Source organism: Somniosus microcephalus, chromosome 8 (assembly GCF_052327205.1).
Source record: "Somniosus microcephalus isolate GS21.2 chromosome 8, FLI_Smic_1.0, whole genome shotgun sequence".
Classification (NCBI taxonomy): domain Eukaryota; kingdom Metazoa; phylum Chordata; class Chondrichthyes; order Squaliformes; family Somniosidae; genus Somniosus; species Somniosus microcephalus.
This window is the reverse complement of record NC_140994.1, coordinates 156,339,974-156,412,062: the sequence shown is the minus strand read 5'-3', so window position 1 is coordinate 156,412,062 and position 72,089 is coordinate 156,339,974.

Here is a 72,089-nt window from a genome sequence, read left to right as displayed (position 1 = left end):
TCCTGTCTTTTGCTTTTATCCTTGTTTCCCTTTCCTCTGTTTCCCCGCTCAGGTTCCCAACCCCCTGCCATTTTAGTTTAAACCCTCCCCCAGAGCACTAGCAAACTGGTCCCACCTCCCCTAGAACCGGTTCCAATGTCCCAGGAATTTGAATCCCTCCCCCTGGCACCATTCCTCTAGCCACGTATTCATCTGAAGTATCCTTCTATTTCTACTCTGACTAGCACGTGGCACTGGTAGCAATCCTGAGATTACTACCTTTTGAGGTCCTGTTTTTTAATGATATCCCCGTTAAAATCCCCACCCCCATAGTTTTGCACCCTAAAACAACATGTTTTGCACAAAAATGTTCTTGTCTACTTTTAACACTACAATAACAACAGTTTTTTGGGGGGGAATTTACGAAAATAATTTCATATTCGGCTCAATTGGCATGCACATTGAGCTTTGTTGTTTGCTGATATCATCTGAACCTTTTGACTGGATTACTTTTGTGGAAGTTCATCAGTAGTACCGACTATTCTATGCATATCATCAATTAAATTGCTATGTGGTAGACGGGAGGGTATACTAAACAGATAGCTTTTCCTAAACTTAATACAGTAAAATGTCTTATATGAATTTTGCTTAAAATTTTTGTGTTTTGTTAAGTATGTGTATTGTATTGAACAATTAACACAAAGACTTAAACGTATAACTCAAACAGGTCTTTACTGGTTGGAGATAGGGACTACACTGAATACAAGATTACTGCACAGTGCTTATATACCGGTGTGTTCACCCCCGGTATTACGTCTACAGCAGCCTGAGAAAGTAGTACATCTCTTAAGGTGGAACAGGCTTAAGCTCTCTTAAGGTGGAACAGGTTACATACACAACACTCCTCCCTTCTTAGCTTTATAGTCATCCCCCCCATTTAACATAACGTAATAACATATATAACTTCATGTTTAACGTAACATATCACAGATTCAGTCTCTGCGGAAAACAGTTCACAGATTCAATCTCTGTGGTGTAGTCGGTTCACGTTACTCATTCAATAGTCCTTTCATGGATTTAACAGCTTGAACTTCCGAACTGATTTGGCTCCGTTCGGAGGGACCACGTGTGTGATCTGGTAGAGGTGATAATGGTTCAGATGGGTCATCTTCTGTTTTTACTTTTCCTTTTCTGCTTCTTGGAGACTCTCTGGGCTCCATTGTCAGCTGCCACAGCTGCCAACTGCATGCGCAGTTCCTCCTTCTCTTCCTCCTGTTTCCGTCGTAGAGCCAGCTTCTCCCGATGTTCCGTAGACTTTTGGTGCTCCTCCATGATTTCTGCACTTTGGGAGTCGAAGTTACAAGCTGGGCAGGACAGGACATCGTAATATTCGGTGTCGTCCACCAGGTCATGGTAATATTCGGTGTCGTCCTGAGCTAGACCAGTGAGAGGGTCGTCTATTTCCTCCATACCCAGCTGGACGTTAGCCAGCTCTTGTTCCAAATCCAGACATCTTTCCTGAAGAGACTTCTTCATGTGTACCTCTGCATCCAGCTTTTTCTGGGCTTTCAGCAAGTCGTTTACTAGTGACCTCATTTGTGATTTTAATACTTCAACTTCCTTTGGAGATTGATTGATCGGACTATGCAATCCCTCTACCAGAGCAGCTGTTTCAGCGGTCTGTTGTTCTACATTGACGTGAGTCAGCGTACTTTTGGCATCCAATGGCTGCTCTGTTGCAGTCGTTTCAGTCTGTGTCATCACATCAGCCATCTCATTGACTTTTGAGAGCTCCGAACCCTTTTCCTTTGAAGATCGCAGCTCGTGTTCAAGTTTTTCCCATTTCAGAGTCTTGTCCCTCAGCATATGAAGGAGTTGGCTGACCGTTAACTCTTCTGACACCAGATTATGGCACGCACCTTCAGAACCTGAATCAGCTTTGATTCGTTCGGCCTCCTCGCGCAGATGGTTGGTGTGCTCCTGCTCCATTTTCTCCATCAGTTGCTTCTGTTGACTTTCCAGATTCTCCCACTCTGTAACAAAGAACTTTTTTATTTCATTCATCTCTTGCTCAAAACGGCGAATCATTTGTTCTAATTGCTGTTGTAGTTTGAAATGGAGTTGAGTTCGAGCCCAGTGTCCCTCAAAAATGTGCATATCAGTAGACTTGACAGACTCAGAATTCTCTGTTAAACTATGTTGTTGTTGCTCAGTGGAATTCTGTGCTGAAACTTTGTCTTTTGCACATGGGTTGGTCTTACCATCATCAGTTCTAGAGTCTGGGCTGATTATCTGCACCGAGTTCTCACTCTTTATGGCTTTTAGCGAATGCCAGTCCATATTTATGTTTCTAAACCACTCCCGGCCTAGTAGTGGTGGACCTCCCTCCGGTAGCACATATAAGTCCATTATTTGACTTCCTTCGCCCTTGTTGGCCACTGCAACCTTTATTGTCCCGATGGGGTACACTCTCTGCCCCGTGTAGGTTGTCAATATAATCTCCGTATCCTGTAGGGGAATATGTTGGAATAACCTTCTGTAATCTTTCTTATTCATGACCGACAATGCCGATCCAGTGTCCAATTCCATTTTTACTTGGACTCCTTCTATCTGAAGAGTAACCCAAATTGTCTGGAGGTCTGCACCCTTACCAACGTTGAGTACCCTTAAGCTAGCCAGTTCAATACTGCTTAAGCCAGCCAGTTCATTACTGCTAGCATCTGAATCGGACTCCTGTTCGGCCACCTTGTGTACTTTTGCGTATTTTCCTTGCGGTGGCTTCTTGTTGCTGGTCTTCTTCCCTGACCTGCATACTCTAGCTATGTGTCCAAGCCTACCACAAGTTCTACATTCTTGGTTTTTAAACCAACACTGGTTCTGATCATGCGTTGTCTTTCCACAACGATAACATTTGCCAGAACTCACACCCAATTTGTGTGCACTGAGCTCCGGTGACCGTAGCTGCATTACTGCCGTGCCTCTCGCTGCGGCTTCGTGTGCTGCTGCCATAGTGACCGCCTTCTCAAGCGTCAGCTCATTCTCCTCGAGCAGTCGCTTTTGTGTATCCTGTTTAAATAAACCACACACAAATTTGTCTCGTAGTGCATCTGTCAGTCCCGTTCCAAACTGGCAATATTTCGCTAATTTACGCAATTCCAGCAAATATTCAGCATTGCTTTCATGCTGTAGCTGCCTTCTGTCGTAAAATTTAAATTGTTCCGCTAGCATCAGCGGCATGGGGTTTAGATGATCTTTCAGGACAGTAACAATCTCATCGAACGTCTTATCCGCCGGTTCATCTGGTGATAACAGGTGTTTCAATTGCCCGTATGTCTTCGCACCCATTAAATTTAATAATGTTAGAGCTTTATCTTGGTCACGAATTTTATTGGCCTTACAATAATTTTTTACTCTTTCAACATATATGGCCCAATCTTCGAGGTCACTATCAAAGGTGCTAATATTCCCGTGTTTAGGCATTGTAGATTTGCAATTTCTCAGATTTTATTTTCTTTACTTGTTACCAAAGATGGCGGCTTCCCGCTCTTGCCGTCGTCCTCCGCCCACAAAATGGCGGTTTTCCCACGCTTGGCGGTCTTCGCCCGTCCCCCGACGCCGTCTCCCTTCAGCCCCGAGTGCGGCCCTTATCTCCGCCGCGATCGATGGCCCGCGCTTTTCACCACGGCTCTCGCGCCTTCAGTGTCTGCCGACGCTGCGCCTTTCAGCCCGAGTGCGGCCCTTATCAGGGATTGCGATCGATGGCCCTTATCTCCCGATCGCGATCGCCCTTGTACCTCCGACTTCCCCCAGCCCTGTCTTTGCAGCCAACGCTGCTCGGCTTACCCACCACCGAGGTTGAAAAAGAAGCTGCAGGATGTCTTCTGTCCTCCAGTTTTCAGTCGCTGATGGAGGCTTCAGGGTCCTAATGCCTGTCGCTTCCAGTGGGGTGGTGCGGTTTGAAACCTCTCTTCAACATCCTGTCTGTGGACGAAGCCGCCGTGGAATAACTGCCGCAGGGTAAGAATCTGACTCGTCGCCAGTGTTAAGTATGTGTATTGTATTGAACAATTAACACAAAGACTTAAACGTATAACTCAAACAGGTCTTTACTGGTTGGAGGTAGGGACTACACTGAATACAAGATTACTGCACAGTGCTTATATACCGGTGTGTTCACCCCCGGTATTACGTCTACAGCAGCCTGAGAAAGTAGTACATCTCTTAAGGTGGAACAGGCTTAAGCTCTCTTAAGGTGGAACAGGTTACATACACAACATGTTTGATCTAATTGGGTTGAAAGTTTTCTGATTTCTTTGCTCACTGGCTGAGGTGAATGCTGATGATTTATGTACATTTGATTCTATCTCAAATTCCATGCACGTGCAAGGCATTGTGTTTGAGATTGAAGAATGTCAACATCTGTCGTGGACCTCGCATTCAGCCATACAGTCGTGCACTGTGAATGCAGCAGGTTGCACCCAGGATTCAGTATCGGTGATTCCATTTCTGATGGAAATGTTATGCACAATTTGGCATAGCCTGATGGCTGTAATAACAGTTATGTATCTCCCATATCCTACAATAGTTACATCAATGGCTGTCTTTAATGAGGTGTAGTATATGTTCTTTGGAACTGTAACCAGAGATATTAGATTTACTAAAGCATTGCATGAGCCTTTGTTGAATCATTAGTTTAATGCATATTGACATCGCATCTCTTATAAGTAATTTTTAAGGAAGGTCTGTGTCTGTACTGATTCTTTTCTACTCTATCAAACTTTGCAAATTTTGTTCAATTCATCGAATTTATTATTAAAAGCATGAAATTTAAACTATAAATTGTTGTGCTAGCAATACCAGAGAAACACTTCTGTATAACCATGCAGCTTAAATGTACGGCTTTGCATTGCGCTGTTGGCATAAATTTTCAGTGCTTTTCAAATACAACGGCTGGATTTTGCTCTTCATGCAGAACATCTGTCCAATCCACCAACACCGCTGAAGCCCCAACCCAATATCTTGGGTTAGGGCTAATTACCCATGTATGCAGGCTCCTGGCAGGATTCCTGCTGCTAAGAGGGAGCCCACCAATGCCATTGACGCATATTGGATGAGGTCGCAGCCAGACGACTACTAGAGCATGTGAAGAGGTGGTGAGGTATCTTTAAATGGCAGAAGAGCTATGAAGGTGGCAGGAGCTGCGGTTTGTAGACCTCGGCAAGTGCTTAGGGCCAGATTGCCAGTCCTTCCACTTGGAGACATTAGGGCCAATACTTCCATTACCCTGGGCTTACTACCTCCTTAGTGTTAGCTGTGGCTCAGTTGGTAGCACTCTCGCCTCTGAGTCAGAAGGTTGTGGGTTCAAGTCCCACTCCAGGGACTTGAGCACATAAAGCTAGGCTGACATTCCAGTGCAGTGCTGAGGGAGTGCTGCACTGTCAGAAGTGCCATCTTTCGGATGAGACGTTAAACTGAGGCCTTGTCTGCTTTCTCATGTGGATGTAAAAGATCCCATGGCACTATTTCGAAGAAAGAAGAGCAGGGGAGTAATCTCCAGTGTCCTGGTCAATATTTATCCCTTAACAAAAACAGATTATCTGGTCATTATCACATTGCTGTTTGTGGGAGCTTGCTGTGTGCAAATTGGCTGTCATGTTTCCCACATTACAACAGTGACTCCACTTCAAAAATACTTCATTGGCTGTAAAGTGCTTTGAGACGTCCGGTGGTCATGAAAGGCACTATATCAATGCAAGTCTTTCTTTCTTTCCACCAGGTGGAACCAGGGAGTGGTGTTAATAGGGGCAGATGGGAAAGAAATAGGATAGCAGGCCAGGGCCTGTCCTTTCCCATAACATGAATATGTGGTGGGCAGGGATGGGGCCGGTAAATGCCAGTCCCTGTGGGGCAGGGGTAGGAACAGGAGTCGGGAAATGTAATTCTGGGTGGGAATACAGCAGTAGGCCTTACCGCCTGATTTTGTCCCTTTACTCTCACTATTCCAGCCAAATTCAGGTGGGATAGCAGAGAAAAGTCCTGCCCAGCTTGTCACTTTTTCTAGATAAGTGTTCTGAATAACAAAAATGTTAATAGTGCAAAGCAGCTGGGCAGAAAGATACGACAAAAGCTACTGAGTATAAGCCTCATTACGTCATTGGAGTTGAAAGTGGCAATAACAAAAATAGGCACTTTATTTATACATTCAACCAACTGTAATGACCCAATATGTCCACCATAACTTTTGCATCATACTCAAAAGGCATTTGGGGAAAATATTCAATTGGCCAAAAGTTAGAAAGCTATAAAGAACTATTGGACACACACTTAATGGGGCTGATATTTGCTCTCATGGCCAGGCGGGAACAGGATGGTAACGCAATGAACATCATGGTGTAGCACTTACCACCCATTTTCTGTTGCTGCTCTGGCTGCAGCCATTTTGGTATGGGCCTTGAAATGCGTGCCCCAGACTCTGAGCGTAGAATGGTCGAATCAGCAGCCTTTAAAGTGACCACTGGAGGCCGCTCCAAAACCCTCACAAATAAGTTTTTAAAGGATTTTTGAGGCCACGAATGCTACTCCTGGCACAATAAAAATTAACCCCCCTGACACCCGACTCTCAGCAGCCTTCCCCTGGTATTGCCTCCCCCTTCCTTTTACTTACTCTGAATGGCTTGGCGGAGGAGCCATTGGATTTCCTACCCCTTCTGATCGGCCAACTGTCTATCAGTGCACATTTAGTGCCTGCAGCTCACTGAGTATATTTAAATGAGGCCCGACCATGAAACTGGTTTGAACTTCTCGCCACTTCCATCAGACGGGCGGCGGGTTCTCTCCATCAGAGTCCTGCGGGCGGGGGCCTCGCGTCCGGGCAAAAGTGAAGAGAGGCCCGCGGCAGGGTAGGCCTATATTTTTCTTGTCGGGCCTGAAGAAACACTCCTGCTCCTCCTGGCCCCACAAGGAAAGTAAAATTTAAAAAAACTTAGCTTTTTGGCCCCATCTCCTCTTCCTGTCACAATGTACAGGCCTCCCTGTTAAAATTGAAGTCTATTGGTTAGTTTTATTTACAAGTAAGAAAATTACACTGAAGCAGTAAGATACAGCAAGATTTTAATGGTACAAATACATAGAAAAACAATAATGATGACTTGTTTAGAATGTATTTCTTATGCTGTCTAATTTTCAGAGAAACTGGCCTAGAAATTCAGTATCGCCACGTTTGGGGCGCTATAGTCGAGCGTGCGCTAAATTTAGCGCCCGGCGCAAATTATCGCCACCTTCAGCTAAATTGACTTGCTTCGCCCCAAGAGGTTCTTGGTGCGCTAAAGCAGGCGCTGCACGACTATCCTAAGGCGCTAAGCCGGAGAGGCGAGGTGCTACCACCAAGGGCAGGCGCAGCGCAGGTGCGGCCAGTTAGCAATTGCAGACAGACACGCTGGCGCCGGTCACCTCTTAAAGGGGGAGGGTCAATTTGGCTTGCAGCCACGCCCTGCACATTGGAGCCCTGATTCTCGGCCTGGACAGACCTGCTGCGACATTGTAACGCCTAGGACCATGGAGAGGGCCAGGGAGCGAGCGCAGCGGTTCAGTGAGGGGGCCCTGAAGGTTTTGGTTGGCGCAGTGGAGCACAGGCGATCTATCCTGTTTCCAGACAGTGGCAGGAGGCCGCTGCCCAACGAATATCGAAAAGCTTGGAGGGAGGTGGCACACAGAGTGACCTCCAGCAGCATGGTACCTAGGACCCCTGTGCAATGCAGGAAGAAGTTCAACGACCTCACTCGGGTTGTCAGGGTGAGTTCCCTTTCCAGTATCCTCTTCATCCCTGCATGTGCACCTCACTTTATGGCCAAAGGGTCCTGAAAGCCCCAATGCCCAGCCCTCATCCAACACCTATGGGTCTTTCATGAAACTCACATGCACATTCACCACTTTGCATGGGAGGCAGTGCAGTCAAGATCAGGGCTTCACACTGTAAGGGCTATTCGACCATGGGAGGCAGTGCAGCCAAGATCAGGGCTTCACACTGTAAGGGCTATTCCACCATGGGAGGGAGTGCAGCCAAGATCAGGGCTCCACACTGTAAGGGCTATTCCACCATGGGAGGCAGTGCAGCCAAGATCAGGGCTTCACACTGTAAGGGCTATTCCATCATGGGAGGCAGTGCAGCCAAGATCAGGGCTTCACACTGTACCGAGAGCCCGTCCTTTCTCTTGCAGGGGGAGGCCGTCCTGAACTTAAAGACCTCAGCGATCTGGAGCAGTGAGTGGAATGGATTATGGCAGGCCGGATGATTGGCCCCGTCGCCACTGGAGATGCCGACCCCGTTCTGGACAGCAATGGTAAGGTCATCACCTTTTTGACCTCTCTCCTTCTACTTGTGCCTCACACCAGCATCCTTTGCCACTATCGAACCAATACAGTGCATTGCAGCACTCATGCCTCCCTCGCTGCTGCCCTGTCCTCACGCTAAAGCAACTCTTGTACCTCCCTGCTTTCAGATGCTGATTCGCCAGGTGAGGAGGAAGAGGAAGTCAGACCATCAGTGCCACCCTCAGCCGAGGCAGCCATAATGGGGACATGTCTTCCCTGGAGGGGAGCAGGGGGGAAGGGTCTGAGGAGAGTGAAGCTCCGGGGCCCAGCGGGCTGCAGTAACGCGGGGGGGGCGGTAGGGAAGCTCGGCGGCCTTCTCCCCGGAGGGAGAGTCTGGCCTCCAGTCCTGCTACAATGAGCGCAGAGGAGGTGCGGCTCCTCGCTGAAATGGGCGCCCAGGCGGAGCACAGGCACACTGAGCTCATGGCTGCAGTGGCAAGGATGCCTGACTCCATAGAGTCACTGGCAAGGAGTGTACAGGAATTCAGGGCAGCACAGGCAAGGAGTCTGCAGGACCTCGGTGCAGCACAGGCGGCTTCCACGCAAGTGCTTAGTCGTGCCATGCAGTCAGTGGCTGGTCTGATGCAGACACAGATTAGGGCCACTCTCGCTGGATCGGGCAGGATTCACCGGGGCCCTCGTCGCGCCGCAGCAGCCCAGCAGTCTGTGCTTCAGCAGATTGCTCCGCATGCTTCAGTGCTGCCCCGTGTGAGTGCCAGTGTGTCGTCTGACCAGGGAGTGCCTGTGCTCTGTCAGGATGGCAGCATTCCTGATGCCAACACTGTCACTCCTCCACTGCAGCTGCCACCACCCGTAGGACAGACTGCTGCCACCCATGCAGAGTTGGAGCAGTCAGCAGCCGGGCCCTCCAGGCCCAGAGCTGGTCCAGGCTGTCCCCCAAGGGCATCTGCCGACTCACATTCTGACACTCACCAGCCTTCCCCCAGCCTTGCTGCAGCCATTGCCCATTGTGGAGGAGCTGCAGGGTGGGAAGGGGCCAATCTCGCAAGCGAAGCAGATTAACCTCGTAGGCCAAGAAGTAGGAGGTTTGGCAAAATGCTGTGAATTGTTTTAGTGAAGGCCAAGGATCATGGTCATTTTTGGTTAACTCTTTTGTTCATTGTCTCCAGGTTGTGAGAGCCAGTTATGTGTCTGACTGTTTTTTTGGGGGTTTCTCTGTATTTGTTTGTCATGCGGGAAGGACACAGAGTTTGTTAAATAAATAATTGTTTTTATTCAGATTGTGCATGTTTGCTCTTTGAACTATTTGTTGACTTGACCGGCTCAGGGTTTGCAGAATGGTTCCATTCATGTTCTTTCAATGGCACAAGCCATTCCCTCAGAGGGGGCCTAGAACCGACTTGCAATAAGCCGCTGACGGACGGCCCTTGCACTTTGTGCCTCCCTCCCGTCTTGGTGCTCCTCCTCCTCCTCCTCTGGTGGTCCTCCAATGTCTGCTGGCAGTGGCTGAGTCCTGAGGATAGCCAGGTTGTGCAGCACGCAGCACACTACAACAAAATGGGAGACTCGCTCAGGCGAGTACTGAAGGGCTCCCCCGGAATGGTCCAGACAGCGGAACCGTTGCTTTAGCATGCCGATTGTGTGCTCAGTGATGTTCCTGGTCACTTCATGGCTCTCATTGTATCATTCTTCAGCAGGGGTGCTGGGCGCACGGAGCGGGGTCATCAGCCAGGTGCACAAAGGATAGCCCTTGTCCCCGAGAAGCCAACCTCCTGAGTGAGCCGGGGCTTTGAAAAGGTCTGCCACAGAAGTCTGGCGCAGGATGAAGGCGTCGTGGCTGCTGCCTGGAAAGCGGGCATTGACAGCTAGTATCAGCTGTCTGTGGTCACACACCAACTGCACATTCAATGAATGGAACCCCTTCCGGTTGCGGTAATCCTCGGCATTGTCTTGAGGCGCCCGCAAAGCCACATGCGTGCAGTCAATGGCGCCCTGGACCATGGGGAAACCCGCTATTCTTGCAAATCCCATTACACGCTCTTGCTGCTTGTCTAGGGTCATGGGGAAGGAAATGTACTGAAGTCTCCTTTTGAAGAGGGCATTCGTGACTTGGCAGATGCAGCAATGCACCGCGAACTGGGAGACATTGGCAATGTCCCCAGTAGCAGATTGGAAGGAGCCGGTGGCATAGAAGTTGAGAGCCACTGTCACCTTCACTGCCACCGACAGAGATGTCCTGCTCTTCAGCTGAGGCTGCAGATCTGTCTGAAGCAGGTGGCAGAGCTCAGTGACCACCTCCCTTCTGAATCGAAGCCTCCGAATACACTGCTCCTCAGACATGTTGAGGTATGAGAACTGCTGGCGGTACACCCTGGGAGGGTAAGGCCTCCTGTGTCGACGCCTGTTGGCCCTCCTCCGTCTGACCATGATTGGCACTCTCTCTCGGCGTCTCTGAGCCCTCTCAATGCAATGGAGAAACCCAACATTTCCACCCATTGCAGCCCCCATAATATGTGGCCATTCAAGGCTATTGTGGTGTATGTAACCTGTACCACCTTAAGAGACTACCTTAAGAGATGGACTACTTTCTCTTGGCTACTGTATATTGTAGTACCAGTGGTGACCACACCAGTATATAAACTCTGTGTAGTAATTTGCTAAGCAGTTCAGCCCTGACCTTCGATTAGTAAAGACCTGTTTAAGTTATTCTTGTTGTCTGTGTCCAGTGATTTAGAATAAGCATATCTGGGACACTCAGACTCAACAGTGGCGACGAGTCCGATCTTACCCTGCGGCAGTTTTGCATCCAAGGCAGCTTCGTCCTCAGAACGGGCGTCGAGAAGAGGCATCCGCCCTCATCAGCCTGCTGAGCACCGCATCGCACGGGAGGCATCGAGAACCCGGGTTGAAATTACTGACCACGAAGTCCTCCATCAGCGACAGGCAGCGATCATCCTTCTACCACGGTGGTGGGTAAGCCGATCTAGCGACACGGGCAGAAAGTCGGCCGCGTTGTCAGTGGAGAAGGGGAGGGAAACCGGAGGAAAAAGGGCGGAGAACTCGACCGCAGCCGGTGAAAAGGGCCGGGCTGCAATCGGGGCCGAGAGGCGCAGCGACAAGGGAAGCGTTAATGCCCACGAGAACCGCGGGGGAACAAAAGCAGCGTCGGGGAAATTAAGAACCGCTGGGAGGCGAGAACGGCAACAGCGCGGGAAGCCGCCATTGTAGTCGACGGGGGAAGAAGACAAGCGCGGGAAAAGCCGCCAAGCGCGGGAAGCCGCCATTTTAGTAGGTGGGGGAAGAAGACAAGCGCGGGAAGCCGCCATTTTGGGAAAATAAAATATTTAAAGAAACTCTCAAGGATGCCTAAACACGGTAACATCACTGCTTTTGATAGCGATGTTGAAGATTGGGCCACGTATGTAGAACGCATTGGAGTTTATTGTACAGCAAATGAGGTACCAGATGATAAGAAAGCAATAACCTTATTAAACTCAATGGGTGCGAAGACGTACGGGTTATTGAGGCACCTTGTAACACCAGATAAACCAGCGGATCAGACTTTCGCGAATATTGTTACTATCCTGCAAGAACATTTAAACCCCACGCCGCTGCTGATAGCGGAACAATTTAAATTTTACAGAAGAACGCAGCTGAAAGAGGAAAGCAACGCTGAATTCTTAATTGAACTGCGCAAGCTATCAAAGTACTGTCAGTTTGGTACAGGACTAGCAGAGGCTCTGAGAGATAAATTCGTGTGTGGATTATTAAAAGAAGGAACACAAAAGCGACTGCTAGAGGAAAAGGACCTTATGCTTGATAAAGCTGTCACCATTGCAGCATCGCACGAGGCCGCAGCAAGAGGCACCGCGGAAATGCAGCTAAGGTCATCGGAACTCAGCACCAATCAAATGGCATTGGGTACAGTAAAGTGTTATCGTTGCGGAAGGACAAGGCAAGATCAGAACCAGTGCTGGTTCAAAAATCAGGAATGCAGAAAATGTGGCAAGCTCGGTCACATAGCTAAAGTATGCCGGTCAGGAAAGAAGACCAGCAACAAAAAGTCACCGCAGGAAAAGTGCAAAAAGGTACACAAGGTGACAGAGAACAGTTCGGATGAACAGAAGACGGATTCAGACTCCAGCAGTAAGGAACTGGGTTGTCTAAGAATACATAATGTGGGTAACACAGCAGACCACCAAACTATCTGGGTCACACTTCAGATAGCAGGAGTCCAAGTGAAGATGGAATTGGACACTGGATCGGCATTGACGGTCATGAATAAGCAAGATTACAAAAGGTTATTTCCACACATTCCCCTAAGGGATACGGAGATTGTATTGAAAACATACACGGGGCAAAGAGTATACCCCATTGGAAAGATAAAGGTAAAAGTGGTCCACAAGGGTAAAGAAAGCCGAGGAATGGACTTATATGTGTTACCTGAGGGAGGTCCACCACTACTGGGACGGGAATGGATCAGGAGAATAAATATGGACTGGCATTCCTTAAAAGCACTAACTGTAGGTTCCGGTAAAAAGGACGATGTCAAACATAAACGACTGTCCAGAATATTGGATGATGCTAAAGAGGTGTTCCAGCAGGGACTGGGAACACTGAAAGGAATTACGGCAAACATCAAGGTTGAAGAACATGCAAACCCGAAATTTTTCAAAGCTAGACCGGTACCTTATGCGATACGACCTGCTGTGGAAGCTGAGCTGGAAGGACTAGAACATTCCAGAGTACCGTCAAAGGTGGACTGGAGTGAATGGGCCACGCCCATTGTTCCCGTCATGAAGCGTTCATCGAGTAACAAGCCGGGGGAACCGGGGAAGGTTCGCATCTGTGGCGATTTCAAGATCACTGTTAATCCGGTGCTTCACATGGTGCAATATCCGCTTCCACGGATTGAGGATATGTTCGCTTCGTTGTCTGGCGGGAAACACTTCACCAAGATAGACCTGGCGCAGGCGTACTTACAGATGGAAGTTGATGAAGCGTCACGCCAGTATCTCACGATCAACACGCATAAGGGCTTATACCTGTATAATAGACTGGTTTTTGGAGTGGCATCGGCTCCAGCGATTTGGCAAAGGGCCATGGAGCAGGTATTACAGGGAATTCCAGGCACACAATGCTACCTGGATGACATTCTGATTACAGGAGATGATGATGAGGAACACCTTGCAAATTTGGAACAGGTGCTCACCAGATTGAAAGAATATGGACTTCGAGTTAATCACCAGAAATGTGAGTTCTTTCAGAAGCAAATCTCGTATTGTGGTCACGTCATTGACCAGGAGGGGCTTCACAAGTCACCTGACAAGATCGAAGCTGTTGTGAAGGCTCCCGCTCCGGAAAATGTATCCCAGTTGAGGTCGTTCCTAGGGTTGATTAACTATTACCATAAGTTTCTGCCAAATTTATCCACGGTGCTACACCCGCTGAACGCTCTTTTGCAGAAGGGAGTGCCATGGAAGTGGAGCGAGGACTGTAAGCGGGCCTTTCACAAAAGCAAGGCATTGATCACCTCTAAGGAAGTGTTGGCTCACTTTAACCCAACGCTGCATATTCGTTTAGCTTGTGATGCTTCTCCATATGGTATTGGGGCAGTGCTCTCACATAAGTTGCCAAATGGCTTGGAAAGACCAGTCGCATTCGCATCCAGATCATTGACCTCCGCTGAGCGCAACTATGCTCAGATAGATAGGGAGGCTCTCAGCCTTGTGTGGGGAGTAAAAAAATTTAATCATTACCTGCAAGGGCAAAAGTTTACGCTGCTAACAGACCACCAGCCGTTGGTTTCCATTTTTAACCCTAAGAAGGGTGTTTCGGTGATGACAGCGCAGAGGCTCCAGAGATGGTCCCTTTTCCTAGGGGCACATCAATATCAGATCGAATTCAAAGGTACAAAGCAACATGGTAATGCTGATGGGCTGTCGCGCCTGCCACTACCTACAGCGGAAGAGGCACCGACAGTTGACCCTGTTGAGTTATTTCACTCGACCATCATCGAATGTTTACCAGTCACCAATGCAAGTATTGAGAGATAAACCAGGAACGACCCGACACTGTCTCGGGTCTACGAATTGACAGTGAAGGGATGGCCAGCTCATGGTGAACCACTGTTACCGGCATTCTCAGCCAGACGAGAACAGCTGTCCGTCTGTCAAGGAACATTGATGTATGGAACAAGGGTGATTATTCCTCCTAAATTAAGGGAGAGAGTTCTAAAGGAACGGCATGAAGGTCATCTGGGGGGACTCAAGATGAAAAGCCTTGCTAGGGCTTATGTGTGGTGGCCAGGTATCGACCAACAAATAGAGGATCTGACTAAAAGCTGCTCAGGGTGCCAAAAAGTTCAAAATGCACCTCCAATTGCACCGCTGCATCCATGGGAATGGCCTTCAACCCCATGGCAACGTGTACATATTGACTTCGCAGGTCCATTCATGGACTCCATGTTTTTAATTGCGGTAGACGCACATTCTAAATGGCCAGAAGTGATTAAGATGGCGACCACTACCTCGGAAAAGACGATCGCAGTTCTAAGAACGATATTCGCAAGAAATGGATTGCCAGAACAAATATGTTCAGACAACGGACCGCAGTTCGTGTCAGAAGAATTCCAGAAATTCATGAAGAAGAATGGGGTGAAACATTATACCTCTGCCCCATATCATCCGGCTACAAACGGGTTGGCCGAGAGATTTGTACAAACGTTCAAAAAGGCGATAAAGGCCATGAGCGAAGACCAGATTCCACTACAACACAAGGTGGACAATTTCCTAATGGCATATCGAAACGCCACTCATGCAGTGACAAATCAAAGCCCTGCCATGATGTTCTATAACAGGAGGTTGCGGTCCAGGTTGGGCTTGTTAAAACCAAATGTGCGGAGGGAAGTCGAAAACAAACAGTTCCAGCATATAAATAACAAAACCATTCGGAGTTTCGAAATAGGACAACCAGTGTTAGCCCGGGACTATAAGAATGAGAAATGGCAATCTGGAACAATTCATGCCAGACAAGGACCCCTGATGTACACGGTAGATATTGGTGAAAACGTAATACGACGTCATGCTGACCAACTTGTAGAATCGAGAACAAGGGTCGAACCCATGACTACGACAGAGACACCAGTGGAAGAAGTTAGTGAACCTGAAGCATCTACCTCAGACGCCAATGTATCTGATGATGTCCAATCCTTAAGAGATCAACTAGATGAGTCACCCCAGCAACGAGAATCAGAGACCCCTGAAAGGCGTTATCCAACTCGGATCAGGAGGCCTCCTCAGAGACTGAATCTTTGAACAGTTTTGCATGAAGTTGTATATATGTTATCCATGTTATGTTTAAATTGGGATGTACACTGTTAAGCTAAAAAGGGAGGAATTGTGGTGTATGTAACCTGTACCACCTTAAGAGACTACCTTAAGAGATGGACTACTTTCTCTTGGCTACTGTATATTGTAGTACCGGTGGTGACCACACCGGTATATAAACTCTGTGTAGTAATTTGCTAAGCAGTTCAGCCCTGACCTTCGATTAGTAAAGACCTGTTTAAGTTATTCTTGTTGTCTGTGTCCAGTGATTTAGAATAAGCATATCTGGGACACTCAGACTCAACAGCTATGGCACTGAAAAATCAATCCAACTGCAAAGTTCTGGGCTGAAGCCAGAAGTACCTGTGCAAGCGCTAACTCAATGCAGAAATCTCTCTCCCTTTGTCTCTCTGCAAATCTCTCTCTCTCTCACACAGAAGCAGTGGTCCAAAAATGGCTACCACTAAGAAGCCAGGAAGAGCCCCCTTTAAATAGCACCCCCCCAGCCCCACAGCGACTGGGAACCGTTCCAATCAACCAGTCGCTGAGAGCGCCAGGCAGAAAGAAGGAGGGCGCCACTGAAGTTCCGGTTCGGGGCGCACCAAGGGCGTTGCACCATGAAATGACGTAAGGGTCTGCGCGCGCAGCTGAGCGGGCATTGCGGTTTTGCACCGCCGCTAAATGTCCGCTCAATTTCGCAAGAGGCGCAGGTCTCGCCGCACCCGGGCGCTAGCCGCTTCGCACCCTACTTATCGCCCTCTTAAGGTGCTAGCGGTTGGTGCTAACAACTGAATTTCTCCCCCACTGTCTTTTGTAGACTTCCTGATATGATATTTCTCGGTAGATGAGATGCCCATTGTACAGCATTTAATTACCAATTCTAGAAACTGAACTGACGATGACAGGAAAATCAGCAGTTACAGATGCCAGACCAGAAACCCTCTGAATAAAGAGCTGTCAGTCAATCAATGATAGGACATGCTACACTACAGAGCAAGTTGGCTCTTCCACTGGCTTTAGTGACGCTTTAAACAATGTCTACCTTCAGCCTCTCCTAAAACAAAGTCCTCTTGATGATTTGGCCATTTAGAATGCAAAGCATTCATCTGTAATCTTGCATATGATGACACTTTCCAGCAATTGGAACCATTCCTATAATTTGGACTCTGCAAACAAAACATCCATTATTCTTCAAAGGACCAATAATTTGATTAGCACCTGGAATAAAGCTTCTGCAACGTACAGACCATAGAACCTGTCTACAATCTGCAGACAGCAGGGCTCTAGGCTCCATTTTAAAGGATTATAAGCAAAAAACAGCCTCTTTCTAGCTCCATGTATTTCTAAACTATATTTATTCTTGCATATTTTTTTCATATAAAAATATAATGCACATTGTCACATTATCCATATTATTATGACGCTATTGAAAGTAGAGAGTGATTTCATGCACCTCACTTTGTTAGTCATCATGGCATATGCTCTTACAGTCAAGGCCATGGAATATGTAGAAGTCTCTTTCTTATGGATTCTGAAGACATTTAGAACCACTCTGAAATCTATGTGCAATGTTAGGTGATAAAGGGCCACAGCTACCTTTTTCTCTGAATGAACTGCAGGCTTGATCCATAAATTTCTATGATTCTATGATTTTTAGTTAGGCTGCCTGCCAGATCTCAGTAAGTCTGCTAACTGGTTGATTGAATTCTGGGAGAGATAAAAAAGAAACTTCTTACTACTCTTCCAATGAGAAATATTGACCAATAGTTTCATCTTCTACCATCTTCTGTTGTGTTGATTCATCTCTGCTGACATTGAATGGAGTTTGGACTTGGCTGTGACACAGAACATGAACACATCAATGATAAAAGAAGCCAGAATGAGTATAGTAGATAGGAAAACAACAGGAGATTTAAGATCAAAGGCTTTAAAAGTTTCCCAACTGTAAAACACGCATAAAGCAGCACTGCAACAAAATTGTCAAAGCTGTCTTCTGGAAACTTCACTTGACATTTATAAAGCAAGAACACTTTTTCAAAACCGTACTGTAATGTACCAGTTCCTGGAATAAGTCAAAGCATGTAGATTTGCTACTTGCTTAAACTTTTCAATTCTTAAGAGTTCATATCACTGATATTGTGTATTGAAGGCAACAAAAGATTTCACCAATTAGCACGTATTTTTTTTTGATAGCTTTCCCATACAGACCTCTGGGGATATATTTGCTACACTTCCAGGCCCTGGAAAACTGCGTCTTTTAAATAATGGTGCACATTCTCAAAGGCGGATGGGAAGGCAGAAGTAGCTAATTTAGGATGGGTTCAGAGGAATTAGAGGCAATTGACTCACAAAGCATTGGTGAGGAAAAGAGGGTTTGATGAGAGCAAACAATTTTCTTGGAATAGATGAATTAATAGCACAGATAGAAATAAATGGGTTTGATAGAATAGCCATTATGGAGATGTGGTTTCTTTTTTACTCATTCATGGGATGTGGGTGTCGCTGGCAAGGCCAGCATTTATTGCCCATCCCTAATTGCCCTTGAGCAGTTGGTGGTGAGCTGCTTCTTGAACTACTACACTCCGTGCGGTGAGGGTAATCCCATAGTGCTGTTAGGGAGGGAGTTCCAGGATTTTGACCCAGCAGCTATGAAGCAACGGCAATATACTTCCAAATCAGGATGTTGTGTGACTTGGAGGGGAACTTGGAGGTGGCAGTGTTCCCATGTGCCTACTGCCCTTGTCCTTCTAGGTGGTAGAGGTCGCGGGTTTGGAAGGTGCTGTCAAAGAAAGAGTGATCAAGGTTGTGAACTAAATCTTCCAGGATTCTTGACTTTTAGAAGAGATAGGCAAAATGGAAAAGGAGGGGTGGATAGCCCTGATAATAAACAATGGGATAAAGGCAGTAAAGAGAAAGGATCTTAGCTCAGAAAATCAAGATGTATAATCACTTTGGGTGGAACTAAGAGGCATCAAGGGGCACAAAACACTGGTGGGAGTAATTTATAGGCCCCTTAACAGTGTCGGGCACAGTATAAATCAGGAAATTAGAGGTGCATGTAATAGCAGTAATACTGTAATCATGGGAGACATTAATCTTCATATAAACTGGACAAACCAAATTTGCAGTAATAGTGTGGAGGACTAGTTCAGGGAATGTATTCAAGATAGTTTTCTAGATCAGCATGTCGAGGAACCAACTAGGGAACAGGCTATTTTAGTTCTAGTATTGTGCAAAGAGACACGGTTAATTAATAATCTTATAGTAAAGGAGCCTCTGGGGAAGAGTGACCATAATATGATAGAATTTTATATTGAGCTTGAAAGTGATTTAGTTAAGTAATAAAACTAGGGTATTAAATCTGAACAAAGCAAACTTCGTCGGTCTGAATGGTGAGTTGGCTAAGGTAGATAGGGAAACTAGATTAAAAGATATGACAGTAGATAAGCAATGGCAAACATTTAAAGAAATAATTCACAATTCGCAACAAATATACATCCGCTTAAGGAATAAAAACCCCACGGGAAAAGTGGTCCAACCATGGCTAACAAAAGAAGTTAAAGATAATATTATATTAATGAAAGTGGCTGATAATGTTGCCAAAAAGAGTAGGAGCCCTGAGGATTGGTAGGATTTTAGATTTCAGCAAAAGATGATCAAAAATTGATAGAGAGAAAATAGAATGTGAGAGTAAACAAGCAAGAGGCATAAAAACAGATTGTAAAAGCTTCTATAGGTATATAAAAATGAAAGAGATTAGTGAAAGTAAACATGGGCCCCTTACAGGAAGAGACAGGAGAAACTGTAATGGGGAATAAGGAAATGGCAGAGACATTAAACAAATACTGTGACCGCGATTTGACCTACCTAGGCGGGGTCATGGTGGGAGAGGTCGGTGATAGGCCATGAACTCACTGCTGCCTTCATCCCGCTGAAAAAAATCTTGCTGTAATGGGCCTTGTTAAGCCCTTCCTTCATGTTCCCTGACCCAATTAAAAGGTAAGGGTCTGGTGATGTCAGCGCTAATGCTTTTGGTGCCGGTATATTTAAAGTGGCCATGACCCCATTTCATTTCACTTCTTCCCTTGACAGGCTACAGTGCACACATTGTTTGTTGGAGGTGAAAATGAGTTCCCAAAGGCAGAGGGGCTGTTCCTCGCTTCCGCGATGACTCCCTCCATGTTCTTGTGGAGGGAGTCAGAGCATGCAGGGAGGTTTTCTTCCCTGCCAGTGAGCGGAAGAGAGCTCCCCAGGAGACCAAGGCAGCCTGGCTGCAGATAGCAGCGGAGGTCACAAGCAGCTATGTGGTGATGCAGACTTGGGTGCAATGCCGTAAGCGTTTTAAAGATCTTCTAAGATCAGGAAAAGTGAGTATTTTTAAAAAATTGGTTTATGGGATGTGGGCATCGCTAGCAAGGCCAGCATTTATTGCCCATCCCTAATTGCCCTCGAGAAGGTGGTGGTGAGCTGCCTTCTTGAACCACTGCAGTCCGTGTGGTGAACGTACTGTTAGGGAGAGAGTTCCAGGATTTTGACCCAGTGACGATGAAGGATCGGCGATATACTTCTAAGTCAGGATGGTGTGTGACTTGGAGGGGAGCTTGGAGGTGGTGCTGTTCGCATGCCCCTGTTGCCCTTGTCCTTCTAGGTGGAAGAGGTTGAGGGTTTGGGAGGTGCTGCTGAAGAAGCCTTGGCAAGTTGCTGCAGTGCATCTTGGAGATGGTACACATTGCAGCCATGGTACGCCGGTGGTGGAGGGACTGAACGTTTAAGGTGGTGGATGGGGTGCCAATCAAGTGGGCTGCTTTGACCTGGATGGTGTCGAGCTTCTTGAGTGTTGTTGGAGCTGCACTCATCCAGGCAAGTGGAGAGTATTCCATCACACTCCTTACTTGTGCCTTGCAGATGGTGGAATAGTAAGGAAAGATATTAGCTTGGATGATGTGGAATCTGTATGGGTAGAGCTGCGAAATACCAAGGGGCAGAAAATGTTACTGGGAGTTGTATACAGACCCGCAAACAGTAGTGGTAAGTTCGGGGATGGAATTAAACAGGAAATTAGAGACACGTGCAATAAGGGCACAGCAGTTATCATGGGTGACTTTAATCTGCATATAGATTGGGCTAACCAAATTAGTAACACTACTGTGGAGGAGGAATTCCTAGAGTGTATACGGGATGGTTTCCTGGACTAATATGTCAAGGAACCAACTAGAGATCAGGCCATCTTAGACTGGGTATTATGTAATGAGAAAGGATTAATTAGCAATCTTGTTGTGCGAGGTCCCTTGGGGAAGAGTGATCATAATATGATAGAAGTCTTCATTAAGATGGAGAGTGATGTAGTTGACACAGAGACTAGGGTCCTGAATTTAAATAAAGGAAACTACGATGGTATGAGGTGCGAGTTGGCTAGGATGGATTGGGGAATGTTACTTAAAAGGTTGATGGTAGATAGGCATTGGCAAACATTTAAAGATCGCATGGATGAACTACAGAATTTGTTCATCCCTGTCTGGCATAAAAATAAAATAGGAAAGGAGCAGACATATAAATTGGCCAGAAAAAGCAGGAAACCTGAGGATTGGGAGCAGTTTAGGATTCAGCAAAGGAGGACAAAGGGATTAAGTAAGAGGGGGAAAATAGAGTATGAGAGTAAGCTCGCAGGGAACATAAAAACTGACTGTAAAAGCTTCAATAGATATGTGAAGAGAAAAAGATTAGTGAAGTCAAGCATAGGTCCCTTGCAGTCAGAATCAGGGGAATTTATAATGGGGTACAAAGAAATGGCGGCCCAATTAAATACATACTTTGGTTCTGTCTTCACAAAGGAGGACACAAATAACCTCTCAGAGAGGTCAGGGAACATGGGGTCTAATGAGAGGGAGGAACGGAATGAAATAAGTATTTGTAGGGAAATGGTGTTAGGGAAATTGATGGGATTGAAGGCCAATAAATCCCCAGGGCTTCATAATCTACATCCCAGGGCACTTAAGGAAGTGGCCCTAGAATTAGTAGATGCATTGCTGGTCTACAGATTCTGGAACAGTTCCCATGGATTGGAGGGTTGCTAATGTAACTCCACTATTTAATAAAGGTGGTAGGGAGAAAATGGGGAATTATAGACCGGTTAGCCTGACATCGGTATTGGGGAAAATGCTAGAGTCCATTATAAAAGATGTAATAGCAGAGCACTTGGTAACCAGTGACAGGATCTTACAAAGTCAACATGGATTTACAAAATGTAAATCATGCTTGACTAATCTACTGGAATTTTTTGAGGATTTAACTGGTAGAATTGATAAGGGAGAACCAGTGGATGTGGTGTACTTGGACTTTCAGAAGGCTTTCGACAAGGTCCCACATAAGAGATTAGCATGCAAAGTTAAAGTACATGGGATTGGGGGTAAGGTACTGACTTGGATAGAGAACTGGTTGGCAGACAGGAAGCAAAGAGTTGGAATAAATGGGTCTTTTTCTGAGTGGCAGGCAGCGACTAGTGGGGTACCGTAGGGATTCGGTGGTAGGACCCCAGCTTTTCACAATATATATTTATGATTTAGACGAGGGAACTAGATGTAATAATTCCAAGTTTGCAGATGACACAAAGTTGGGTGGGCGAGTGTGCTGTGAGGAGGATGCAGAGGAACTCCAGTATGATTTGGACAGGTTGGGTGAGTGGGCAAATGCATGGCAGATGCAGTATAATGTGGATAAATGCGAGGTTATCCACTTTGGTGGCAAAAACAGGAAGGCAGATTATTATCTGAACGGCAATAGATTGGGAGAAGGGGAAGTGCAACGAGACCTGGGTGTCCTTGTGCACCAGTCACTGAAGGTAAGCATGCAAGAAGGCAAATGGAATGTTGGCCTTCATAGCGAGAGGATTCGAGTACAGGAGCAAGGATGTCTTGCTGCAGTTGTACAGGGTTTTGGTGAGACCACACCTTGAGTATTGTGTGCAGTTTTGGTCACCTTATCTGAGGAAGGATGTTCTTGCCATGGAGGGGGTGCAGCGAAGATTCACCAGACTGATACCTGGGATGGCAGGAATGACGTATGAGGAGGGATTGGGTTGATTAGGCTTATATTTGCTGGAGTTTAGATGAATGAGAGGGGATCTCATTGAAACTTAGAAAATTCTAACAGGACTAGACAGACTAGATGCAGGAAGGATGTTCCCGATGGCGGGTGAGTCCAGAACCAGGGGTCAGTCTAAGGATAAGGGGTAAGCCATTTAGGACTGAGATGAGGAGGAATTTCTTCACCCAGAGAGTGGTGAACCTGTGGAATTCTCTACCACAGAAGGCAGTTGAGAACAAATCATTAAATATATTCAAGAAGGAGTTAGATATAGTTCTTAAGGCCAAAGGGATCAAGGGGTATGGGGAGGAAGTAGGGACAGGGTACTGAATTTGGATGATGAGCCATGATCTCATTGAATGTCGGAGCAGGCTTGAAGGGCCAAATGGCCTACTCCTGCTCCTATCTTCTATGTTTCTATGTTTCTATGAAAGGCTTTGGGGAGTCAGGAGGTGAGACACTTGCCGCAGAATATCTAGCCTCTGACCTGCTCTTGTAGCCACAGTATTTATGTGGCTGGTCCAGTTAAGTTTCTGGTCAATGGTGACCCCAAGATGTTGATGGTGGGAGATTCGGCGATGGCAATGCCGCTAAATGGCAAGTGGAGGTGGTTGAACTCTCGCTTGTTGGAAATAGTCATTGCCTGGCACTTCTGTGGAGCGAAAGCTACCTGCCACTTATCAGCCCAAGCATGAACTTTGTCCAGTTCTCGCTGCATGCAGGCATGGACTGCTTCATTATCTGAGGAGTTGTGAATGGCGCTGAACACTGTCCAGTCATCAGCGAACATCCCCATTTCTGAACTTATGTTGGAGCAGCTGAAGATGGTTGGGCCTAGGACACTGCCCTGAGGAACTCCTGAAGTGATGTCTTGGGGCTGTGATGATTGACCTTCAACCACCACAACCATCTTCCTTTGTGCTAGGTATGAGTCCAGCCAGTGGAGTGTTTTCCCCGATTCCCATTGACTTCAGTTTTACTAGGGCTCCTTGATGCCTCACTCAGTCAAATGCTGCCTTGATGTCAAGGGCAGTCACTCTCAAGTCACCTCTGGAATTCAGCTCCTTTGTCCATGTTTGGACCAAGGCTGGAATGAGGTCAGGAGCTGAGTGGTCTTGGCGGAACCCAAACTGGGCATCAGTGAGCAGGTTATAGAAACATAGAAACATAGAGATAGGAACAGGAGTAGGCCATTCGGCCCTTCGAGCCTGCTCCGCCATTCAATGAGATCATGGCTGATCTTCGTCTGAGATCATAGCTGATCTTACCAGTTCAGTACCCCGTCCCCGCCTTTTCTCCGTAACCCTTAATCCCCTTAGCCTTCAGAAATATATCCAATTCTCTCTTGAAAATATTTATTGAATTAGCCTTCGCAGCCCTCTGTGGCAGGGAATTCCACAGGTTCACCACTCTTTGAGTGAAGAAATTCTTCCTCATCTCTGTTTTAAATGATTTGCCCGCTATTTTTAGACTGTGGCCCCTGGTTCTGTGCTCCCCGGCCATTGGAAACATTCTCTCTGAATTCAGCCTGTCCAGGCCTGCCATAATTTTATATGTTTCGATGAGATCCCCTCTCAATCTTCTAAACTCCAGTGAGTACAAGCCCAAACTATTTAATCTCTCTTCGTAGGTCATTCCCGCCATTCCAGGTATCAGCCTGGTGAATCGCCGTTGCACTCTTTCCATGGCAAGAACATCCTTCCGCAGATGGGGCGACCAAAACTGTACACAATACTCCAGATGCGGTCTCACCAGCACCTTGTACAGCTGTAGTAAGGTATCCCTATTCCTATACTCGAACCCCCTTGATATGAAGGCCAACATACCATTTGCCTTCTTAATCGCCTGTTGCACCTGCATGCTCTCCTTCAGTGACTGGTGCACAAGAACACCCAGGTCCCTCTGCACTTCCCCATCTCCCAATCTATTGCCATTTAGATAATAATCTACCCTCCTGTTTTTACCCCCAAAGTGGATAACCTCGCATTTATCCACATTATAGTGCATCTGCCACGTATCCGCCCATTCCCCCAACCTGTCCAAATCGCACTGTAGCCTCCTGACATCCTCATCAGAGCCCACCCCTCCTCCTAGTTTAGTGTCGTCAGCGAATTTGGAAATATTGCATCCAATTCCCTGATCCAGATCATTTATATATATTGTGAACAGCTGGGGTCCCAGGACAGATCCTTGCGGCACCCCGCTGGTCACTGCCTGCCACTCCGAAAACGAGCCGTTTATTCCAACTCTCTGTTTTCTATCCGCCAGCCAGTTCTCTATCCACGTTAATACTTTGCCCCAATCCCATGAGCCTTAATTTTGCATGATAATCTTTTGTGTGGAACCTTATCGAAGGCTTTCTGGAAGTCAAGGTACACCACATCCACTGGCTCTCCCCCATCTATTTTACCAGTTACTTCCTCAAAAAATTCCAGCAGATTAGTCAAACACGATTTACCCTTTGTAAATCCATGTTGACTCTGTCCGATCCTTTCCCCATTTGTCAAGTGCTCCGCTATTTTATCCTTAATAATGGACTCTAGCATTCTGCCCACAACCGATGTAAGGCTTACTGGTCTATAATTCCCTGCTTTCTCTCTACCCCCCTTTTTAAATATTGGGGTAACATTAGCTACCCTCCAATCCACGGGTACTGTTCCCGAGTCAATGGAGTTCCGGAAGATGATCCTTAGAGCATCTGCTATCTCCAGGGCCACCTCCTTAAGTACCCTAGGATGTAGTTTATCAGGCCCCGGGGATTTGTCGGCCTTCAGTCCCCTCAACTTACCCAGCACCATATCCCTAGAGATACTAATTTCTGTCAGCTCCTCCCTCTCATTAGTCCCTATGTTTGCCGATATTCCTGGGAGGTTATTTGTGTCCTCCTTTGTGAATACAGAACCAAAGTATGAGTTTAATTGGTCTGCCATTTCCTTATTCTCCATTATATATTCTCCCGAATCGGACTGCAAGGGACCGACTTGGGATTTTACCAGTCTTTTCCTCCTGATATACCGATAAAAGCTTTTGCAGTCTGTCTTTATGTTTGCTGCAAGTTTACTTTCGTATTCTATTTTCCCCTTCCTGATTAATCCTTTTGTCCTCTTTTGCTGTATCTTGTACTGCCCCCAATCTTCCGGTCTGGTGCTTTTTTTTGCCAGTTGATATGCCCTTTTTTTTGATTTTATGCTGTCCCTAATTTCCCTCGTTATCCACGGTTGAGTCACCTTTTTAGGTTACTTTTGTGCCAAACCGGTATAAACATGTTCTGGAATTCTTCCATTCTATCTTTGAATGCTTGCCATTGTCTATCCACTGTCAATCCCCCCAGAAACACCACCCAATCAATCTTACCCAATTCCCGTCTCATACCCTCGTAATTCCCTTTATTTAAGTTCTGGACCTTAGTCTCTGATTCAATTTCCTCACTCTCCATCTCGACTGAGAGCTCGATCATATTATGATCGCTCTGACCCAAGGGGCCTCGTACAAGAAGATTGCTGATAAGTCCCTTCTCATTGCACAATACCCAGTCTAAAATGGCCTGATCTCGAGTCGGCTCCTCGACATATTGGTCCAGATAACCGTCCCGAAAACATTCCAGGAATTCCTCCTCCTCAGAATTTTTACTAGTTTGGGTAGTCCAATCAATATGTAAATTAAAGTCACCCATGATGACAGCTGTGCTCTTATCGCACGCTTCTCTAATTTCCCTTTTTATGCCTTCCCTCACCTCCATATTACTATTTGGAGGCCTATATATCACACCCACTAACGTTTTCCTCCCCTTGCTATTTCTCATTTCTACCCATACAGATTCCGTTTCATCCGAGTTAATATCCTTCCTTTCCATTGCATTAATCCCCTCCTTTACCAGCAATGCTACCCCACCTCCCCTACCTTTTTGCCGATCCTTCCTAAATATTGTATATCCCTGGATGTTAAGTTCCCAGCCTTGCCCACCCTGCAGCCACGTTTCTGTAATCCCAATCAAATCATACTTGTTTACCTCTATTTCCACAACTAATTCATCCACCTTGTTCCTAATGCTTCTAGCATTAAGATACAAAGCCTTCAGGCTTGCTTTTTTCACACTCTCATTATGAATTAGTTTGGCCCTTTGTGTTTCTCTCCTTTGCTTATTGCTTCTCACCTTTCTACCATCTATTTCTGACTTCATATGACTTCCCTCTTTTCCACTACCTAGGTTCCCATCCCCCTGCCAAATTAGTTTAAATCCTCCCGAACCGCCCTAGAAAATATTACCCCGAGGACATCGGCTCCCTCACAGTTCAGGTGTAGACCGTCCCCTTGGTACAGGTCACTCCTCCCCAGGAACTGGTTCCAATGCCTCAAGAATTTAAATCCCTCTCCCTTGCACCACTGCTCAAGCCACGTATTTAGCTTATCTATCTTACTCTCTCTAAACTTATTAGCTCGTGGCACTGGTAGCAATCCAGAGATTACTACCTTTGAGGTCCTACTTTTCAATTTAGCTCCTAACTCCCTAAATTCAGCTTGTAGGACCTCCTCCCTCTTTTTACCTACATCGTTGGTACCTACATGTACCACGACAACTGGCTGATCCCCCTCCCCCTTCAGAATGCTCTGCACCTGCTCCGAGACATCCTTGACCCTTGCACCAGGGAGGCAACATACCATCTTGGAGTCTCGGTCTCGGCCACAGAAACTCCTGTCTATCCCCCTTACAATTGAATCCCCTATCACTATAGCCCTATCCCTCTTTTTCCCGCCCTTCTGTGCAGCAGAGCCAGTCATGGTGCCCTGAACCTGGCTGCTGGTGCCTTCCCCTGATAAGTCATCTCCCCCAACAGTACCCAAAACGGTAAACCTGTTTTGGAGGGAGATGACCGCAGGTGACTCCTGCACTACCTTCCTGCCTTTACCCTGCCTTTTGGTCACCCATTTACTGTCTGAGCTAGCCTTTACCTGCGGTGTGACCAACTCACTGAATGTGCTATCCACAAGATCCTCAGCATCGCGTATGCTCCAGAGTGAGTTCATTCGCAGCTCCAGCGCCGCCATGCAGTCCGCTAGGAGCTGCAGCTGGACACACTTCCTGCACACATAGTTGTCAGGGACAGTGTCCCTGATTTCCCACATGGCACAGGAGGAGCATGACACGGGTCTGAGCTGCTCTTCCATGACTTAACCCTTACAAGACCCTTTTATTTACTACGATTTAGCTTAATTATTGAATTCTACTTAGAATAAGTTTGTGAAAGTACTCACCAACCAGTCACCTACCTGTTTTCTGGTGTTGTATTTTCACTGCCGCCTCCTGTCCTGGAACCTTTTCCACCTAGGTTAGGCTCCTGAAATAAAATTAATTGAACCTACCTTTTCAACTTCCCCTAACCCCTAAAAGGTTAGAGGAGGTGGAAGGGTGGGAGACACTACACTGTAGTGTTTCGGGTTTAGCAACAGCTCCACTTATATAAGAGTTACTGGCCTCCTGCTCTCCTGACTGCACCAGCTGTGAAAGAAAAAGCCCGCGAAAGGTGAGCTTTTAAACTCACCAGTTACTGGCCTCCTGCTCTCCCGACTGCCCCAGCAGTTACTGGCCTCCTGCTCTCCCGACTGCACCAGCTCTCTCCTGGAACCTGGATTGGTTGGTGCCTCTGACTGCTCCCTCTCAAGCCTTTAAGCTCTCCCGCCTCGGGCTGCTCCCGCGCAGGTCCGCTGCTTCTCCGGTCTCGGGGCTGTGGGCCTCTCTGCTCTGCTGTTGATTTGGTCCCGCCTCTGCTGAACCCGCCGGTTTTAAGTGCCGCCGGTCGCGCTGCTGCTCTCCCACAGGTCCAAGCTCTCTGACCTCGCCTCTGCTGAACCCGCCGGTTTTAAGTGCCGCCGGTCGCGCTGCTGCTCTCCCACAGGTCCAAGCTCTCTGACCTCGCCTCTGCTGAACCCGTCGGTTTTAAGTGCCGCCGGTCGCGCTGCTGCTCTCCCACAGGTCCAAGCTCTCTGACCTCGCCTCTGCTGAACCCGCCGGTTTTAAGTGCCGCCGGTCGCGCTGCTGCTCTCCCACAGGTCCAAGCTCTCTGACCTCGCCTCTGCTGAACCCGCCGGTTTTAAGTGCCGCCGGTCGCGCTGCTGCTCTCCCACAGGTCCAAGCTCTCTGACCTCGCCTCTGCTGAACCCGCCGGTTTTAAGTGCCGCCGGTCGCGCTGCTGCTCTCCCACAGGTCCAAGCTCTCTGACCTCGCCTCTGCTGAACCCGCCGGTTTTAAGTGCCGCCGGTCGCGCTGCTGCTCTCCCACAGGTCCAAGCTCTCTGACCTCGCCTCTGCTGAACCCGCCGGTTTTAAGTGCCGCCGGTCGCGCTGCTGCTCTCCCACAGGTCCAAGCTCTCTGACCTCGCCTCTGCTGAACCCGCCGGTTTTAAGTGCCGCCGGTCGCGCTGCTGCTCTCCCACAGGTCCAAGCTCTCTGACCTCGCCTCTGCTGAACCCGCCGGTTTTAAGTGCCGCCGGTCGCGCTGCTGCTCTCCCACAGGTCCAAGCTCTCTGACCTCGCCTCTGCTGAACCCGCCGGTTTTAAGTGTCGCCGGTCGCGCTGCTGCTCTCCCACAGGTCCAAGCTCTCTGACCTCGCCTCTGCTGAACCCGCCGGTTTTAAGTGCCGCCGGTCGCGCTGCTGCTCTCCCACAGGTCCAAGCTCTCTGACCTCGCCTCTGCTGAACCCGCCGGTTTTAAGTGCCGCCGGTCGCGCTGCTGCTCTCCCACAGGTCCAAGCTCTCTGACCTCGCCTCTGCTGAACCCGCCGGTTTTAAGTGCCGCCGGTCGCGCTGCTGCTCTCCCACAGGTCCAAGCTCTCTGGTGAGTAAATGCTTCTTGATAGCACTGTCGATGACACCTTCCATCACTTTGCTGATGATTGAGAGTAGACTGATAGGTCGGTAATTGGCCGGTGTTGTGGGATTTCTCTCTGCCCCAAAGCAGACGGAGATGAGCATGTACTGGTTCCAACCGATCTTTATTCAAGCACGTGCAGGGAGAGTCCCTCTCAGTCTGAGCTGAGATGGGAGTCTAATTTTTACAGTCGAGTAGTTGGCCTATGTACAATTTTACATCCTGTTTCCTTCACATCTTCGGGACTTGGCCAGTTAATTGTCCAAGTCATGTACACTTAATCACATCCCCACAAAACACATCTTGTTTATCTCATTTGCCCTGTTTCCGTTTCTGCCATTGTTCTATTCAATTTACGTACTTAACCTCATCTTCGCAAATCACATCTTTGGCCCATTGTTCAATGTATGGCCTCCTTGATTCTTTTACTCCCCCAATCATCATGTAATATGCTTTTTCCAACTGTCTTTGTTCTGCCAGTCTTCTCTTTTAATACATCAGCCAGCTAATCAGTTAAGCCGCTAATCTAACTTTTAACCCTTTCAGCCGGGTTGGATTTGTCCTGCTTTTTGTGGACAGGACATACCTGGGCAGTTTTCCACATTGCTGGATAGCTGCCAGTGTTGTAGCTGTACTGTAACAGCTTGGCTAGAGGCGCAGCTAGTTCTGCAGCACAAGTCTTCAGCACGATATCCAGAATGTTGTCAGGGCCCATAGCCTTTGCTGTATCCAGTGCGCTGAGCCGTTTCTTGATATTACGTGGAGTGAATCGAATTGGCTGAAGATTGGCTTCTGTGATGGTGGGGACCTCAGGAATAGACCGATATGGATCATCCACTTGGCACTTCTGGCTGAAGATGGTTGCAAAAGCTTCAGACTTGTCTTTTGCACTCACATGCTGGGCTCCACTATCATTGAGGATGGGGATATTCTTGGAGCCTCCTCCTCCCGTTAGTTGTTTAATTGTCCACCACCATTCACAACTGGATGTGGCAGGACTGCAGAGCTTTGATTTGATCCATTGATTGTGGGATCGCTTAGCCCTGTCTATAGCATGCTGCTTCTGCTTTTTAGCATGCATGTAGTCCTGTGTTGCAGCTTCCCCAGGTTGGCACCTCATTTTTAGGTGTGCCTGTTGCTCCTGGCATGTTCTTTTACACTCCTTATTGAACCAGGGTTGGTCCCCTGGCTTGATGGTAATGGTAGAGTGAGGGATATGCCGGGCCATAAGGTTACAGATTGTGGTGGAATACAATTCTGCTGCTACTGATGGCCCACAGTGCCTCATGAATGTCCAGTTTTGAGCTGCAAGATCTGTTCTGAATCTATTCCATTTAACACGGTGGTAGTGCCACATAACACGATGGAGGGTGTTCTCAGTGTGAAGACGGGACTTCGTCACCACATTGACTGTGCAGTGGTCACTGCTACCAATACTGTCATGTACAGATGCATCTGCGACAGGTAGATTGGTGAGGACGAGGTCAAGTAGGTTTTTCCCTCGTGTTGTTCCTGTCACCACCTGTTGCAGGCCCAGAATGGCAGTTATGTCCTTCAGGACTCGGCCAGCTCACTCAGTAGTGGTGCTACTGAGCCGCTCTTGGTGATGGACATTGAAGTCCCCCACCCAGAGTACATTCTGTGCCCTTGCTACTCTCAGTGCTTCTTCCAAGTGGTGTTCAACATGGAGGAATACTGATTCATCAGCTGAGGGAGGGCGGTAGGTGGTAATCAGCAGGAGGTTTCCTTGCCCATTCTGGGCCTGAAGCCATGAGACTTCATGGGGTCCAGAGTCAATGTTGTGGACTCCCAGGGCCACTCCTTCCCGACTGTATACCACTGTGCTGCCACTCCTGGTGGGTCTGTCCTGCCGGTCGGACAGGACATACCCAGGGATGGTGATGGAGGAGTGAGTATGACTATGTCAAGCTGTTACTTGACTAGTCTGTGGGACAGCTCTCCCAATTTTGGCTCAAGTCCCCAGATGTTGGTGAGGAGGACTTTGCAGGGTTGAATGGGCTGGGTGTGCCATTACCATGTCCGTAGCCGGTGCCGAGTCGATGCTGGGTGGGCCGTCCGGTTTCATTCTTATTGATGGCCCAGAAATTCAGGTCGGGGGCTTCCCGCGGGTGCAAGCCCCTGACCTGCACTTACCTTGCGCGCCGGCCGTTGAGCTGTAGGGCCCCGTGGAATTCTGATCCGGGGCCTGTTCCAGCTGCCGGCGTGCAGTGCTTGCGTATCCCAGGGGTGCAGTTAGTTCGATGCGTCCCCTGGGATCATGTGGGCCATGGGCAGCCAATCGGAGCAGGGAATGCTCCATTCATAAGTCTTGACAGGAAGTGCTGTCAAGACTTATAAATACTATGGCCCTAAAATAGCACTAAACCTTCAAATAATTTTTTTTTTCATCACATTTTTTAAATAAACTATAAATTACATTAAATAACTATTTTAAACAATAATTTAAATTTTTGAAAAAAATAATTTTATATTGTAACGGGGCTAAAAATAAACTTACCTTGCTTTAAAGTATTTAAAAATAATAAACCTGTGGAAAAAATGTTTTAATTTTAATTAATTCACCACTTACCTTGTAAAAAGCAGGCCTTATGCCTGCTTTTTAAATGTGTAAATTCTGCAGGCTTACCCTCCCGGGAAAACCTGAAAAAAAACCTAAGTTTGATGCGCACGTGCAGCCTCCCCTGCGCACGTGTTCGACCTCTGAACCTCTTCGGTCAGAGGAATGGAAGTGCCGGTTTCCCACGCATGCGCAGTGCATGCAGGAAACCGGCACTTCCATCGGGCCCACGGGTGAGTACCCAGCACGTACTCACCCGTGGAGACCCGAATTTCTGGGCCATTGTGTTTCGTAACGGCTTGTTACAACTGAGTGGCTTGCTAGGCCATTTCAGAGGGCAGTTAAGAGTCAACCACATTGCTGTGGGTCTTGAGTCACATATAGGCCAGACCAGGTAAGGACAGCAGATTTCTTTCCCTAAAGGACATTAGAGAATCATGGGTTGTTATGACAATCCGGTAGTTTCATGGTTACCATTACTGATACTAGCTTTTTATTTCAGATTTATTTAATTAACTGAATTTGAACTCATGTCTCTGGATCATTAGTTCAGGCCTTTGGATTACTAGCCCAGTGACATTACCACTATGCTACCATTCCCTTAGTATAAAGCCACACTTACCTTCATGCTGCTATGCCTGTTACCACTTCCCCATCACTCTGCATCCCACCCCTACTCCTGCACATCGCTAATCAATGCAACATCCCTTGCACCTTCACCCATCCCTCTCTATCTATCTACATTATCACATCCCCATCTTACTATGCACCCCTCACACTCACCCTCATCCTAATGCAACGACACCAATTAACAACACTAAAGGAGGCAACTTGTTATAGCCACCCCACTCCCTCATAGTCAGATGATCCAGAATTCCCTAGATTCTAGAACAGTCCCCGTGGATTGGAAGGTAGCAAATGTAACCCCACTATTCAAGAAAGGATGGAGAGAGAAAACAAGGAACTACAAACCAACTAGCCTGACATCAGTAGTAGGGAAAATGCTAGAATCTATTATTGAGGATGTGGTAACAGGGCACTTAGAAAATCATAATATGATTGGGCAGAGTCAGCAGGGATTTATGAAAGGGACAAAACTGTTAGAGATTTTTGAGGTTGTAAGTAATCGGGTAGACGAGGCGGAACCAGTGGATGTAGTGTATTTTAATTTTTGAAAAGCATTTGATAGGGTGCCACACAAGAGATTATTGCACAAAATTAGGGCTCATGGGATTGGGAGTAATATATTAGCATGGATTGAGGATTTGTTAACAGACAGAAAACAGAGAGTAGGAATAAATGGGTAATTTTCGGGTTGGCAGGCTGTAACTGGTGGGGTACCTCAAGGATCAGTGCTTGGGCCTCAGCTTTTTACAATCTTTATCATGGCTTAGATGAGGGGAATGAGTGAAATGTATCCAAGTTTGCTGAGGATACAAAGCTAGGTGAGAAAGGAAGTTGTGAGGAGGATGCAAAGAGACTGCAAATGGAAATAGGCAGGTTAAGTGAGTGGGCAAGAACATTGCAGATGGAATATAATGTAGAGAAATGTGAAGTTATCCACTTTGGTAGGAAAAATAGAAAAGCAGAATATTTTTTAAATGGTGAGAGACTGGAAATGTTGGTATTCAGAGGGACCTGGGTGTCCTTGTACACGAATCACAGAAAGTTAACATACAGGTACAGCAAATAATTAGGAAAGGAAATGGTATGTTAGCCTTTATTGCAAAAGGATTGAAATACAAGAGTAAAGAAGTCTTACTGCAATTATATAGGGCCTTGGTGAGACCAGACCTGGAGTACTGTGTACAGTTTTGGTCTGCTTACCTAAGGAAGGATATACTTACCTCAGAGGGAATGCAACAAAGTTTCACTAGAGTGGTTCCTGGGACGGGGGGATTGTCCTATGAGGAGAGATTGAGTAGACTAGGCCTATATTCCCTTCACTTTAGAAGAATGAGGGGTGATCTCATTGAAACATATAAAATTCTTAAGGGGCTTAACAGGGTAGATGTTTCCCCTGGCTTGAGAGCCTAGAACTAGGGGTCACAGTCACAGAATAAGGGGTAGGCCATTTAGGACTGAGACGAGGAGAAATTTCTTGACTCAAAGGGTTGTGAATCTTTGGAATTCTCTACCCCAGAGGGCTGTGAATGCTTATTCGTTGAGTATATTCAACATTGAGATCGATCGATTTTTGAATACTAAGCGAACCAAGGGATATGGGGATAGTGTGGGAAGGTTGAGCTGAGGTAGAAGTTCAGCCATAATCTTATTGAATGGTGGAGCAGGTTCAAAGGGCCGAATGGCCTACTCCTGCTCCTATTTCTTATGTTCTTATGACCTATGGCCCTTGGATGCGCACCTCAATGGACCATCTTTGAAACAGAAGCTGGTACACCACACTGAAAATAGCAATTATCTTTATGACTTGGATCTATGAATACTTCAATGGAAAATGACTCTGTTGCATGCTTCAATCAAGCAATTGGCCTCTGGCATCTGCGGCTTGAGGGAATCATGGATGAATGGTTGCCTGTCCATCATATGTCGACTGAACAAATTGATGTACTTGTGCCATTTGAAGTGATGACTTCAGTTACAGACACAATAGCTGCTGTGGAACCATCTCGCAGGACAGCTGCCAGTGATGCTACAACTGCTGTGTGGGTCTCGAATCCAAGTAAGAATAGAGGCTGCACTTAACATGCTTGGCACCAACTGAGACAACATTCACACAGGTATTCACAGACCTCTCTGTTGCTGATGCCTTGCAACACACTGTGAACTCTAAACAGCAGGGGAGACATGCCTTCTACAAGTTTATGTATAGATTTATTTGGTGACTGAGTGTTCATCATTCATATGTATGCAGAGGCCTATTTGCTCTGCACTGTTATGGTGCGGTGCATGCAGCAGTCAAGGATTGTGTTCACCTTTACACAGTAATACTGCAAAGACCTCCTTAAAATAGTTCAGATAGCTGAACTATTGCTTTCGTACACCAATTGTATTAACGATGATCCTGCTTGCACCATGTGAAGTATGATAGTTCTCTGCTGTGGCCCTTGATTCTGCATGCAGCATGAAACCGACCCACAGGAATTGCAGCCTCTGACTTCCTTGGCACTGTGCTGCTACAGCAGTCTTTTTCACAATAGAAGTACTCTGCCCCCTATGACATCTGCAGCAGCACTTGTGGGCTCACACTAGTTTTCTTAAGGGAGCATATGAAGATGGGCATCAGCAGATAGTGTTAGGTAAATGTTCACATCATAGTAAAGGTTTGTTGCAGTAGTCATTACATAGACATATTAGCCCAGAAATTCGGGTCTCCTCGGGTGAGTACGCGCGGGGTACTCACGCGTGGGCCCGATGGAAGTGCCGGTTTCTTGCATGCACTGCGCATGAGCGGGAAACCGGCACTTCCGTTCCTCTGAACGAAGGGGTTCAGAGGTCGAGCGCGTGTGCGCGGGAGTCTGCGCGTGCGCTTTGAACTTACATTTTTTTCCGTGAGGGTAAGTCTTTAGATTTTAGAAATGTAAAAGCCAGGCGTAAGGCCTGCATTTTAAAAGGTAAGTCGTCAATTAATTAAAATTAAAACATTTTTTCCATAGGTTTATTATTTTTAAATACTTTAAAGCAAGGTAAGTTTATTTTTAGACCCGTTAGAATATAAAATTATTTTTTCCAAAAATTTAAATTATTGTTTAAAATAGTTATTTAATGTAATTTATAGTTTATTTAAAAAGTGTGATGATTTTTTAAAATTTATTTGAAGGTTTACTACTATTTTGGGGCCGTAGTATTTATAAGTTTTGACAGGTCTTCCTGTCACTACTTATGAATGGGCTTTTCCCTGCGCCAATTGGCTGCCCATGGCCCACGTGATCCCAGGGGACGCATCGAACTAACTACGCCCCTGGGACACGCAAGCACTGCGCGCCGGCAGCTGGGACAGGCCCCTGAGCGAAATTCCACGGGGGCCCACAGCTCAACTGCCGGCGCGCAAGGTAAGTGCAGGTCGGGGGCTTGCACCCGTGGGAAGCCCCCGACCCAAATTTCTGGGCCACTATATTTGCATGTGTTGTATTGCTGGAAATGGGGTCTGATTAGCCAACATACTGTGCAATAAAATGATACCTATCCGTCAGATCATTCAGATCAACTTGTCGTTCACCCTGTGCAACATCATTATCACCATCTGCCATGTCCCACACCTTCTCTTCATTAACATGTATGTGGAGGTTTCTTCACGCTACAATGTTAAAGAGCATGCAGCAGTCAACAAGGATTTTGTTCACCTTTATAGGGTATTACTCCAAGGACCTCCTCAAAATAGTTCAGGCATTTGAATTCTTACTTCAGTATACCAGTTATATTTCTGATGTTTTATGGCAATTTTTCAGTGCTTTTTAAAATCTATCCTCACAGAGACCTAAAATAAACTTTCTGTATCTTTGAATTTATCGTAATGGCATCACAATGATTTGCATTAAAAATTGAAAAGCGTTCGACTATTGCATTTTATTAAACATTCTGTGCATAAATGATGCTTTGATGGCTTCAAGCTTTAAATCTTCATGCATTAACAGTGTTGAGTCTGTGTGTCCCAGTTATGTTTAGGATCAATCACTGGACACAGACAACAAGAATAACTTTTAACAGGTCTTTACTATTCGGAGGTCAGGGCTGAACTGCCCAGCAATTCCCTACACAACGTTTATATACCGGTGTGGTCACCACCGGTATTACAGTATACAGCAGCCAAGAGAAAGCAGTACATCTCTTAAAGTAGTTCTCTTAAGGTGGAACAGGTTACATACACCACAATCCTCCCTTTTTAGCTTAACAGTTATATCCCCATTTAACATAACATAATAACATATATACAACTTCATGCAAAACAGTTCAAAGATTCAGTCTCTGAGGAGGCCTCCTGATTCGAGTTGGATAACGCCTTTCAGGGGTCTCTGATTCTCGTTGTTGGGGTGACTCATCTAGTTGGTCTCTTATGGATTGGACATCATCATCAGGTACATGCACTTCTGAGGTAGATGCTTCAGGTTCACTAACTTCTTCCACGGTTGCCTCTGCCGTAACCATGGGTTCGACCCTTGTTCTCGATTCTACCAGTTGGTCAGCATGACGCCGTATTACATTTTCACCAACATCTACCGTGTACATCAGGGGTCCTTGTCTGGCCCGAATTGTTCCAGATTGCCATTTCTCGTTTTTATAATCCCGGGCTAACACTGGTTGTCCTATTTCGAAACTCCAAGTGGTCTTGTTATTTATATTCTGGAACTGTTTGTTTTCAACTTCCCTCCGCACATTTGGTTTTAACAAGTCCAACCTGGACCGCAACCTCCTGTTGTAGAACATCATGGCAGGACTTTGGTTTGTCACTGCATGGGTGGTGTTTCGATATGCCAGTAGGAATTTGTCCACCTTGTGTTGTAGTGGAATCTGATCTTCGCTCATGGCCTTTATCGCTTTTTTGAACGTTTGTACAAATCTCTCGGCCAACCCATTTGTAGCCGGATGATATGGGGCAGAGGTATAATGTTTCACCCCATTCTTCTTCATGAATCTCTGGAATTCTTCTGACACGAACTGCGGTCCGTTGTCTGAACATATTTGTTCTGGCAATCCATTTCTTGCAAATATCGTTCTTAACACCGCGATCGTCTTTTCCGAGGTAGTGGTAGTCGTCTTAATCACTTCTGGCCATTTAGAATGTGCGTCCACCGCAATTAAAGACATGGAGTCCATGAAAGGACCAGCAAAGTCAATATGTACACGTTGCCAGGGGGTTGAAGGCCATTCCCATGGATGCAGCGGTGCAATCGGAGGTGCATTTTGCACTTTTTGTCACCCTGAGCAGCTTTTCGTCAGCTCCTCTATCTGTTGGTCGATACCTGGCCACCACACATAAGCCCTAGCAAGGCTTTTCATCTTGACTCCCCCCAGATGACCTTCATGCAGTTCCTTTAGAACTCTCTCTCTTAACTTAGGAGGAATAATCACCCTTGTTCCATACATCAATGTTCCTTGACAGACGGACAGCTGTTCTCGTCTTGCTGAGAATGCCGGTAACAGTGGATCACCATGTGCTGGCCATCCCTTCACTGTCACTTCGTAGACCCTGGACAGTGTCGGGTCGTTCCTGGTTTCTCTTTCAATACTTGCATTGGTGACTGGTAAACATTCGATGATGTTCGAGTGAAATAACTCAACAGGGTCAACCGTCGGTGCCTCCTCCTCTGTAGGTAGTGGCAGGCGCGACAGCCCATCAGCATTACCATGCTGCTTTGTACCTTTGAATTCTATCTGATATTGATGTGCCCTTAGGAAAAGGGACCATCTCTGGAGTCTCTGTGCTGTCATCACCGAAACACCCTTCTTAGGGTTAAAAATGGATACCAACGGCTGGTGGTCTGTCAGAACCGTAAACTTTTGGCCCTGCAGGTAATGATTAAACTTCTTTACTCCCCACACAAGGCTGAGAGCCTCCTTATCTATCTGAGCATAGTTGCGCTCAGCGGAGGTCAATGATCTGGATGCGAACGCAACTGGCCTCTCCTGGCCATTTGGCAACTTGTGTGAGAGTACTGCCCCAATACCATATGGAGAAGCATCACAAGCCAAACGAATAGGCAGCGTTGGGTTGAAGTGAGCCAACACTTCCTCTGAGGTGATCAATGCCTTGCTTTCGCGAAAGGCCCTCTTACAGTCCTCGCTCCACTTCCATGGTACTCCCTTCTGCAAAAGAGCGTTCAGCGGGTGCAGCACCGTGGATAAATTTGGCAGAAACTTATGGTAATAGTTAATCAACCCTAGAAACGACCTCAATTGAGATACATTATCCGGAGCGGGAGCCTTCACAACAGCTTCGATCTTGTCAGGAGACTTATGAAGCCCCTGCTGGTCAATGACATGACCACAGGACGAGATCCGCTTCTGAAAGAATTCACATTTCTGGCGATTAACTCGAAGACCATTTTCTTTCAATCTGGTGAGCACCAGTTCCAAGTTTGCAAGGTGTTCCTCGTCATCATCTCCTGTAATCAGAATATCGTCCAGGTAACATTGTGTACCTGGAATTCCCTGTAATACCTGCTCCATGGCCCTCTGCCAAATTGCTGGAGCCGATGCCATGCCAAAAACCAGTCTATTATACCGGTACAAGCCTCTATGCGTGTTGATCGTGAGATACTGGTGTGTCTCTTCCTCAACTTCCATCTGTAAGTATGCCTGCGCCAGGTCTATCTTGGTGAAGTGTTTCCCGCCAGACAATGAAGCGAAGATATCCTCAATCCGCGGAAGCAGATACTGCACCGTGTGAAGCACCGGATTAACAGTGATCTTGAAATCTCCACAGATGCGAACCTTTCCCAGTTCACCCGGCTTGTTGCTCGATGAACGCTTCATGACGGGGACAATGGGCGTGGCCCACTCACTCCAGTCTACCTTAGACAGTACTCCTGAACGTTCTAGCCCTTCCAGCTCAGCTTCCACAGCAGGTCGTATTGCATAAGGTACCGGTCTGGCTTTGAAAAATTTCGGGTTTGCATGTTCTTCAACCTTGATGTTTGCCGTAATTCCTCTCAGTGTTCCCAGTCCCTGTTGGAACACCTCTTTAGCATCGTCCAATATTCTGGACAATCGTTTAGGTTTGACATCTTTTGTACCGGAATCTACCGTTAGTGCTTTTAAGGAATGCCAATCCATATTTATTTTCCTAATCCACTCCCATCCCAGTAGTGGTGGACCTCCCTCAGGTAGCACATATAAGTCCATTCCTCGGCTTTCTTTGCCCTTGTGGACCACCTTTACCTCTATCTTCCTGATGGGGTATACTCTTTGCCCCGTGTATGTTTTCAATACAATCTCCGTATCCCGTAGGGGAATATGTGGGAATAACCTTTTGTAATCTTTCTTATTCATGACCGTCAATGCCGATCCAGTGTCCAATTCCATCTTCACTTGGACTCCTGCTATCTGAAGTGTGACCCAAATTGTTTGGAGGTCTGCTTCCTTACCAACATTGTGTACTCTTAGACTACCCAGTTCATTACTGCTGGAGTCTGAATATGACTTCTGTTCGTTCGAACTGTTCTCTGTCACCTTGTGTACCTTTCTGTACTTTTCCTGCGGTGACTTTTTGTTGCTGGTCTTCTTTCCTGACCGGCATACTTTAGCTATGTGACCAAGCCTGCCACATTTTCTGCATTCCTGATTTTTGAACCAGCACTGGTTCTGATCGTGCGTTGTCTTTCCACAACGATAACATTTTACTGTACTCAAGACCATTTGATTGGTGCTGAGTTCCGGTGACCATAGCTGCATTTCCGCAGTGCCTCTCGCTGCGGCTTCGTGCGATGCTGCAATAGTGACAGCTTCATCAAGCGTAAGCTCATTCTCCTCAAGCAGTCGCTTTTGTGTTCCTTCTTTTAACAATCCACACACAAATTTATCTCTCAGCGCATCTGCTAGTCCTGTTCCAAACTGACAGTATTTTGCTAGCTTACGCAGTTCAATTAAAAATTCAGCGTTGCTTTCGTCTTTCAGCTGCGTTCTTCTGTAAAATTTAAATCGTTCCACTATCATCAGTGGCGTGGGGTTTAAATGATCTTTCAGGACAGTAACAATATTCGTGAAAGTCTGATCCACCGGTTTATTTGGTGATAGAAGGTGCTTCAATAGCCCGTATGTTTTCGCACCCATTGAGCTTAATAAGGTTAGTGCTTTCTCATCATTTGGTACCTTATTTGCTTTACAATACACTTCCATGCGTTCTACATACATGGTCCAATCTTCGATATCGCTATCAAAGGTATTAATGCTCCCATGTTTAGGCATCCTTGCAATTTTTTTTTTTTTTTTTTTTTAATTTTTCTTTTTCTCAAAATGGCAGCTTCCCGCGCTTGTCTTCTTCCCCTGCCTACTAAAATGGTGGCTTCCCGCGCTTGGCGGTCTTTCCCGCGCTCGTCTTCTTCCCCCGCCGACTACAATGGCGGATTCCCGCGTTTGCCTTCTTCCCCCGCTGGCTGCAATGGCGATTGCCTTGCTGCTGCCGTTCTCGCCTCCCCAGCGGTTCTCACTCCCCGACGCTGCTTTGCCTCGCAGCCCCGCTTGCAGGCCGGTCCTTTACACCGGCTGCGTTTGAATTCTCTGCGGCTCTCATGCCTTAAGCTTCTCAACTCCCCGACGCTGCTTTGCCTCGCAGCCCCGCTTGCAGCCCGGTCCTGTACACCGGCTGCGTTTGAGTTCTCCGCGGCTCTCGAGCCTTAAGCTGCCCCAGTCGCTGCGCCTCTCGGCCTCGATTGCAGCCCGGCCCTTTCTACCGGCCGTGGTCGAGCTCTCCGCCCTTATTCCTCCGTTTTCCCTCCCCTACTCCACAGCCAACGCGGCCGACTTTCTGCTCGTGTCGCTGATCTGCTTACCCACCGCCGTGGTAGAAGGGATGATCACTGCCTGTCGCTGATGGAGGGCTTCGTGGTCAGAATTCTTTTTCTTTTTAACCCGGGTTCTCGATGCATCCCGTGCGATGGTGCTCAGCAGGATGATGAGGGCGGATGCCTCTTCTCGACGCCCGTTCTGAGGACGAAGCTGCCTTGGATGTAAAACTGCCGCAGGGTAAGATCGGACTCGTCGCCACTGTTGAGTCTGTGTGTCCCAGTTATGTTTAGGATCAATCACTGGACACAGACAATAAGAATAACTTTTAACAGGTCTTTCCTATTCGGAGGTCAGGGCTGGACTGCCCAGCAAATCCTTACACAACACTTATATACCGGTGTGGTCACCACCGGTATTACAGTATACAGCAGCCAAGAGAAAGTAGTACATCTCTTAAAGTAGTTCTCTTAAGGTGGAACAGGTTACATACACCACAGAGTTTTGAAGAAAGAATATGGTGTAATTTCAGCTCTTTCCTCAGACTCCGATTGTTTGCACTGATTTCCACTTGTTTTACACCGGTTTTTACATTCCACTTGTTTTGCACCGGTATACTAATGAAATTCCCAGGCAAGTTCGGCGTAACTTGCTTACAGAGAGTTTGCCATATATGGAGCGTAGCTTGCCGGTTACAATGTTTTAGAAAATTCCACAATTTGGAATACTGATATACTTTTCTCAGGTCCTGTGTTCATGCTGCATCTGCCAGTCTGGCTTCTCAGTTCACGCTAGATGTATTAGTTCGGTGAAATAGAGAAATGTGAAATGTGACTGACACTTTTGTGTAGCCAACCAATCATTTTTAAATAGTAACTAATAGGATTGGAAAATAAGTAGATAATGCTGTTGGAATTGTAAATTGCACATGGAGGGCTGAATTTTGTCGGCGCTCAGATGGCGGGTTTGGAGGCGGGTCCGCTGTCAAAATCAAAAAGATTGACAGCGGTCTGGTATCCCGCTGTGAACCCGCCTCCTTGTCAGTTTCCCAAGCACAGTTTCTGCCTGAGCTTTGCAGACACGGCTCTAAGCGGCGGGCCATTCAATTGTGCTTGTTAGGAGGATGTTTAAAGCAATTAAATCCCCATTTTCACAGCTCCAAAGCAATTTGCTAAGTTTTCCACCAGGTTCCCATCACTCGGGGATCACATCAGGTAAGTATGTCGGGTTCTGTAGGTTCAATAGGCGACAGCTGCAAAAGTGGTTTAAAACCTGCCATGTTACAGCTGGTTAGTTTCCAACCTCAGAAGCTTCAGCCTTCAGTATTTAGAACCTACTTTTGAGCTTTGTGCACTTTTGAAGTATTTGGAGTAATCTCTGTATCCACTGTCACCTCCTTGGAACAACCTATCTCAACACTGACAGATTACTTCTGTCATCTCAACCTCACCTGCCCATCTATTACATCAGCAGCGGTGCCCTTGAAAAAATCTCACCTTGGTCCTCAGAATCCGAAAACGATCAGCCCCAACACCAGCATCACCGGGCACACCAGTAGCGCCAACATCCACACCAACCTTCTCTGCTGCACTGGACACAGGGCATCATTACTCGTGCACATTGCTGCCCGGGACACCAGCGATGGCCTCACCATGTCCAGATTAGCTTCACTTAATACTGTACACACTGGCTGCACCAGGTTGGCACCACCCCACACCAGCACCATAAAGCCCTTAATGTTATTATTTAGATTGTGGGTTAAGATGCAATATAATAATAATAACGAATTAATTATTCAGTTAAATGCAGTGCTCCTAGCAACACTTGGAAAGCATATCGGTGTTTGCCTATGTAGTTTCTTACATGTGAAGTCCTACACGATGGCCCCGATTTTCGGCTTGTGTGGGAAATGGTCGGGTTTCCCCGAATGTGGGGTTTCTGACACACATAAAAAAGTGTCAGCCAGCTCCACGCAATTTTCCCTCAAGTGGCCAATTAATTCCCAGCATGTGGGAAGTCTTGCTAATTGTCCAATTCGAGTCAGAAATCCCCACAGTATGATGTCATCATTCGTGGTGCTTTCAAGGTCCATAGCAAGCATTGCATCCTCTGAAGGCTTCCAAACGAACCATACAGGATGGCAGAGGAGCCTACAGCAGCTGTGGCCAGTGCCAGACCCCGAGCTGCCTTCAAATTCGACGAGGCTTCACTGCAGGCATTATTGGATGGGGTTAGGGCCCACAGGGAGGTCCTCTTCCCTAGGTCAGTGAGGAAGAGGCCTCCCACTGAGACCAATGCTGCATGGATGCAGGTGCCAGCAGATGCCAACTCGCTGGGAGTCACCAGAAGAACCTTGGCATTACATCTCTAACTCCTTCCTTTACTCCCCCACATTACCATCCAGCGCCCCCGTCCTCACTGTGGAGGAGGAAGAGGCTGTGCAGCCAGACTCCTCAGAGGAAGCTCCAACCTCTGAGGGTGCAGCGTCAGCAGAAGTAAGCGCACCCTGCACCAGTGCAGACACTCACACCTTGGGGGTACCTTCAGGACATAGTAGTGTTGTCACCTGGTGTTTCACAGCTCACAAGTAAGCCTCAGCAGATTCTGGAGACAGGGACAGCAGTGGAGAGTACTCATCGGAGGGTGCAGGACTCTGCCAGCTCAGCTCAGCTGCACTGCACGTCGACCCTCTGCCTCTGGGTCCATCCGCAAGAGAAGAGGTGATGGATCTCCATGCACAGATGCAGGAGTCTCTGGCAGGTTTTGTCTCCAGGGTCGCTGCGAGTGTGGAGCGAATGGAGGAGTCCATAACAACCATGAGCAGAGCCTTTGTGGAGTCATTGGCGCATGAGCGCATCACCATGGAAAGGTTGGCAACCTCCATGGAGGAGATAACTCGCCAGGGTATGGAAAACATGGTGAGTGCTCATAAGAGAATGACATCTCGAGGAGCGTTGGCCATCTATTGAACAGAGAAACCAGATCTTCATGGAAGTCCTTCTGAGTAGGACTGCCAGTGCAGAAATGGGTCCCCATGGCCCCCTAAAGTGCAGCAAGCTGCTCTCAAGCCTATTCGAAGCGCTGGCCCCTTCTGGCCTGTGCAGCTTCAGGTGAGTGAGCAGCAGCCTGGTGCTCCTGTTGCTGATCCTGCTGTTCCTGGTTCTGCTGCTGCCGCCTCTGCTGCTGGAGATCCTCTAATGGCAAGAAGGGAAGGAAGAAAAGGCATCCCATGCTTCTTGTAGATGCCTCCGCTGAGGAAGCGCTGAGTGAGGGTGGCGAGAGGGGCTTCCCAGGAGATCGCATTGGAGAAGTGTGTGAGGCTCCAACCTTCCACAGCTGTGCCTAAGCCTTGAAGAAGTAGCCCCAAACCTGCAACAACAAGGTCCTTCAACATACAAATGCTGTCCCTTTAAATCGCAGCTTCTCCGACTGACCTGCAGCTGAGGGCAAGCAAGCCGGCAGGCTTCATGCCAGATCTCATCAGCGGGGTTCCCCGCAGGCGGGTTTGATGTGGGGAAAGCCCCAAAGTCACAACGGCCCCGGAAAATCTACTTCAACAAGGTAATTATTGGTCATTAATGTGCCGACGACCAGTCCTGCCAGCGGCGGCCGGGACTGAAGCGGATTGTGCAGAAATGGTGGTCTGAAAGTTGGACGAGGCGGGGAATCAGGCGGCGGGGGTCCCGACCTGCTTTTTTGCCAATTTTCGGCCCCCGGCCGCATGAAAAGCCGCCCGACGGCTGCCAGAAAATTGACCCCGATGTCTCTGGAAGATGTGATAAGGTGCTATATAAATTACATCATGGGGGAGAAATTCGGTATCGCCCCGTTTGGGGCGTAAGTATCGGCCGGGCGTGAAATTTTGTGCCCGGCGCAAATTATTGCCACGTACTGCTAAATTGGCCTCCTTCGCCCCAGGAGGTGATTGGAGGGCTAAAACAGGTGCTGCACAACTGTCTTAAGGTGCTAAGCCGGAGGAGCGAGGCTCTACCTCCGAGGGCGGGCGCAGCGCAGGTGCTGTCAGTTAGCGATTGCACACAGACACGCTGGCGCCGGTTAGCTCTTAAAGGGGAGGGTCGATCTTGAATTGCAGCCACACCCTGCGCATCGGAGCCCTGAATCTCGGCCTGGACAGACCTGTTGCCACATACTTAAGCCACGACCCATGGAGAGGGCCAGGGAGCGAGCGCAGCGGTTCAGCGAGGGGGCCTTGGAGGCCCTGGTTGGCGCGGTGGAGTGCAGGCGATCTCTCCTGTACCCAGACAGTGGCAGGAGGCTGCTGCCCAGCGACTATCGAAAAGCTTGGAGGGAGGTGGCTCACAGAGTGACCTCCAGCAGCATGGTGCCTAGGACCCCTGTGCAATGCAGGAAGAAGTTCAACGACCTCACTCTGGTCGTCACGGTGAGTGCCCTTTTCAGAATCCTCTTCATCCCTGCATCTCGACCTCAGTTTATGGCCAAAGGGTCCTGAAAGCCCCAATGCCCAGCACTCATCTGTAAAGTCTGTGGGTTGTACAGTTAATAACGACACAGACTTCAGGAATAATAAACAAACAGGTCTTTACTATTCGAAGGTCAGGGCGAATCTGCCCAAGGAATCATGCCACAACACTTATATACCGGTGTGGTCACCGTCGGTATTACAGTATACAGAAGCCAAACAAGTAGTGCCACACCTAAAGTAGTTCTCTTAAAGGTGAACGGTTACATACAATAGTTCTCTTAAAGGTAGACGGGTACGTACACTACAATCCTCCCTTTTTAGCTTATTACATACAGAGTCCCCATTAAACATAACATATCTTCAACTTCATATAAAACAATTTACAGACATAGTCTCGGTGGGAAACAGTTCACAGGTTCAGCCTCTGCGGGAACAGTTCACAGATTCAGTCTCTGATCTTGACTCGGTCCGAACAACATCTCTTTGGTGTAGATGGTTCACATTGCTAGCGTGACTCCTCCATATCCTTTTCTTGACGTAACAGCTTGAACTTTCGTCCTGCTGAACCAGCAGTGCTGACTTTTACAACAACTGAGTTGCCTTGATATTTTCCTACTTCCCAACTGATTTAACTCCTTTCGTAGGGTCCACGCATGATCTGGTAGAAGTGATAATATTTGCGATAGTTATCATCTTCTGCTTCTTCTTTTTCTTTTCTGCTTTTTGGAGACTCTCGGGGCTCCCTTATCAGCTGCTAGCTGTAGCGCCACCAACTCTCTATGTTCCTTCGACTTTAAGTGCTTCATCCTGATTTCGGCACTTTGGGAGTTTTCATCACAAACTGGGCAGACCACATCCTCATAATATTCAGTGTCACTCAACAGGTCATGGTAGTATTCGGGTTCGTCCTGAGTTAGGCCAGCGAGAGGGCCTTCTACTTCCTCCTTACCCATCTGGACGTTAGCTGACTGTGGTTCCTTCCCTAGACATCTTTCTTGAAAAGACTTCTTCATGCATTCATCTTCATCCCGCTCTTCCTGGGTTTCCTGCAAATCCTTCACTAATGACCTCATTTGTGATTTCAACACTTCCCCTTTCCTCGGGGATTGATTGATCGGGCTATTCAATCCTTCTACTGGAGCAGCTGTTTCAACATTCTGTTGTTCACATAGACGCGATTCAGCGTACTTTTGGCATCCCAGTAAAGTCTGTTTTGCAACCTCAGCTATTTCCCAAACATTTGAGAGCTCCGAACTCCTTCCCGTTGAAGATTGAAGCTCGTGTCCAGATTGTTCCCATTGCAGAGTCTTGTCCCTCAGCATATGAAGGAGTTGGCTGACCGTTAACTCTTCCACAGGAACACTGTGGATCAGAGTCTTCTCCATTTCATCCACCTTTTCCTCCAATGCTTCCACCTTCTGTTCCTCTTATACTTTGGCTTTCAGCGCTCGGAAAAGTTGCGCCCTGATGCTCTCTAGCTCATGTTCAGGGACCATTCTTACAGTCTCTGTGTTTCTTACAGTTTCCTTTTCTTCCACTGAAAGGATTCCCAGTTGAATCTGTTCTTCAAGTTGTTGAACCTCGGACATTGCCGCCTCATATTTGTCTTGGGTTTCCTTCAATATTTTTATGAGTTCTTGGACATCTTGTCTTTCATGTTCTGCCATGTCTTTCACCTCTAATTTCTCATCTATGGATGGAACTTCTACCGATGAGTCTGTCTTGGCCTTGAGCTCATCAAGAATTTCCTGCAGCCTTTGGACTTCTTGCTCATGTTCAACCTTTAGTTGTTCATATGCTTCTACTGAAACTAGCTTTTCGGAGGTTGCCGAGTTAACCCCCTCCAGAATTGTAGCCTGGGCCTGTTCATACTGTTCTTTCAACTTCTCACACTCTGCTTGTAAGGAGTCGTAGAGAAGAACTGGAATAACATCCTGGCTTCCTGAAGATTCCTCTTCATTTGCTTCTTTCGCAATTTCCTGTTGGAGTTCAGCCAAGGCTGCTATGCTATCTGCCTCTCGAAGTCTCACTGCCATCAAATCTTCTTTATTCTTGCAGTCTATCTCAGCCATTTTCCGATTACTTTCATTTAACTGAGTGAGTAGTCCCTTATTCTGGGCTGAGAGATATTGCACCTTCTCATGTAGACCATAGCACTCCTTCTCTGCTCGACATAGCTGGTTACTGCTGATTTGGTTCTGTGTTTCAAGTTCCAACATCCTTTGCTTAGCTTCTTTCAGTTTCGCCCCTATAAGCTCCTCTTGCAACATGGCCACATTATTCACATCAGGTAAAGAAGCGTTTCTCTTTTCCATGTCCAAGATTTTTTTCTGCATATCTTTAAGTGCACACTGCGATTCAGCTTCTCTTAACCTTGCTTGCACTAGCTCCGTCTCCAATTGTAGAACAAAATCCTCAGTGTAGCGTGGTTTGCCTTTATGCTGTATCTCTAGATCATGCAAATATTCTAACTCCTGAACATCATAAGGGAGATGTGATCGGTAATTGGTCACGATGGCTCTATGGTCGCTCTTTGCTTGAGCTAGCTGCCTCTGCTGTCTTTCCAGGCTCTCCCATTCGGTGTCCCAGAACTTTTCCATTGTTTTCATCTCTTGTACGAGACGGTAACTCAACTGTTCTAATTGTTGTCGTACTTTGAAATAAGTTTGAGTCCGAGTTCGGTGTTCTTCCGTCGTGGATAAGTCCTTAACTTGAACAGGCTCAGAATTCTCTGTCAAACTGGAGTCCTGCTCTGAAGCTTTATTCTTCTCGGTAGCATAAGCCTTTATGCATGTCTTCGTTTTCTCCACCATAGTCGGCAAGTTCATTTTAGCCTTGTCTTCCATATTTGAGTTGGTCTTATCGTCATCCGTTTCAGAATCTGAGCTGATAGCGTGCATCGAGTCCTCACTCATTATGGCTTTTAGATAGTGCCATTCCATGTCTATTTTCTTGATCCACTCTCGTCCTAGAAGTGGTGGTCCTCCCTCAGATAATACGTACAAGTTCATTCTTGGGTGTTCTTTACCCCTATCTCTCACCTTGACTCTTATCTTCCCCATGGGGTATACCTTATGCCCCGTGTATGTCTGCAATACGAACTTGGTATTTCTTAAGGGTATGTGAGAGAATAGCCGGTGGTAGTCCCTTCGATTTATGACTGATAGAGCTGATCCAGTGTCCAACTCCATTCTTACTTGGACTCCAGCTATTTTTAGTATGACCCAGATAGTTTGTAGGTCAGCTTCCTTACTCACATTGTGAATTCTCAGACTACCCAGCTCCTGGCTGTTTGGGTCTGAGTCTGAATTCTGTTCGTCTGAACTCTTCTCAGCCACCTTGTGTACCTTGTTGTACTTTTCTTGTGGTGGCTTCCTTTGGTTGTTGGTCTTCTTCCCTGACCGGCATACCTTAGCGATGTGACCCAGTTTGCCACATTTCCTACATTCTTGGTTCTTAAACCAGCATTGATTCTGGTCGTGTGTTGTCTTCCCACAACGATAGCATTTTGTTGTACTTGAGGTAGTTTGGTCCACCCCGAGTGCCGCCGCCTTTAGCTGCATTTCCGCCGTTCCTTTCGTTGCGGCTTCGTGCGATGCAGCTATAAGGACAGCCCTGTCAAGTATGAGGTCGTTCTCTTCGAGTAGTCGCTTTTGTGTCCCTTCCTTGGACAATCCGCATACGAACTTGTCTCGCAGTGCCTCTGTCAGATTCCCTCCGAACTGGCAGCATTTCGCTAGCCTACGCAGTTCGACCAAATATTCCGCGTTGCTTTCGTCTTTCCGTTGCGTTCTTGCATAGAATTTGAATCGTTCAGCCAACATCAACGGTGTGGGGTTCAAGTGGTCCTTCAGAACAGCCACAATCCCTTCGAAAGTCTGATCCGCCGGTTTAGCTGGTGCTAGTAGATGCTTCAAGAGCCCGTATGTCTTTGCGCCCATCGAGTTTAGCAATGTTATCGCTTTGTCGTCTTCCTCTATTTTGTTGGCTTCACAATAGATCTCGATGTGTTCCACGTACGTGGCCCAGTCTTCTATCTCGGAATTAAAATCGTTAATATTCCCTCGCTTAGGCATCTTCCTTTCCTTGGGAGCAGCACAAGTATTTCTTTAAATTCTTATTTATTATTTATTTATTTCTAAGATGGCAGTTTTTCCCGTGAAAATGGCGGTTTCCCGCTCTTTCCTTCTCTCCCCGCCCCTTCAATGGCGGTCTCCCGCGTCTGTCGTCTTCTCCGCCTAATGGCGGCTTCCCGCGTTTCTTCCCTGGTGGGAGGGGTACGCTTTCCCCACAGCGGACAGGTTCAGCCGCTGGGCTGGCTTCCGCACAGCTCCCCTTACTCGGCTCTGTCTTTCTCTCCCGCTTGCACGGCTCTACCGGCGCTGGGTACCCCGTTCACGGAGAACAGTTCAGCCGCTGGACTGGCTCTCGCGCAGTCTCTCTCCCCTTGCTCGGCTCTGTCTCTCTCTCCCCCACATTCGGCTCTACCGGCGCTGGGTACCCCGTTGGTGGAGAACAGTTCAGCCGCTGGACTGGCTCTCGCGCAGCCTCCTTTGGTCGGCTCTGCCTCTCCCACACGCCCGGCTCCCGTTCGCCTCCCAGCCCTCACGCAGTCCGGTGCTTCCCTCACCGGCTGCGGCTGAGTTTCTCTCTTCCCGCGCCTGCTCCCGGTCTCAGCGCTTCGTGGCTTCGGTCGCTGCCCGGCTTTTCCCGCTGATCGCGGTCCGGCTATCTCACGACGCCATTGGACCCGCCTTCCTGACCAGCTCTGCTCCCCCTCGACCGTGGTCGAGTGCACAGCCCTTATCCTCCGGATTTCGTTACACTTTTCCCTACTCACAGTCTCCGCGGCCGCCTTGTTTCCTGCTGATCGGCTCACTCCGCACCGTGGTAGAAGGGTAGTCAGTGCCTGTTGCTGATGGAAGCTTTTGTTGCTAAAGTCTTCCTCCTTTCTATTGCTGCAGCCTCGTGTTTTCTTCCAGCAGAACGACGAGGGCGGTTGCCTCTCTTCGACGCTCTTTAGTTGCTTTGGCAGTCTTGCCGCAGGGTACGATCGGACTCGTCGCCATTGTAAAGTCTGTGGGTTGTACAGTTAATAACGACACAGACTTCAGGAATAACAAACAAACAGGTCTTTACTATTCGAAGGTCAGGGCGAATCTGCCCAAGGATTCATGCCACAACACTTATATACCGTCGGTATTACAGTATACAGAAGCCAAACAAGTAGTGCCACACCTAAAGTAGTTCTCTTAAAGGTGAACGGTTACATACAATAGTTCTCTTAAAGGTAGACGGGTACATACACTACATCATCCAACACCTATGGCCCTTTCAGGAAACTCACACGCACATTCAGCACTTTGCACACTGTAAGGGCTATTCGACCATGGGAGGCATTACAGCCAAGATCAGGGCTGCACACAGTAAGGGCTATTTGACCATGGGAGGCATTGCAGCCAAGATCAGGGCTGCACACTGTAATGGCTATTTGACCATGGGAGGCATTGCAGCCAAGATCAGGGCTGTACACTGTACTCAGACCCCATCCATTCTCTTGCAGGGCAAGCTGGCGCACAATAGGAGGCAGCAGCAATGGCCCGGGGGAGGCCGGCCTCACCTTCAAGCCCTGACCAATCTGGAGCAGCGAGTCCAACTGATTATGGCAGGCCGGATGCTTGGCCCCGTCACCACTGGAGATGCCGACCCCGTTCTGGACAGCAATGGTAAGGTCATCGCCTTTTTGACCTCTCTCCTTCCACTTGTTCCTCACACCAGCATCCTTTGCCACTTTCGAGCCAAATCAGTACGTCGCAGCACTCATGCCTCCCTTGCTGCCACCCTGCCCGCACGCTAAAGCCACTCTTGTACCTCCCTGCTTTCAGATGCTGATTCACCAGGTGAGGAGGCGGGCCCTCAAGCTGCCACTGTGAGTGATTCTGAAGGCGACAAGGAGGAGGAAGCTGGACCATCAGTGCCACCCTCAGCCAAGGCAGCCCATGGCCATAATGGGGACACGCCTTCCCTGGAGGGGAGCAGGGGGGAATGGTCTGAGGAGGGTGAAGCTCCGGGGCCCAGCGGGCTGCAGCAACGTGAGGGGGAGTAGGGAAGCTCGCTTCTCCCTGGAGGGAAAGTGTGGCCTCGAGTCCAGCGTAAGAAGTCACACAACACCAGGTTATAGTCCAACAGTTTTATTTGAAACCACAAGCTTTCGGAGCGCTGCTCCTTCATCAGGTGAAGTGGAGAGATGCATAAAGACACAGCTTATATAGTCAGAGAATAATGCCAGATGATTACAGGTAATCTTTCTAACTGCCATTTATCACACCTCGGCAGAGAGATAATCAAAGGTGTGAATGGTGTCCAAACAGGTCAGTCAGGGAAACATTACATCAAAGAACAATGAGGTGGGGTCACAAGGGGTCAAATGTTGCAGATGCTGGGGTCTGTATGAAAAACAAAAAACAGACAAAAAAACATTTTTTTTGCTGGAAATCACAGGTCCGGCCGCATTTGTGTAGAGAGAACAAGTCAACGACGACTCGAGTCCTGCTACAGTGAGCGCAGAAGAGATGCAGCTCCTCACTGAAATGAGCACCCAGACGGCGCACAGGCACGCTGAGCTCATGGCTGCAGTGGCAAGGATGCCAGATCCTATTGAGTCACTGGCAAGGAGTGTCCAGGACTTCGGCGCAGCACAGGCAAGGACTGTCCAGGACTTCGGCGCAACACAGGCAAGGATTGTCCAGGACTTCGGCGCAACACAGGCAAGGATTGTCCAGGACTTCGGCGCAACACAGGCAAGGATTGTCCAGGACTTCGGCGCAACACAGGCAAGGACTGTCCAGGACTTCGGCGCAACACAGGCAAGGATTGTCCAGGACTTCGGCGCAACACAGGCGGCTACCACGCAATTGCTAAGTGCTGCAATGCAGTCAGTGGCTGGTCTCATGCAGACGCAGATTGAGGCCACATGAGCACTGACTGCTGCCACCCTCGCTGCATCGGGCAGGATTCCCCGGAGCCCTCACTGTGCCGCAGCAGACCAGCAATCTGTGCTCCAGCAGATTGCTCCGCATGCTGCAGTGCTGCCCCGTGGGAGTGCCAATGCGTCGTCCAAACAGGGAGTTGCTGTCCTCTCTCAGGATGACAGCATTCCTGCTGCCAGCATTGTCACTTCTCCACTGCAGCTGCCACCACCTGTCGGACAGACTGCTGCCGCCCATACAGCGCTGGAGCAGTCAGCAGCTGGGCCCTCCAGGCCCAGAGCTGGTCCAGGCCGTCCCTCAAGGGCATCTGCAGTCTCAGTTTCTGGCACTCGGCAGTCTTCCCCAAGCCTTGCTGCAGCCACTGGGGTCCCATTACAGAGGAGCTGCAGGGTGGGAAGGGGCCAATCTCGCAAGTGAAGCAGATCACCCTTGAAGGGCAAAAAGTAGGAGGTGTGGCAAAATGTTGTTAATTGTTTTATTGAAGGCCGAGGATTGTGGTCATATTTTTGTTACTGTTTTGGTTATTGTCTCCAGGTTGTGAGAGCCAGTTATGTGACTGACTTTTTTGGGGGGTTTCTTTCTATTATTTTGTCATGCGGGAAGGGTACACAGTTTGTTAAATAAAGAAGTGTCTTTATTCAGAATGTGCATGTTTGCTCTTTGAACTAATTGTTGCCTTGACTGGCTTAGGGGTTGCGGCATGGTTCCATTCAGGTTTTTTGAATGGCAGAAGCCATTCCCTCAGAGGGGGCCTAGAAGCGACTTGCTGTAAGCCGCTGACGGACGGCCCTTGCACTTTGTGCCTCCCTCCTGTCTTGGTGCTCCTCCTCCTCCTCTGCTGGTGCTCCAATGTCTGGTGGCATTGGCTGAGTCCTGAGGATTGCCAGGTTATGCAGCATGCAGCACCCAACAACGAAGTGGGAGACTCGCTCAGGTGAGTACTGAAGGGCTCCTCCGGAATGGTCCAGACAGCGGAACCGTTGCTTGAACATACTGATTGTGTGCTCAACGATGTTCCTGGTAGCTTGATGGCTCTCATTGTATCGTTCTTCAGCAGGGGTGCTGGGCGAACGGAGCGGGGTCATCAGCCAGGTGCACAGAAGATAGCCCTTGTCCCTGAGAAGCCAGCCTCCTGGGTGAGCCGGGGCCTTGAAAAGGTCTGCCACAGAAGTCTGGCGCAGGATGAAGGTGTCGTGACTGCTGCCTGGATAGTGGGCATTGACAGCACGTATCAGCTGTCTGTGGTCACAGACCAACTGGACGTTCAACGAATGGAACCCCTTTCGGTTGCGGAAATCCTCGGCATTCTCTTGCGGCGCCCACAAAGCCACATGCGTGCAGTCAATGGTGCCCTGCACCATGGGGAAGCCCGCTATTCTTGCAAAGCCCATTGCACGTTCTTGCTGTTTGTCCGGGGTCATGGGAAGGAGATGTACTGTCGTCTCCTTTTAAAGAGGGCATTCGTGACTTGATGGATGCAGCAATGCACCGCGAACTGGGAGATATTGGCAATGTCCCCAGTAGCGGATTGAAAGGAGCCGGTGGCATAGAAGTTGAGAGCCACTGTTACCTTCACTGCCACCGACAGAGATGTCCTGCTCCTCAGTTGAGGCTGCAGATCTGGCTGAAGCAGGTGGCAGAGCTCAATGACCACCTCCTTGCTGAATCGCAGCCTCCGAAAACACTGCTCCTCAGACATATTGATGTATGAGAACTGTTGGCGGAAAACCCTGGGAGCGTAAGGTCTCGTGTGCCGATGCCTGTTGGCCCTCCTCCGTCTGGCCATGATTGGCACTCTCTCTCTGCCTCTCTGTGCCCTCTCAATGTAATGGAGAAGCACGACGTTCCCATCCATTGCAGCCCCCATAGTATGTGGCCACTCAAAGTTATGCCGGTGAAAAAGCAAAGCAACTACAAAGTTCTGGTCAGAAGCCAAAAGTACCTCAGCGAGCGCTGACTCAATGCAGAAATCTCTCTCCCTTTGTCTCTCTGCAAATCTCTCTCTCTCTCTCAGAAGGAGTGGTCCAAAAATGGCTATCACAAAGAAGCCAGGAAGAGCCCCCTTTAAATAGCGCCCCCCCAGCCCCACAGCGAATGGGAACCGTTCCAGTCAACCTGTCGTTGGCAGCGACAGGCGGAAAGGAGGGGGGCACCACTGAATTTCCGGTCCGGGGCGCCCCAAGGGCGTTGCACTCTGAAATGACGTCAGGATCTGCGTGTGCAGCTGAGCGGGCGTTGCGGTTTAGCGCCGCCTCTAAATGTCCGCTCAATTTCGCGAGAGGCGTAGGTATCGCCGCGCCCGGGCGCTAGCTAGTTCGCGCCCCACTTATCGCCCTCTTAAGGCGTTAACAGGGGGCGCAACCAACTGAATTTCTCCCCCCATATGTTTTTATGTTCAAAATTACTATTCCCCCAGTTCAAATGGAGTATGCGATACAATTCTGACAGCCTGTTAACTCAACTGGCTATTCTTATGTTATATGCACCATGTTATTTTGTCAGTAAGTTAACTGTTGCAGGATGACGCCTGTGACTTAAAAGGATACTGATAACTTTTATCCAGTCCTGAGCTTATGCTGGATCTGCCTGTCTGGCTTCTCAGTTCATGCTAGATGTATTAGGTCATGGAAACAGAGAGAATGTGGAGAGATAAAAATCTTCATGCCACCAACCATGTAAATCAGACTGAAGAAGAACATTGAATATCGGCCTTGCACCACTGACCACAAAAACAAAAGCAATTACCAGAAAAAAACTCAATCATTCTATAACAAAAAGAAAATCATTACACAATTATCATCATCCAATTATTCTCTTCAGACAACAAAGATAATCACCTACTTCCCCCAGAAGGAATCACAAAACAAATTATGTATCGATGTGATTTCCATAGTTGTAAGATCTTGCTCTCCCCATTTTTGAAAATATGATCTTGGATATTTTCAACAGGTAATTGAATTACAGGTACACTATCCCTTATCCGAAAGCCTTGGGACCAGCTGAGTTTCGGTTTTTGGATTTCAGAAGGTATTATTATAAGACTGGGAAATTTGTATTTAATATAAATTTTAATAGTTCAGGCTACCTCTTGCGACTGTTCCATGTCTCATTCCCCTTCCTGCTTCTCTGGAAAGCCGGATATCGGCTGACTCCTACTAAGCTGGCCTGCAAATCAGGTCGGGGGTCGGGTGGGGTGGGGGGAGAAAAGAATATCGGACGGGCCGCGGTTCAGGTCGGGGGTCGAGGTCGTCGTGGGGGGTCGTCGGGGGTCGGGGGGTCGGGGGTCGGGGGGGAGAAAAGAATATCGGACGGGCCGTGGTTCGGGTCGGGGGGGGGTCGGGTCGGGTGTGGCTGGGGGAGAAAAGAATATCGGACGGGCCGCGGTTCGGGTAGGGGGTTGGGTCGGGTCGGGTCGGGTCGGGTTGGGTGGGCGGGGGAGAAAAGAATATCGGACGGGCCGCAGTTTGGGTCGGGTCGGGTCGGGGTGGGGGGGAGAAAAGAATATCGGACGGGCCGCTGTATTGTTGGGTTAACTCTCCCGGTACCTCCTTCACACTGCCCGGCTCGGCCTGCAATCTCCTACCCAGGAGGGAACTCTGTGACCCTCTGCCCTGCTCAGCATAAGTCGTGCGCCACTCTGGTCATGTCGTGCGCACGACTTACGCTGAACGAAAAAACTTTCGGTTTTTAGAGGTTTTCGGTTTTCGGAAGTTCAGATAAAGGATAGTCTACCTGTACCAAAGTTTCAGTGAGAAATATTGGCCCAGAAATTCGGGTCGGAGGCTTCCCGCAGGTGCAAGCCTCTGACCTGCACTTACCTTGCGCGCCGGCCGTTGTGCTGTGGGCCCGCGTGGGATTCCGATCCTGGGCCTCCTCCAACTGCCGGCGCGCAGTGCTTGCGTATCCCAGGCTGCAGTTATTTCGAAGTGTCCCCTGGGATCACGTGGGCCATGGAGAGCCAATGGTAGCAGGGAATGCTTCATTCATAAATTTTACAGGAAGAGCTGTCAAACCTATAAATACTATAAGCCCCAAAACATAACTAAAACTTCAAATAATTTTTTTTTTTAAATCACATTTTTAAAATAACTATAAATTACATGAAATAACTATTTTAAACAATAATTTAAATTTTTGAAAAAAATTAATTACATTTTCTAAAAGAGCTAAAAATAAACTTACCTTTCTTTAAAGTATTTAAAAATAATAAACCTGTGGAAAAAATGTTTTAATTTTAATTAATTCACCACTTACCTTGTTAAAAGCAGGCCTTGCGCCTGCTTTTTAAGTGTGTAACTGCTGGAGACTTACCCTCCCGGAGAAACCTGCAAAAAAAACGTAAGTTCGATGCGCACGCGCTGCCTCTCCGGCGCACGCGTTCCACCTGTCAACCCCTTCTTTCAAGGGAATGGAAGTTCCGGTTTCCTGTGCATGCACAGTGCATGCACAAAACTGGCTTTTTCTTTGGGCCTACGCGTGAGTACCCAGCCTCCCTGAGACTACCTTAGCCAACCTGAGACCGCCTTAGCCTCAAAACTGCTCACTACTCCAAGATTATCCCGGAATGCAAAGAAAGCCCCCGGCTTCTTAGTGTAGGATCTGCCTAAACCAAATCTCAAAGAAACCTTTCAGAGACCAACCTTTTATCTCTTTTAATTCCATAATTAAATATATCTGCTCTTACCAGGAACCTTGACTCCCACTACTCTGTTTTCTGTCCATGTGGAAACTGTAAAACCAGCTCATTAAAAGTCTGCATTTGTAGATTTAAATAAAAAACCCTGTACAATAGCAAAATGCTGGAAGCCTGTTTGGCCCAGTGGTAAGGGCATGATACAGTTAAATCTAGAAGCACAGACACACCTGTGAGTTTTAATTTAACTTTGGAAAATACATTTACTTTGGACAATGAGCGTCTCAATAGGTGATTTAATGGTGAATAGGTGATTTAACTTTGGACAATGAGACTTCGTGTTTTAATGGGTTTCGATGGATCTTCAATGGATAAGATAACAAAACCAGTTTCGCTGGAACAATGGACTTCCTGGCCTCAATGGAAAACACTTTAACCTTGGGCAAAACACATCAGCAGTAAGACTAAATCACATTAAATATGTATCATGGCAGAGGGTGGGGGGAGGTGGGGCGAGAAATGATAAGGAATTATCTTCCATCCCTCAGCCCTGTACATATCCTGTGGTTTGGATTACTAGGTGTGTATTGGAAAACAAGAGTTGGGAGAAGGCCCAGACTCGAAAAGGCATGACGGAAGAGCTGTAAGAAGGAACCACACCACAGCTCTCTCTCTCTCTCTCTCTCTCGGAAGCTAGCTCTGACTACAGCAACTGCCACGTGTCAGAAGGAAGGGAAGATGGTCATCTCCAGCTCCCAGCCTGCAATCAACATCGGCCACGACCAGCCGGACGGGTGATTGTAAGTATCAGTTGACTCTACAAGGGTTTTGCGCTGCAGTCAGATAAAGGAGGACAGGGACAGGTCATCTCCGATCCAGGCCTACAGTCCACAATGGTAATGTTCGGCCGTATGGGTGATTGTCAGTTTCAGCCAAATCTCAACAGGGTTTTGTCTGTGTTTTGTTGGTTTTAATAAACTAATGGTTTTGTGTTGAACCTAAACCTTTGTGTCATCTACCATTTTGTTCCTGTAAAACCCAGAATCAAAGAATCCTTGTAAGGATGAGGAACCCAAACACCTTACATAGAGCCATCTTTTGTCTCTTTCCTGTCCTATTACTATCTCGTCTCGTCTTGGATATCTCTTAATATCTCTTCACCTCCCAGACGTTCCCTTTTGTTCTTTCATCCCCTTCCCCATTTCCCAGCCCCCAAACTGGCCTTTTAATCTGTTTAATTTCCTGCCTTTTTTTCTCAGTTCTGAAGAAGGGTTTCGACCTGAAACGTTAACTCTGTTTCTCTCTCCTTGGATGTTGCCTGGCCTGCTGAGTTTTTCCAGCATTTTCTGTTGTTATTTCTGATTTCCAGCATCCGCAGTATTTTGCTATCACCTTACATGTCTTGGCAGCCGCCGGCAGGACTCTTGAGGTGTGGAACAAAATAAGGCACAAAGTAAGGGCAACAAACCCTAGGGAATCTAAGGTAGTCTCAGGGAGGCTAAGGTAGTCTCAGGGAGGCTAAGGCAGTCTCAGGTTGGCTAAGGTAGTCTCAGGGATGCTAAGGCAGTCTCAGGCTGGCTAAGGTAATCTCAGGGAGGCTAAGGCAGTCTCAGGGAGGCTAAGGCAGTCTCAGGGAGGCTAAGGCAGTCTCAGGGAGGCTAAGGCAGTCTCAGGTTGGCTAAGGTAGTCTCAGGGAGGCTAAGGCAGTCTCAGGCTGGCTAAGGTCGTCTCAGGGAGGCTTAGGCAGTCTCAGGGAGGCTAAGGCAGTCTCAGGGAGGCTAAGGCAGTCTCAGGGAGGCTAAGGCGGTCTCAGGTTGGCTAAGGTAGTCTCAGGGAGGCTAAGGTAGTCTCAGGGAGGCTAAGGTATTCTCAGGGAGGCTAAGGTAGCCTCAGGGAGGCTAATGCAGTCTCAGGGAGGCTAAGGTAGTCCCAGGGAGGCTAAGGCAGTCTCAGGGAGGCTAAGGTAGTCTCAGGGAAGCTAAGGTGGTCTCAGGGAGGCTAAGGTAGTCTCAGGGAAGCTAAGGTAGTCCCAGGGAGGCTAAGGCAGTCTCAGGGAGGCTAAGGCAGTCTCAGGTTGGCTAAGGTAGTCTCAGGGAGGCTAAGGCAGTCTCAGGGAGGCTAAGGCAGTCTCAGGGAGGCTAAGGTAGCCTCAGGGAGGCTAATGCAGTCTCAGGGAGGCTAAGGTAGTCCCAGGGAGGCTAAGGTGGTCTCAGGGAAGCTAAGGTGGTCTCAGGGAGGCTAAGGTAGTCCCAGGGAGGCTAAGGCAGTCTCAGGGAGGCTAAGGTAGCCCCAGGGAGGCTAAGGTGGTCTCAGGGAGGCTAAGGTAGCCAAAGTAAACATTTCTGAGCCAGGGGCAAAAGAAATGATGTGCTCTCCGCAGGAGAAAGCGGCAGAGTGGGCGGTTAGGAGTAGCTGTAGGAAATCTATGGAGGCTAAGGTAGCCTCGTATATCTGTAGCAAGTTAGACATTTCTGAGCCAAGGGTACGAGAAATGTTACAGTCTGAGGATCCGCAGGAAAAAAGCGGCAAAGTAGACGGTTAGTAGTTGTATTGATTTCTTTGTGGGTTCAATGACGAGACATTTATGAAAGAGAATGTCTTTTAATCTAAAGTCTGTTCAACTCTTGTTAACAGCATTTACAGGAGACACGATGCTAGTAATCCATCTAGAACGAAACTGAAACTAAACTGAACTGCCTTGCTTGTCATTTTCATTCGCTGGCCACGCCTCCTTTTTCACATTGGTGCTCTTTTTGTTAAACGGTTTATGTCCGTTCATTCTCACTGCATCTACGTTGCAGCTATTGTCACTGAACAGCTCCTTTGCCTGCAACTTCACAGTCTCTGTAGCCCTACACCGTGCTATGGCTTTTTCCAGGTCTAGATCTTGCTCTCTTAGCAGTCTTTCCCTTAGACCATTATCTGGAATACCACACACCAGTCTGTCTTTTATCAGCGAGTCTGTCAGTCCCCCAAATTCACATGTTTTGCTTCGGTTTCTCAGTTCAGTCACATACTGATCAATAGTCTCTCCCGTTTTCTGTACACATGTGAAAAATCTGTGCCTCTCAAATGTCACGTTACGTTTAGGTATGCAGTAGGCCTCAAACTGTTCCATTATTTTATCTAACTTCATTTTGTCTCCATCAGCAGCAAATGTGAAGTTATTATACACCTCCAGCGCTTCATCACCCACGACATGTAAGAACAGCGACGCTTTCATTTTATCACCTTTCTCGTCAGCTCCGATTGCTGATAAATACAACCCCAAATGTTGTTTGAACCTCCTCCAATTTTCAGCCACATTACCTGTCAACTGAAGTGTCGCCGGTGGGTGTAACCCTTCCATTTTTTCACTTCGTTAGCTATTCTCCAATGGTAAGTAGCGATGTTCTCTTTTGGCTTGCTAATCTGTGGAGAGCTGATTTAACTTCAGATTTTTTCTCTTCATCTCTTTCAATCACTTCTGACACCATGTATTGATTTCTTTGTGGGTTCAATGACGAGACATTTATGAAAGAGAATGTCTTTTAATCTAAAGTCTATTCAACTCTTGTTAACAGCATTTACAGGAGACACGATGCTAGTAATCCATCTAGAACGAAACTGAAACTAAACTGAACTGCCTTGCTTGTCTCAGTCACATGACCTCTGCTGGTCAGGCATAAGTAATCAATACATGCAAACATGCTGATAAGGCATCATAATCAAACAGGCAAATAACATCACTATTTGCTGATATCATTACAGTAGTAACCATAAAAGAACGAGAGAGAAGGCAATTTGGCCACTCTGTCTACAGAAGCAAACCTCGATTCTCAGAGAAAAGATGAAACAGCTGGATGATGAGTAAAGGGAACTAGAAACCAAGGCAAGCGACAAGGACACTGTCGTAGAGTGACTGACGAATGATTTAAGTGAGGAAAGACAGGAGAGATAGATTAAGGAGGAGAGGGTGCAGAACAATCTCGAATACTTACAGTGTCAGGTGGCAGAGGGTAAGAGGCAGTGTCAGACTCACTGCGAACAAAGTGAAAGGAATCTAGAAAGAGCCGAAGAGGCGGAGGGATGATTGAAAGATATCAAGGTAGTGTATAGAGTAGCCCGAACTCAGAGTTATGAGGGGGCAGATCACAGGCCTTGTACTGAAAAGATCCGTAAGTTGACCTTAAAACTATCCAGGGCCAGAGGGATGGTTTGTCTCATGGCGCCTGGAGAAGTTGGGGAATACTGGGATATGGAGGGTAAAGAATCAGATGATGGGCCCCCGTATAGCGAGCATCGGCCGGCTCCCGAAGCAACGGGACCACCGAGACCGATGTGTCCCCTACGACAGCAGAAGTTCGGACCGCCACCAATGGGTGGTGGCCCGCCGCCGTTGCAGAGCGATTATGTGCTCCCATTTACGCTGCTTCAGCTACAGGAAATGCTGACGAGTGTGGCTAAATTAAAGCAGGGAGGGGACGCCTCCATCCATTTCGCTAATGTAGAGCAGGTAGGGGGCATAAATAACTGCAACAAGGAGGAGATGAGGAAGTTGATACTGTTCTCCCTAGATGGGAAGCTATATCAGAGTTTGTCGGCAGCCACCAAGTTAGGGTGAGGAACCATGCATGGCTTAAAAGATGAGATCTTGGTAGCACTAGGGCACAGCCAAAGTAGTCCATTCTTGCAGGTAGAGCAAACTAGGCAGCAGGCAGGCGAGTTGCCAGATACGTTTGCAGATAGATTGTGGCCGACTTACGTGAGGGCCACTGGAGGAGATCTAGTACGCGCAGACTTATGAGGGGCTCCCAGGAATCATTGGCTGAGGACCGTAGTGTCCAACAGTTTGCCGCGAATCAGGGCAAAGGCCGGGTCATGGTTTGACCCAGAGGACCTCCACAATACGGAGGTGGGTGTGCTGTGGAAGCTGACTCTAGCTTTCAAGTCAGGATAAGGGGAAGAGGAGAAACACCGGGGGAAGGTTCACAAAGTGAAAGGGAATGTGAGGAGTAAAAGGGAATGGAGACAGGAGGGAAGTAATGCGATAGATCCCAGTTGTGTTTTAAATGTGGGAAGTTGGGACACTGGAGTAAGGAGTGTAAGCTCCCAAAAGAGGGGAAACCAGCGCATGAGGGTCCCTAGGTAGAGACGAACCAAGGGAAGGTAGAAGACGACCCAGTAAAAATCCTAGTGGATGCATTACAGCAGGTTTTGGGCAAGGATAAAGGGAAACTGGATGCTGCTGTGGGTGACAGAGGACCCAGCACGTCTTCACCCTCACTGTGAGGGGGCTGCGCCCAGCCCGAGTACCTGTGTCCACTCATCTACGATGAGTGGGGCAGACCATGTGTAGATGTGAAAGTGGAGACCGTTAGGGGAAGGTATTTGGTAGATACAGGAGCCTCTAGCACAGTGGTCCACTCAACGAATCCGACCACTTCCCCATGGTCGAGCGGGGTCCCATTTACACTAGCAGGTTTCACGGGTAATGAACAGGCTGGGGCGGTATCGAAACCCTTAACGATAGAATTAGGACCCAACGTAACGAAATGGGAATGTATTTTGATGAAGTGGGAACAGCTCGGTTTGGGAGTTCTCGGGGCCGACTACATGTTGGCACACCACGCCATAGTAGATATGAAAAACAACTGTCTATGGGGGGCAGTCGATTGTAGGGGGTTTGTGTAAAGTCCGCGCCTCAATAATACACGGACTGCGGGAGAACAATTAAACAGGTATTTTACTGAACAGAGGGTAACTTAAGACTGAAATACAAAAGCCTGCTATGGCTTTATATACAGGGGTGGTCACTGCCAGTACTGCAGTGTAGAATCAGTTCTTCTCTTAAAGGCACATACACAACACTTCCTCCCCTTTTAGATAAACAGTACATAACATTCATTTAACAACTAAATAATAACTAATTACAATTACAATTTTCTCTGCACTATATACATCAACTGAAATAATCATTTATAAGTTCAGTCTTTGAGGAGGCTTCCTGATCCTGACTGGATAGTGCCTTTCTCGAGTATCCTGTTCTTGTGGCGGAGTTGATTCTGGCTCATTGTCATTGGTTGGTTCATCAGCTTCCAATACCACTGCTTCTGAGGTAGATGCAATCTGTACTTCGGGTTGATTACCAGGTGCACCTGCTCGTGGTATGGGTTTGGCTTGTTCCTGTGACTCTAGAATCTGGTCAGCATGGCATCTCACGATGCTCTCTCCAACGTCCACTGTGTACATTAGTGGTCCCTGCTGTGTGCATATCGTTCCTGGCTGCCATTTTTCTGTTCGGTAGTCGCGGGCCAAGACTGGTTGCCCTATCTTGAAGCTCCTGGTTGGCTTCTCATTTATGTGCTGGAATTGCTTATCCTCAACATCTCGTCTTATGTTTGGTTTGAGCAAATCCAGGCGACATCTTAGCCTTCGGTTGAAGAACGTTATGGCTGGAGCTTGGTTGGTGACTGCATGTGTCGCATTCCGGTAAGCAAACAAGAAATTATCCACCTTGTGTTGTAGTGGTATGTCGTCATTATGCATTGCCTTTATGGCCTTTTTAAAGGTCTGAACAAACCTCTCAGCCAACCCATTTGTGGCTGGATGATATGGGGCAGATGTGTAATGCTTCACCACATTATTCCTCAGAAACCTCCGGAAATCCTCTGACACAAACTGTGGCCCATTGTCGGAGCAAATCTGTTCTGGCAAGCCATTCCTGGCAAAGATGGTCCGTAGGACTGCAATAGTTTTCTCCGTGGTGGTGGAGGACATTTTGATGACCATAATGGACCAGCAAAATCAATGTGTACCTGTTGCCATGGAGATGAGGGCCACTCCCATGGATGTAGCGGGGCCTGTGGTGGAGCGTTTTGGACCTTCTGGCATCCTATGCATCTCTTGGTCATATCCTCAATTTCTTTATCAATTCCCGGCCACCACACAAACGCCCTGGCTAGGCTCTTCATTTTTACCCCTCCCAGATGACCCTCATGAAGATCATTGAGCACTCTATCTCTCAGCTTGGGTGGAATTACCACTCGGGATCCACACATCAAGGTCCCCCGGCACACTGACAGCTGTTCTCTCCTTGGCGAGAATGCTGGCAACAGTGAGTCACCATGTGCTGGCCACCCCTTCACCGTCAAATTATAGACCCGAGAGAGTGTCGGGTCATTTCGGGTTTCCTTCTCTATACTTGAGTTTGTAACAGGTAGACATTCGACTATGGTCGAATGGAATATCTCAACAGGGTCCACTGCAGGTGCCTCCTCTACCGTAGGCAACGGTAGGCGCGACAGCCCATCAGCATTTCCATGCTGTTTTGTACCCTTGTACTCTATGTCGTACTGATGTGCCCTTAGAAAAAGTGACCATCTTTGCAGCCGTTGCGCCGTCATCACCGGAACGCCCTTCTTTGGGTTAAAAATGGAGACCAGGGGCTGATGATCAGTCAGTAGGGTGAATTTCTGCCCGTGCAGATAGTGATTGAACTTCTTCACCCCCCACACCAGGCTGAGGGCCTCCCTGTCAATCTGGGCATAGTTACGCTCGGCTGAGGTTAACGAGCACGACGCAAAGGCTATTGGCCTCTCTGAACCGTCGGGGAATTTGTGTGAAAGCACCGCTCCGATGCCGTAGGGAGACGCATCACATGCTAACCAAATCGGTAGTGTTGGATTGTAGTGGGCCAATACTTCTTTTGAAATGATTAGGCATTTACATTTCTGAAAGGCACGCTGACACTCATCACTCCATTTCCATGTTACTCCAGTTTGCAGTAGTGCGTTCAGTGGGTGCAGAATTGTAGATAAATTCGGCAAGAACTTATGGTGGTAGTTCACCAACCCGAGGAACGACCTCAGTTGCGACACATTTTCCGATGCTGGAGCCTTGACTACAGCCTCAATCTTGTCCGGCGACTTATGCAACCCTTCCTCATCAATCATGTGGCCACAATACGAGATTTGTCTCCTGAAGAACTCGCATTTGGGGCGGTTGGCTCGTAGCCCATATTCCTGTAATCTCGTGAGCACCTGCTCCAGGTTGGCAAGGTGTTCACTGTCATTTTCGCCCGTAACCAGGATGTCGTCCAAATAACACTGGGTCCCCGGGATCCCTTGCAGGACTTGTTCCATCGCCCTCTGCCAAATAGCCGGGGCTGATGCTACCCCGAATACCAGTCGATTGTACTGGTAAAGGCCTTTGTGAGTGTTTATCGTGAGGTATTTCCTCGACGCTTCTTCCACCTCCGTTTGTAGATACGCTTGGGCCAAATCAATCTTTGTAAAGCGTTTCCCTCCAGATAGTGAGGCGAAAATATCTTCTATCCGTGGAAGTGGATATTGTACTGTGTGCAGAACTGGGTTCACAGTTACCTTGAAGTCCCCACAGATGCGAACCTTCTTCGGTTCCCCAGGCGTGCTGCTCAATGATTTCTTCATTACAGGAACGATGGGTGTGGCCCACTCGCTCCAGTCCACCTTGGACAGCACACCCGAACGCTCCAGACTCTCCAGCTCTGCTTCAACGGCTGGGCGGATCGTGTAAGGTACCGGTCTGGCCTTAAAAAATTTTGGGTTTGCGTTATCTTCGATTTTTATCGTTGCCGTTACTCCTTTTAAAGTCCCAAGTCCTTGTTGGAACACCTCTTTCGCATCAGTTAGAATTTTTGACAGTCGCCCAGGTGTGACGTCATCAGCCTTTTTATCAGTCACAGTTAGCGCCTGAATGGAATGCCAATCCAATTGTATTTTTCGGATCAATTCACGTCCCAATAATGGTGGTCCTCCATCTGGTAGTATATATAGATACAGTTTCTGTGTTTCCTTGCCGTTGTATTCAACTGGCACCCTTATTTTTCCTCTGGGGTAGACCTTTTGCCCCATGTATGTCTTCAATACAATGGACGTGTCCTTCAAGGGTATGTGTGAGAATAGCCGCTCATAGTCTCGTCGATTCATGACAGTTAGGGCTGATCCTTTGTCCAATTCCATCTTTATTGTGGACCCTGCTATTATGAGGGTGGCCCAAATGGTTCGGTGATCCTCCTTTGCGATCACGTTGTGTAACTTTAGACAACTTAGTCTCCTGCTCCCGGAGTCGTTATCACTCTCCTGATCTTCCGAACTACTGTCTGTCATTTTTTTTACTTTCTTGTACTTTTCCTTCGTAGTTCTTGTAGTGTTGGTTTTCTTTCCCGACCTGCAGACTCTTGCTATATGCCCCATTTTCCCGCATTGCCTGCATACTTTGTCCTTAAACGAGCAGTCCTTCTGATCATGGGTTGTTCTGCCGCAGCGATCGCACTTTTCTGCTCCATACGCCATTTCGTTAGCGCTGTATTCTTGTGGTTTCTGTTGTATTTCCGCAGCTCCCCGTGCTGCTGCTTCATAGGATACTGCCATGCTGAAAGCCTGTTCTAGCATCAGGTCCTTTTCCGAAAGTAGTCGTTTCTGGGTTCCTTCACTCTGGAGCCCGCAGACAAACTTATCCCGTAAGGTGTCTGCCAGTCCTACTCCGAACTGGCAGTGCTTCGATAACTTGTGTAGTTCCGTAAGATAGCCAGCATTGTTCTCATCTTTGTGCTGGCTTCTTTTATGCAACTTGAATCTTTCTGCTATCAGCAGCGGTGTAGGGTTTAGGTGTTCCTGCAAGATACTAACAATCTCTTCAAAACTTTTCTCCATTGGTTTAGCTGGGGTAATTAAATTCCGCAATATGCCGTACGTTCTTGCGCCCATTAAATTTAATAATACCGACGCCTTCTTTCCATTGGCCACCTCATTGGCATTGCAGTATACTTCAATTCTTTCCACATACGTGGTCCAGTCTTCTACCTCGTTGTCGAAAGCAGTGATACTGCCACTCTTCGGCATCTTGGGTGATTTAAAATGGCGCCTCCCGCGCTTTTTCTTCTTCCCCAATGGAATAAAATGGCGCCTCCCGCGCTTTTCCTTCTTCCCCAATGGAATAAAATGGCGCCTCCCGCGCTTTTCCTTCTTCCCCTTGCTGCCATGCTGCTCCTAGCGTTCTACAGGGTAATGGAGGCGACCCGCGGCTTCGGCGCGTCTCACTTTTCCTTCCCCTTGTTTATTTCCTCTCTGCTGCCTGGTTCTTGAGCACCGACGGCGCCCTGTGCGCTCCACCCTCTCTCTCTCTTTTTCCTCCCGGCGATGCTGCGCGGCCCCTTTTGCAGAGCCGCTCGATCGAGCTCGAGCCCGCCGCAGTCCGGAAGGGTCAGTGCACTACCTGCTACCAGCACAATTTGCTGGAACACCTTGACTGGGGAGCCAAGCCCAGCTCTCCACAGCCTCTCCCGCAATTCTCCGAACACCGATGGATCCTTGGGCGGTTGCCCGCGGTTGACGCCCGTTGATCTGACTTCGACCTCCAAGAAATTCTTCTCAGGGAAAGATCCCCGTGAGGTGATGCAGTACTGCAGGTGAGTTCGAACTTGCTCATCGCCACTGTAAAGTCCGCGCCTCAATAATACATGGACTGCGGGAGAACAATTAAACAGGTATTTTACTGAACAGAGGGTACTCTTTTAATTTGGAACCAAAAAAACCCAAAACAAATTGGACTGTAAATGAACAAAAGTTCAACTAAAACTTAACAAATCAAATTAAAATTTGGTTTTCCAGGTTGATGATGCACTCCAGTCCCCGCGGCGCTCACCGGTCATGGAAATACTCAAGCGCACTGGTGGACACCGCGTGCTCCATCTCCAGGGCCACCCGGGCGCGAACATGGCCGCGGAAGAGAGGCAGGCAATCTGGCTGGACGACCCCCTCGACCGCCCACTGCCTGGACCAATTGATGGCTCTCTTGGCCAGGCCCAGGAGCAGTCTCACGAGGAGGTCCTCCAACCTGCCCGCTCCCCTCCGCACCGGGTGACCGTAGATCAAGAGCGTGGGACTGAAGTGCAACCAAAAATCGAGGAGCAGCCCCTTCAAGTAGTGAAAGAGGGGCTGCAACCTCTCACACTCGAAATAAATGTGAAACACGGACTCCTCCAGGCCGCAAAAAATGCAGGCGGCCTGGGAGTCCGTGAACCTACTTAAAACCATATTGCACGGGACCGCTCCGTGCAACACCCTCCAGGCCAAGTCCCCGATGGAACAAGGAAGGACTCCCGCATAGAGAGCCCTCCATTGGGGACCTTCGCCTCCGCTGATCAGCAAGACTCCACACCAAGGCGTGTCCGGATGGCAGACGAAGATGGCAAAGTGGAGAGTGTGCAGGAGCAGCCCGTACAGGAAACCCCTCCGCGCGGAATGAAAAGGCAAGGAGGGTATTTCCTTGAGACGGCTCAAGTTGTGAGGCGCCGGTTCCCGAGGGGAGTTATGGGGCCGGGCGCCGATGAGGAATTCCGTCCGAACAGGGGTAAGCTCGGACGGGATCGCCCCACGTGCTCGAGCTGCCTCGATACACCTAGTGGAGTCAGGGCCCAGTGCCACTTTCACCGACTCGATGGCTTCGACCGCGAGCCGGACGTTAGCCCAGGACAGGCGCCGCGCCAGCTCCTCCGGCGCCGTCCAGCCCGCTCCTCTGCCATCGAGCAAGTCCCCAACTCTGGTCACCTTGCCAGGCACAGCCCTGCCCACTGCCAGCCGCCCGAACCCGCATTCTTGGAGTTGCGGATTCCTGAGCAGCGGCTCCAGAAGGAGAGCCGCCGCTCCTGATGGGGGAGAGCTCCGCCTGGAAGCGACGTAGTTCCAAACCCATAGCAGTTCCTGGTAGAAGACAGGCAGCTCCCGCAGGCCGGCACGCCTGCCGCCCACTTTCACAAACAGGAGCTGCGTGTCGTAATTGAGGCCGTGCAGCTGGCGGAAGAAATATGTCGCCAGCGCACACCATCTCGGAGGATTCTCGACGTACAGGTATCTCTGCAGCGTCTGAAGATGGAAAGTCGCAGCCTGGGTGTGAAGGCACACCAGCGCCTGACCGCCCTCTCTAAGCGGGAGACTCAGAACCGCGGCAGAGACCCAGTGCTTCCTTTTGTCCCAGAAGACACGGTGGCATAGTGGTTAGCACTGTTGCCTCACAGCGCCAGTGACCCGGGTTCAAATCCGGCCTCGGGTGACTGTCTGTGTGGAGTTTGCACATTCTTCCCGTGTTTGCGTGGGTTTCCTCCGGGTGCTCCGGTTTCCTCCCACAGTCCAAAGATGTGCGGGTTAGTTTGATTGGCCATGATAAAAATTGGCCCTTAGTGTTAGGGGGGATTAAATATGTGGGGTTACGGGGATAGTGCTTGGGTGGGATGGCTGTCGGTGTAGGGACCGGGTGCTAGGGTTTGGATGATCAGCCATGATCTCGTTGAAAGGCGGAGCAGGCTCGAAGGGCCGAATGGCCTACTCCTGCTCCTAGTTTCTATGTTTCTATGTAAGAAGTTGATGAGCTTCTTCTGCATCTTGGCGACAAACGCAGGGGGAGGGATCAAAGTGACCAACCGGTACCACAACATGGCGGCCACCAGCTGGTTTATGACCAGTGCTCGACCCCTGTAGGACAACACTCGGAGCAGTCCTGTCCAGCGTCCTAGGCGAGCGGTGACTTTGGCCTCCAGCTCTTGCCAGTTCGCCGGCCAGGCGTCCTCGGCAGGGCAGAGGTAGACTCCCAAATAGAGGAGGTGCGTGGTGCTCCAGGCGAAAGGCCTGAACTCCTCCGGCAGGGAGTCCACCCACCACTGACCCACCAGGAGTCCGGAACATTTCTCCCAGTTGATCTTGGCGGAGGATGCGTCCGAGTAAATCTGCTGGCATTCCCGCATCCTCCGCAAGTCAGCGGGATCCGTGACCGTGAGGAGTACGTCATTGGCGTAAGCCGAGAGGACCACCTCCACGCCCGGCCCTTGCAGAGCCAGTCCCGTCAACCTCTTCTGCAAGAGGCGTATGAAAGGCTCCACGCAAACGGCGTATAATGGACATGGGGCATCCCTGACGCACCCCTCCCGAAGCGAAGGGGCGCCGTCAAGGACCCGTTAACTTTAATCAGACACTCCGCGGCGGCGTACAGAAGTCGGATACGGGCGACGAAATGCGTCCCGAACCCGAATGCGCGCAGAGTCCCGAAGAGATACTCGTGATCCACCCTGTCGAACGCCTTCTCCTGATCCAGGGAAAGGAAAGCAACCGAGAGACCAGCCCTCTGGGAGTGGTGGACCAGGTCCCAGACCAGATGGATGTTATCATGGATAGCCCGGCCCGGGACCGTGTAGGACTGGTCGGGGTGGATCATGTGGGCCAGCACGGTGCCAAGGTGAGCAGACATGGCCCTGGCAAAGATTTTATAGTCCGTGCTGAGGAGGGAGACTGGGCGCCAGATCTTAAGGAGGCGGAGATCGCCCTTCTTAGGCAGCAGAACAATGACCACCCTGCGTCAAGAGAGGGGCATCTGCCCGGTCGCCAAACTTTCCCCCAGGACCCGCGCGTAGTCGCCCCCCAAGACGTCCCAGAACGCCCTGTGGAACTCCACGGTCAGCCCATCCAGCCCCGGGGACTTTCCCCTGGAGAGCTGGCGGAGGGCGCCGGTCAGCTCCGCCAGGCTTAGCGGAGCATCCAATTTTTCGGCGCCCTCCGGGCTGACCTTCGGCAGGTCCTCCCACAAAACTCTGCGCGCATCCTCGCTGGACGGATCCGGAGAGAACAGAGCCCCGTAATAGGCGCGGGTCTCCGCGCTGATTCCCTCTGGATCCGAGACCAGAGATCCGTCGTCGGCCAGCAGCCCCAAGAGCTGCTTACGGACGCCCCGTCTTTTTTCCAGCGAGTAGAAGAAGGGGGAGCCGTGGTCCAGGTCCCGCAGAAGCTGGATCTGCGACCTCACGTATGCGCCTCGGGACCCGACGAGCTGCAGGTCCTTCAGCGCGCCCTTCTTCTCTTCGTACACCTTCCGCAGGGCCGAGTCCTCGACGACCTGACCGAGACGGGACTCAAGGTCGAGCACCTCCTTCTCCAACAGCCCGAGCCGGGCCTCCCGCCTTTTGGTCGACCCCTTCGCGTACTCCTGACAGAAGAGACGGATGTGAGCCTTGCCCATGTCCCACCACAGCCTCAAGGAGGGGAAGCCACCCCGCTTCCTTCTCCAGTCGGCCCAGAACCGACGAAACGAATCCCGGAACCGCGCGTCCTCCAGCAGCAGGTTGTTAAAATGCCAGTACGCGGACACCCCATGCGCGTAGCGGAGCGAGCTCCGCCCACACCAGGTGGTGGTCCGTGCACGGCACCGGCCGCGTGGAAGCTGCCAGAACGCAGGAGACGTACGCCCGGGAAATGTAGAGGTGGTCGATTCTGGACCTTCCTGCCCCAGACCTCACGCTAGTGAAGGCGCTGGAGCCTGGGTGGAGATTTCGCCAGACGTCCACCAAGTCGAAGGACCCGACCAGGTCCCTCAACTTCTCCATCGCCGCCGGGCTTCGTGGGGAACCCGAACGGACCCTCGCCTCGAGGGTGCAGTTAAAATCCCCCCCCG